The 72,089-nt window shown below is 47.1% G+C and overlaps 1 protein-coding gene across 2 annotated transcripts; it reads right to left on the reverse strand.

Moving 5' to 3' along the window:
* Positions 1-15,322: 15,322 nt before the first annotated feature.
* Positions 15,323-35,065, reverse strand: LOC109739108 (desmethyl-deoxy-podophyllotoxin synthase). Of its 2 annotated transcripts, none has more exons than XM_073510038.1 (2): positions 33,876-35,065; positions 15,323-15,704 (listed from the first exon to the last, which is right to left on the reverse strand). In XM_073510038.1, exons 1-2 carry the CDS (start codon positions 34,764-34,766, stop codon positions 15,423-15,425), a joined length of 1,173 nt encoding a protein of 390 aa, XP_073366139.1. In that variant the 5' UTR covers positions 34,767-35,065; the 3' UTR covers positions 15,323-15,422. The 2 variants fall into 2 exon arrangements, with proteins under 2 accessions (XP_073366139.1, XP_020153781.1); XM_020298192.4 differs by lacking the exon at positions 15,323-15,704 and adding an exon at positions 31,009-31,843 and having other exon boundaries at positions 33,876-35,052.
* Positions 35,066-72,089: the final 37,024 nt, after the last annotated feature.

A 72,089-nucleotide genomic window follows, 5' to 3' on the forward strand; every position in this document is an offset into this window, starting at 1 on the left:
CGACTAAGTCCTAGTTCAAGGATATCTGCCGTGACAATTCCACGACAGTTGGCGCCCACCGTGGGGCCAGCGCACGGTGGATTTGAGTTCTTGAAGGGCAGCTTCGAAGGGCTCAAGGGATATGCTGTGGGCCGGATGACCAAGAGTCGTCGCGGCAAGCTCTACATCGACGATGCGACTTGGGGCCCCGACGCCGGCTCAATCGAGTATGGGTACCGGGTCCCCTTCGGCGGAATCCACGTCTGCATTGGCAAAATTGGTGAGCCGGGCCCTGAGCCGGAGCTCTGCGCCGATCTCATCGAGACGGCTCAGCGTGCACGGCCCGCCCGGGCTCTACCTGCCTTGAAGCATGCTTTCGTGGGGTGTGTCCATGGAGGACTCTCTGAAGGATCTGGATCTGGTGATGAGACGGCCGCCGGCTCTGACGGCGAGTCGTCTACGGATGAGTCAAACTCGTTATATCAACTCCAGGATGGCAGGCTCGGGGGCTGTTCCGACGGAGACAGTATTCCGGACCCTTTTGAGCCGCCGAGCCGGGTTGGAATCTTCATGGCCGGTGCACAGCCTGTTCAAAACCCTGCCGCTGGGTCAGGAAACCCGGTGCCCTCGCCGGCTCAGGTGCTGATGGATCTCACGGACAAGATGGCGGCCCTGTTGACCGCCACGGTTGACCCGGCAGATCAAGCTCAGCATGACGCGGAGGTGGCACAGTTAAAGTTAGATCTAGTAAAAGCAAAGGAGGATCTGGCGGCGGAAGGGATCAGGATGGCTGCGGAGAGGGCGGCTCTCGACGCCCAGACTCAGTTGATTCAGGCGCAGTCCTTCCGGCTCACGATGGATCAAAATGCGTCCAATGAGGTCATGAGAAGGAGGCATCAAAAGGCCCAATCTCGACTCCCTCCGGTCTACGATCCTCGAAACCTCTTCAACACGCCAGGTGCAGGGTCTAGTAACCCGCCGGAGATCATAGTACCCGGAGCTGGGACACCAATTCAGCCCCAAGTAATGGGACCGCCCCGGGTGAACCCTACCCCGCCTCAGTACGTGCCAATACCACCGGGTCATTATGCCAACCCGTTGGAAAACATGGTCGCTGCGGCGGCACGGCTGGCGGCTCTCCCAATCGATGGCGATTCTCCAACGGCGGTTGAAACCCGCCGGGTCAGGGAGCTCCTTCAGACAGCTCTGGCGCAGCAAGAGGCATACTCTTACAGCCGGGACAGGGTCCATTCAACCCCTCGTCCAGGCCGGAGCCCGAGTTATAGCAGACACATGGTTTCAGCGACCGTCTCAAGTAATGTCCGACGCCATGACTTGCCACCTGGCCATGGCCCGGCTCATAACGGAGCCTTTCACACAGCAGACCAAGACAGAGCACGGCAAGAGGCGGAGCAGGTGCCTCAGTTGACGGCTTACCAGACACCCCCGGCTTATCCGACGGCTTCTATCGATGTGGGTATCCCTACGAGGACCGGAGGTGTCCCTTGTCTGGTTCCGGCTCTCCGCAATGAACGTCTTCCCAAGGACTTCAAAGGGCCTAGGAAGGTGCCTAACTACACAGCTGATCTACAACCCGGAGCCTGGATCGAGAGTTATGAGATGGCCATGGAGTTGCTGGTGGTTAGCGAAGCGGCGATGGCCAAGTACTTCACCATGATGTTGGATGGGACTGCCCGCACTTGGCTGAAAGGGCTGCCACCCAACTCCATCGGGTCTGGGCTGAGCTGAAAGCCCGGTTCATCCAAAACTTCAAAGATACCTGTAGGCAGTCTATGTCAATTGTGGATTTGACTAACTGTAAACAGCAGGAGGATGAGTCTACAACCCATTGGGTTCGCCGGGTCAAGGAGATAATACACTCATCTGATAAGATGGATGCCGGCTCTGCAGTCCTAATGCTGGAGCAGAATTGTCGTTTCCTGCCCCTGAAGATGAAGCTCGGGCGACTTAAGCGTGATTGCAATGATATGGGTACGCTGATGGCGGCTCTCGTCAAATATGCCGACTCTGATAGTACCAAGGACCCCGCGTCAGATGATGAAAGGACAGGGAAGGGAAAGAAGAACGGCAATGGCAAGGGTCCTCAGCATAACCCGGCGAACCAAGGAGGTGGCAAGCGTAAGGCCGACGGCAGCCTAGAGTTTGTGGCCAACGCCAGCTCACAGGGTAACAACCAGCGACGCAAGGGGAGGCCACCTCCCCGAGCCGGCGGGTCAGGCCCGACGCTGGAGCAGCTGTTGAATGAGCCTTGTCCAAGGCATGGCTCTAGGGAGAAGCCAGCTACTCATCTATGGAAGGATTGCGCAATCATGAAGGCCTTTAAGAATTCCAATGCCTTTAATGGCAACAATGGCCCGGGCGGCGGCTCAGGCGCTGGCGGTTTTCATGGCCCGGGCGGCGGCTCAAATCCTAATCCTCAGAACGGTCAAGGGGGCTTTAATCAGCAGTCTGGCCAGGGTCATCAACAGCAGTAGGGGGGTTACCAGACCAATCCAAAGCAGCTTAACGGTGGACAGTATCACGTATTTACCACCAGTCTGTGTAAGCGAGATCAGAAGCTTCATAAGAGGGCTGTGAATGCGGTTGAGCCGGCGGTTCCACGCTATTTAAGATGGTCTGAGCAGCCTATTGTGTGGAGTAGGGAGGATCACCCTCCCCGGGTTGATAATCCGGGTCACTTGGCCCTGGTGGTGGCTCCTCAGGTGGGAGGATATAAGTTCACTAAGGTGCTCATGGATGGAGGCAACAGCATCAACATCCTCTATTATGAGACTTTCCGTCGTATGGGGTTGATTGATAAGAACCTCAGCCAGTCCAATACTGTTTTCCATGGCGTGGTGCCTGGTAAGTCGGCTTATCCAGTTGGTAAGATCGAATTGGAAGTGGCCTTTGGAGACGAGTACAACTACAGGGTGGAAAAATTGACCTTTGAGGTGGTCAAGATAAGAAGTCCGTATCATGCCATATTTGGGCGACCGGCTTACGCCAAGTTCATGGCACGGCCGTGTTACGTGTATTTGCAGCTCAAGATGCCGGGTCACAATGGGACCATTACGGTTCATGGCAGCCGGAAGGTGGCCTTGGAGTGTGAGGAAGGCGATGCGGCCTATGCAGAATCTCTTTGTGCAACAGAGGAGTTGAAGTTTTACAAGGACAATGTTGACCCAACAGATATGACCTCTCTGAAAAAGCCGACTACGGAGCATGAGCCGGCAATGAAATTTAAGTCGGCTGATGAGACTAAACTTGTTGATTTCGTTCCAGGTGATTCATCCCAGCAGTTTAGCATCAGTGCCAATCTGGATCCAAAATAGGAAAGCGCGCTCATCGAGTTCATCCGTGAGAATAGGGACATTTTTGCATGGAAACCTTCTGACATGCCAGGTGTACCTAGAGAACTCGCTGAGCACACACTCAATGTTGATCCGAAATTCAAGCCGGTCAGGCAATTCCTTCGGCAGTTTAATGAGGAAAGGCGGAAAGCCATTGGAGAAGAGGTGGCCCGGCTCTTGGCGGCCGGTTTTATTGTTGAAGTCTTTCACCCAGAGTGGTTAGCTAACCCGGTGCTCGTGCTCAAGAAGAATGGCACCTGGCGGATGTGTGTGGACTACACGGACTTAAACAAGGCATGTCCGGCTGATCCTTTTGCCCTCCCCCGTATTGATCAAATCATTGATGCTACGGCGGGTTGTGAGCGCTTAAGTTTCTTGGATGCTTATTCTGGATACCATCAGATTAAAATGGCAGTTAAAGACCAGGAGAAAACAGCGTTCATCACTCCCTTTGGAGCCTTTTGTTATGTGTCTATGCCTTTTGGACTCAAGAGTGCACAGGCAACTTATCAGCGTTGCGTGCAGAACTGTCTTCATAACCAGATTGGGCGCAATGTTCATGCCTATGTGGATGATATTGTGGTTAAGTCCAGAGAGAAGGAAACCTTGATAGATGATCTGAGAGAGACCTTTGATAATCTCTGGGTCTATAAGATGATGCTTAACCCGGCGAAGTGTGTTTTTGGTGTTCCTACAGGCAAGCTCTTGGGTTTTCTGGTTTCTCACAGAGGCATTGAAGCTAACCCGGAGAAGATCAAGGCAATCACCTCTCTGGCTAAGCCGGCGGGTATAAATGACGTCCAGCGCCTGGCGGGTCGTATCGCTGCTTTAAGCCGGTTTAGAAGCCGTTTGGGTGAAAAGGCCATGCCACTGTACCAGTTGATGAAGAAAACTGATGACTTTATCTGGAATGATGCGGCTAATATTGCTTTTGAGGATTTGAAGAGACAGCTGGCTGAGCCCCCAGTTCTTGCTGCTCCGGTTGATAAGGAGCCCTTATTACTGTATGTAGCTGCTAACACACGAGCCGTCAGTGTGGCTGTGGTGGTGGAGCGCAAGGAAGAGGGTAAGGAGTATCCGGTTCAGCGGCCGGTTTACTACGTCAGCGAAGTGCTCATAGAGTCCAAACAGCGGTCTCCACATTGGCAGAAGCTTGTTTATGGGGTATTCATGGAAAGCTGGAAGCTTAAGCACTATTTTCAGGGTCACCCTATCACTGTGGTTAGTTCTGCCCCCCTTGGAGATATCATCCAAAACAGAGAGGCCACAGGGAGAGTGGCTAAGTGGGCTATAGAACTTGGGCCTCATGGTCTAAAATACGTGCCACGCACTGCTGTTAAATCTCAAGCTTTGGTGGATTTCATCAATGATTGGACAGAGCTACAGGTGCCTGAAGAAAAGCCGGATAATACATATTGGACTATTCACTTTGATGGGTCTAGGCAATTGGAGGGCTCGGGGGCTGGAGTTGTATTGGCTTCCCCTAAAGGTGACAAGTTTCATTATGTGCTACGGTTGATGTTTCCTTGTACTAACAATGCAGCTGAGTACGAGGCCTTGCTCCATGGTCTTCGGATGGCTAAGGAGATGAGCTTGAGCCGGGTAAGATGCTTCGGTGACTCAGACTTAGTGGCTCAGCAAGTATCAGGCAAGTGGGACTCCAAGGACCCTCTCATGGCGGCTTATCGCCGTGAAGTTGATGCCATTGCTGGACACTTTCAAGGTTACCAAGTAGAGCACATTGATCGCAGGAAGAACGAGGCGGCTGATGCATTAAGCCGGCTGGGCTCTCAGCGAAAACCGGTGCCGCCTAATACTTTCTTGGACATCCTGCATAACCCTTCTCTTAAGGTACCTACAGAGGAAGACTTGGTTGTCCCTGACCCGGAGGCACAGTTGGTGGCGGCTCTCCACATAACCCCGGACTGGACAGTGCCTTATTTGGCTTACATGACCCGGGGAGATTTGCCTGAGGACGAAACTTTGGCCAGACAAATAACCCGGCGGTCTAAGTCAATGGTCATTATTAATGGGGAGCTGCATCGTCGCAGTGTTACTGGAACGTTCCAGCGTTGTGTTTCCCCTGAGGAGGGTCAAGAAATCTTACGTGAGATTCACGAAGGGGATTGTGGCCATCATGCCGGCTCAAAATCCCCTGTGGCCAAGGCTTTTCGTCATGGTTTCTACTGGCTGACAGCTCATGCTGATGCGGAGGACTTGGTCAGTAAATGCGACGGTTGTCAACGGTTCTCACGACGGGCTCATGTGCCGGCTCAAGAGCTCAGGATGATTCCAATTACTTGGCCATTTGCGGTCTGGGGGCTTGATATGGTTGGGCCTTTTAAAAGATCCAAAGATAAGAAGACCCACCTCTTGGTGGCAGTTGACAAGTTCACAAAGTGGGTTGAGGCAGAGCCCGTTAGCAAGTGTGATGCAGCCACGGCGGTTCAGTTCATGAAAAGGGTGATATTTCGCTTTGGTTTTCCACACAGCATCATAACTGACAACGGTACCAATCTGTCTAAAGGCGCCATGGAGGAGTTTTGTCAATGAGAGCATATTCGACTTGATGTTTCATCAGTGGCTCACCCTCAATCCAATGGTCAAGCTGAGAGAGCTAATCAGGAGATTCTGAAAGGCATCAAGCCCCGGCTTTTGGTCCCTTTGCAACGGACGCCGGGTTGTTGGGTAGGAGTTACCCTCCGTGTTATGGAGCATCAACACTACTCCTAACAGATCTACGGGTTACACGCCTTTCTTCATGGTTTACGGAGCAGAAGCAGTCCTCCCTAGCGACATCCGTCATGACTCACCTCGAGTGGCGGCTTATGTTGAGAAGGATAATGAGCAGGCGCGCCAAGATGCTCTTGACTTGTTGGACGAGCAGCGTGATGTGGCAGCGGCTCGTTCGGCGATTTACCAACAAGATCTGCGCCGTTATCACAGCCGCCGGGTTAAGTCCCGGGTCTTCCAGGAAGGTGATCTGGTGCTCCGGCTCATCCAAGATCAAACAGATGCGCACAAGTTATCCCCGCCTTGGGAAGGGCCCTTTGTGGTCAGCAAGAATTTGCACAACGGGTCATACTACCTCATCGACATTCGGGAGCACAAAGATTCACGCAAGTCGGAGGAAGAGACCCGTCGGCCGTGGAACATAGCTCAGCTTCGGCCTTATTACACTTGAGCCACTGGCTCTCATAATGTACATATTTCTATAGCCATGTATATATTATGATAAGCAATAAAGCAGGACCTCTGTCCTTTTCTCCTCCAAAGGTAAATGTGTTATTTCCATTACAAGATCACATGGTAACTTGGAGGTGGATCCGGCTTACGATCGTATTCGAATCTTGCCGTTAAACAACATAATCACTTGGGGGCTTCCTGTTCAAACATAGGTCGTATTCGAACCAAAGAGAACATAGCTGTCAATACCCACTTGATTGGCACATTGCCGAGCCCATTGGGGAGTTTCCTTGATCATATTTGAATCATAGCTTAACCCCTTTGGGAACCGACGTGGATCATATTCGAATCAGCGTCGTTAAATAACTTTTAAAGTCATTTGGGGGCTTCCTGTTCAAACATGGGTCGTATTCGAACCAAAGAGAACATAGCTGTCGGTACCCTCTTGATCGGCATCGCCAAACCCACTGGGGGCTATATGATCGCATTCAAATCTTAGCTTAACCCCTTTGGGACGGGTCTCTGGTCGTATTCGAACCGGAAGCCCCTGAGTTTTGATTTGCAACAAGTTCTTCTAGTTGTATCAACAGTGTGCACGACGGTTCTTATTCCGCCGACTTAACTTTGATTCACAGTGTTAGTCACACACAACAAGCATTATCAAAACTGGTAAACCGGAATTGAGGTACCAACCTTATTATCCGGGTTACATAAACCGGAGGTATACTTGAATGCCTGTAAGTATGCTATTATGGTTACATCAAGGATACGATTGAGGGCCAGTCTTTGGTGACTTGGATTCATATTCTGGGTCATATGTATAAGATTTATGATTTCAGTGCGGTAAGCTGCCTAGAGACTTGTGACTTGTTTTCTATGCAGGATGGTTCAAGACAGCTATTCGAGCTTAAAGAAAATAAATGATCAGTTATGACCCGGAGGAATATAAGGAAGCAACTTCAATGGAGTTAAGCATTCAACACGTGCACGATGGCATGACAAAGTTAAAATGTTGGTCCTACTCTATTACAAGACTCCCCGAGTCCAAAAGGTGAGGCATTGTTTAACAAGCATAATCATGGGCCGCCTAAAGAGTCAAGATGCTTGCCGGGTCGAAGCTTCCGGCTCATCCCTCTCCGCTCCTCCGGCTGTTCCCATGACCTGGAAGGTTGACGATTTCCAGTCAATGCCGCTCAAAGCTTCAAATTGAGCCTCTTCGTCAATTAACCCGGCCGGGTCAACTTCCGGGGCGAAGGTATGCTTACGAGTCGGAGGGATCAAGCTGATTGCTTCGTAGAGTGGAGTGGGGATCCTCTGATTCTCCGAGTCATAACCCGGCTGATACTTGGTGAGGTCGGTGTCATTCCCAATTAAGGTAGCCACCGGGCGCACACTCTTCACACAATCAGCAAAATCTTTTTGGTCAAAGGGAGTGACGTCTTCCTTCAGACTGGGATATCCAAGCGCGATCTCTGCCGGGTCTAGCTCCGGGAGGAAAGCCTTGGCCCGGCTCAGAGCAGCTATGGCTCCGGCTCTTGCAGAGGCCCGTCGCAGCTCTTGGAAACGCTGAGGAAGAACGGCCAGCCGGCGAAGTACGTCCGCCAGGTGAGTTGGAACCTCATTGGACAGGGCCACAACGGCCAAGGCGCGATGTGACCCAGTGTAGAGTTGTTCCACCAAAGTGTACACGGCCTTCAGCTTGGTCAACACATTTTGGTTGAGGTTGGCGCTTCTGGGACCTGTTTTACAACGTCAGGTAAGCCGCTAGCAATGATGGGAATTATGAGACATAGAGAATGTAAACTTGTTGAAAGTCTGCAGAATGACTTACCGAAGATTGCGGCGACCATCTGTGACACATGGCGCTTTAAGCCGGAGAGTTCGGCGGTTCTCTCCGTCAGAGCCGCCTCCGCCTGTTCGGCCCGGCTGACCAGAGCAGCCTTCTCTTCGGCCCAAGTCTTCCTTTCAGTTTCAAACTTCTTCTTCGGCTTCTCTTGTGCAGCAACACTGAATTCGAATTTGGCGTTGGCCTTCCGGGTCTCAGTTTCCTGAGTCTTCAGGCGGTTCTTCAGCTCAGAGAGTTCAGCTTCAAATTTTTTGCCAGCAGCCTGTACAAATTCCGGGTTATAGTATGAGTGGTTGTTATGCAATCTTAAAGTCCCAAGCACTTTCCAAGCAAAGACACTTGGCACCTGGGGGCTAATGTATGCTGAAAGGTTCTATCTACAAATTGCCGGTTCATTAAAGTAAGCCGGAAGTTAAGTCTACAACATATTCTACCATAAGTATTAGATTTGGGGGCTAAGTATGGTAAAGATGACTATGCAGTAAGCAAGAGAGTGGTACCTTAGACTTCTGCTGTATCTGCTTCACCATGTCAATCTCCAGGTCCCGGCTGTTGTGCACCTGATTGACATAGCCGGAGATGATCTCTCCAATGCTCAAGTTAGCATAGTTGGTGATGTCCAGCTTGGCCCTGCGGCGCTCTAGCAACTCTTCCTTGGCAGAGCACTTAGCCAGCGCAGTGGGTCTCCCCGGCTCGACAAACTCCGTCCGGGTGATTACCACGTCCGGGTCATCGGCCGGCTGAGCCGGGCTGGAGATCTCCGGGTTAGCAGAAGTCTTTGTGATTGGCTCGTCGGTTGGAGCGGTGGCTTCAGGAGCAGAGGCAGCGGGCGGCTCTTGAGCTGAAGCCTCCGGTTCAGTCAGGACCGGCTCTTCGACCGGCTTATTCTTCTTCGCTCTGTTACTGAGCTTTGCTTGAGCACTGAAAGGACAAAAGGTTAGTACAAAAGCATGAGTAAGATAAGTACAACATAAGATGATCATCATTACCCGGGTGCGGTCTTGAAAGCCGGCAGGGTAGATTGCATAGAATCACTAGAGGAAGGTGAAGTTTCCTGATAATTGGAATCAGACGAATTGAGCGGTTGACGAGTGACACCCGCTAAAGGATGACAAGGGTATAAGTTGGAGATAACCTCAGTCTGGCGCTTTCTTGATGCCTCGGGTAAGCCGGAGGAGAGGTCTGCATCCTTGCTGGCCTGGGTTTGCCTCCGGCTCTCATGAATCTGTTGCTTCAAAAGAAATTGAGGATCTTGATAAGCTAAAGGATGCGAAAAGCTTACTTTCCGGGTTACTCTTCGGACTTTCAGCCTTGGCAAGGGGTCCGAGTCGGAGGAAAGTATAGTTACCTCTTCAATCACTGGGTTACTCGCTCCGGTGTCATCCTGTGGATAATCAAGTCAATAAGGTGGTTAAAAGACAGACGAAAAGCAGAAACAAAGGAAGAGCCTAAAGAATCAAGGGTTACCTCTGACTCGGAGCTATCATCCAACTGAAGCAGCTCTGAGGCGGTAGGCTTGCTTCCCTTTTTACGGGGAGCGGCTCTCCTGGCGGCTTTCTTAGCCTTTCTGGCTTTTTTAGCCGCCTCATGGTCATATTTGACCTTCCAGAACTTATCATTGGCCTGAAAAGTGCAACAAAGATTTCTTAAGATTCAGATGAAAACTGTTAAAAGGGAAAGTAGGGTGCTCAGGTCAGTGGCTTATCGCTGGAGCCGGGTTAGCCTTGCAGAAGGGGTTTAAGCCTGTCTTCCCACAGTCGGCTAAGCTCTCATTCAAGAGAGACTTGGTCATGTCATCCACGACATCTTCAGGAAGATCGTTGGGGCTGTGCCGCAGAGGGTCATCCTTCCGGCCCGTGTAATCACACATTAAGCCGGGGCGGCGGCTCAAGGGGATCACCCGCCAAGAGATCCAGACCCGGACTAGATCAATGCCGTTGAGGCCATTTCCCAGGAGAGCCTTAATCTTGTTGATGGTAGGGATCAGTGGTTGATGTTCAGATTGAGTTAGTTTGTCTGGCAGGGGGTGAGTTGGCTCCAGACGCAGGGCACGAAAGCCGGGCAGAGGGCTCTCGTCAGCCGGAGAAGTATCCTGGCAGTAGAACCATGTCTGGTTCCAGTCCTTTGGATGGCTTGGCGGCTCAGCGTAAGGAAAGAGGCAATCTCTCCGCCGTTGAATGGAGATTCCACCAAGTTCCAAGCTCAGCCCATTGGCGCACTCATTCTGGCGGTTCAAATAAAACAGCTCTCTAAAGAGCAGTAGACTGGGCTCTTCTCCAAGATAGACTTCGCAGAATACTTGAAAGTTGCAAATATTTGACATGGAATTGGGTCCTATGTCTTGCGGCCGCAGAACAAAGAAGTTCAGAACATCCCTAAAGAATTTTGAGCCGGGCGGTGCGAAGCCCCGGCTCATGTGATCAGCAAATATCACCACCTCACCATCCCTTGGTTGCGGTCTCTCCTCCGACGGGTTAGGGGCACGATACGACATGACATCCTTCTTGGGCAAGTAACCCGTCTTCACAAAATCCGCTAAGGTTTCGTCAGTAACATTGGATCTCATCCAGTTGCACGTGGTGGGTGCCTTGGGAGCTTTGGGTGGCATTGTGAAAGACGGAGGCCTATGACAAAAGGAAATGTCCAGCTCAATTATAAGCCGGAGGAAGTTTACAGTTTAGTGTTTAAAGTGGCGGCTTATGAAGGGGCCTAATGACATATGGCTAATTGCGTCGGGTTATCTAAGCCGCTGAGGGCATCGTGAGTAATTCAAGTTGTCTAAAGCCCTATTATAAATGAGCCGGAAATTTCTACGGCATGTGGCCTCTTTTAAGCCGGAGATATGAGCCAGAAATTTCTACAGCCTTTTTGACTAAGTGTGGCGCAAACAAGTTTCACAGATCACAGTAATTATTCTGGATCAAACGATCGACTGGAAAGGGACAATTTCTAGACCTAAAACAGACGCAGAAGAAGTTCATAGGTTCGAACGGAGCCTTTATGCAGTGAAAAGGGATCTATATACATTGGGAACGGGTGTGAAACAACTACCGCAACAGTTCTGTATAGTCTAAAGATCGAGAAAGGGTGGTAATAAGGAAATCTATCAAGAGCTCGCGGTGAACGGCGACGAACATGGGAAGAACAGCAAAGAACCCTAATGCGGATCTACTCTATGGAGTGGCAAGGGCTTACGGGTGCTGGTGAGTCGCGGAGGTCGCCGCCGTTTTCTCTGGACAGGTCAGGGTGATGCAGCGGCCTGAGTTGGTGACAACGAGGAGATCCGCGGCGGCGGCGGTGGAGCTCAAAGTCTCAGCACAGTGGCGAGAGGAGGAAGAAGATGGAGGCGACGAGTGACTAGAGGCTCATGGGCCGGGCTATTTATAAGGTGAAGCTCATAAGTGGGCGCGAGAAACGAGGAGGTCACGGCGTGATTATCTCGCCCCAGAGGCGCCTTGATTCTCGGGATGACCATTAAAGATAAGATCCGTTGGGATTTAATGGAATAAAGAAATGAACTTAATGGAAGATGACGTCATGGCGGGTTATCAGGAATCCAGAAGATAACGTCACGGCGGGTTAAAACCTTCGCACAGATGTAAGCCGGAAAATTTTCTTTCAAGGGGATTGAAGATTGACATGAACCGGTTCAAATCAATCTGGGGCCTAATGTTGAGGATATAACCATTAGAGTCACCCGCCCAGGAGGGGCTGGGTTACTCGTAATGGTCATCACACGAAGCCCGGCGCCAAGCTTGAAGACGACGGGCCAAAGATGGGCTTAAGACCCGGAGATGGCTTAAGGCCCGTAGTTACAAACCGCCGTTATAGTAAGACTTGTAGTGTAAGGCAAGAATAGTTAGGAGTCCGAGCTAGACATTGTTATGAGCCGGCTGGGACTATGAGAGCCACTGGGCGTCAACCTCTCTATATAAAGGGATGACCTGGCGGCGGTCTAGGGACAAGTAAGATCAGATCGATAACCAGGCAGGGCGGTTTAGCTCCTGGTCGTCGAAACCTCAAGTAATACAACCTCAACTGGACGTAGGCTTTTACCTTCATCGTAAGGGGCCGAACCAGTATAACCCTTGTGTTCCTTGTCCCGTTTAACCCCTTTAAGCTTCCTAGCTGCGATGGCTCCACGACTAAGTCCTAGTTCAAGGACATCTGCCGTGACAATTCCACGACAAAGGGTGTTCTCACTCGAGACCTATATAGCAGCCCACCAGCTGATTTCTTTCTGCGTGCTGTTATAATTTGGTGCATCCATGATTATCCGGCTTTGGGCATTATGTCAGGGCGAACGACACATGGTTACAATGCATGTGTTCGCTGTGACAGGAATCCGCTGTCATACGCAATACTTAGCAAGATCTGTTACATTGGACACCGCCGTTTCCTTGCCAAGGACAAGCCGCATCCTAGAAAATACTGAAGACATGTGTTCAATACAAAGCATGAAAACCGTGATGCGCCAAAGAGGCTCACCACCGATGAGTTGCAAGTGGAATTAGAGAAGGTCAGGCATATTACACCAGGAAACCATCCTCGTAATGGTAGTGGGAAAAGGAAGCATGGCAGGGTAGAAGAGAGATTATTGTTTACCCGCAGGTCCACTTTGTGGGACTTGGAGTGTTGGAAAGATTTGGATCTGCGGCATAATCTTGATGTGATGCACATCGAGAAAAATATATGTGACAGCATTATCGGCACACTTCTTAATATTGAAGGCAAGACGAAAGATACCTTAAAATCAAGGATTGATTTGACACACCTAGGTATCAGAAAGGATTTGCAGGTGCAAGATGAAGGTAAACCACGGGATATGGCACCAGCTGTGTACGTCTTGGACAAGGTAAAAAGAAAAGAATTCTGCGAGGTCCTGTCACGTGTGAGATTCCCACATGGATTTGCTTCCAACCCTGAAAGGAGAGTCAGTGCAGATGGAAACAAGGTACAAGGGTTGAAAACTCATGACTGCCACGTCCTACTTCAAAGGGTTTTACCTATTATCCTTAGAGGATTGGGCCGCCCTGACTTATACAGAGTAGTTGCAGAGTTGGGACAATTCTTCAGGGAACTCTGCAGTAGGAATATCAGGATAGATGCTTTGGAGCGTCTTAGAGACAAGATACCAACTATCCTATGCGACCCTGAGAAGATATATCCTCCAACCTTCTTTGATGTGATGGTGCATTTGGCTGTTCATCTACCTGATGAGGCACTACTTAGAGGTCCAGTACAGTATGGCTAGATGTACCCTATTGAAAGGCGGCTAGGCACTTTCAAGGGCTATGTTAGGAACAGAGCTAGACCCGAGGGTTCCATTGCAGAGGCCTACATTGCTACAGAAGCGTTGACATTCTGCTCAAAATACATTGAAACAGCTGATCAGCTTAGCAAAGAGGTGGGTGAAGACAATCCCGGGCTCAATGTTTTCGATTATTCTGTTCGAGTTACAGGGAAGAGTCGACAAGAGGACAAACCTAAAGATTTGGACAAAATGGTTTGGTATGTGTTGAATAACTGTCCTGAGATACTACCTTATATCAAGTAAGTGCAGTACTGCAGCTTGTACATCGTAATCTACTAAACTTGCAGCACATTCTTATATATTTAGATGTTTGACGCGATCACTATGTTGTGCAGCATCTACCAAAGAGGAGTTACTGCCGCAAAATCCAAGAAACATTGACAAACTGGTTATGGCAGGATTTGCGAAATGGTTCAAGAACCATGTAAGCTTTTGAAGTGCACTGTCAGTTTTTTAATATATTGAGTACATAAGATGATCAGCTTTTCTATTTTCTAACCATAGGTTAAGAAGATGCGGGAAGATGGGCATGCAGTTGATGATGCCCTTTACTCACTAGCAATGGGTCCTGATACTCGGGTAAGACATTATGAATCTTGCGTTGTTGGAGATGTGCGCTACAACACCCTTGCACGAGACGAAGGCAGGAAGAAACAAAACAGTGCCATCATGAACACGGATATGTATGACAAAGAGACAACTGAAATGTATGCTAACATAACAGACATTGTTCAGTTGTAGTATATCTCCAGTTTCGAGGATCATCTGTGTGTGGTTCTGTTGTGCTGTCGTTGGTATAAACTGTTTTCCAGGATCGCAAAACCCAGAGCTGATGATTATTTCAAATCCATCAATGTCAAGGCGGCGTACCTGACCAACGAGCCTTTTATTTTGGCAAATCAAGCAACACAGATACTTTTCTTGGAAGACACATTTGCACGTAGCGATGACTGGAGAGTATTGCAAAGGTTTGAGCAGAGGAATTCGTTTAATGAAGTTTCACAACAAGATGATGCTTACACTGCTCCTGATGTACAAGATAACACCGATGTTCCTAATATCTTTGAGAACCATCACGTCAATGACGCCGGCGAAAAGATTGACTGTCGTGCTGTGGACATACAAGAGTTGATCAAGAAGAAGCCAACGTTCGAGGACGTTGAGGACGAAGAAGAAGATGACACCGTGGGGAATTACGATTCAGACTGATGCACATGGCGAAGATGTTGACGCTGCTGCTGCGGATGATGATTACATTGCTTTTGTCGTATTTGCCTGTCAGAAGACGTTTTTTTATCTACTATGTGAAATTGTGTTTGCTATGACAACTGAAACCTGATGAACATGTTGTTTAGTATTTTGCTATGAGAACATCACTTGTTATGTATGCTGATTTGTGTTTGGTGATTGTATGACAACTAAAACATGATGACATTGTTGTTTAGTTGTACTCATATTTGGCTGTGAAACTTGAATTTGATGACATAGTTTGCTGTTGGACTGCAATTTGCTCGACGTCATTGAATGAGAACAAAGCTGACCCGACAGGGCCTCTGCTATTTATTTATTTATATGAGCAAAAGGGGATACCCCCTGATTTCCGTTAATAGAAATCATTAGATGTTCACAACACTACGCCCAGCCTGCTACACAGGTTTCATTCATTACTAGTTTCAGCAAAGTGTTCATGTCGTAGCCACTGAATACATCACGAGTGCTACATACACTGCAAATAAAGAGACAATCATCCTACAGAGCACATCGATTTTGCCATTATATTCACAAGATTTTTCATCTCCTCATTGCTGTCAAGGCCGTTCAGCAGCTGTTGCTTGGCCATGATCAGAGGAACTGCATCTTTAACCTTCTGCTCTGCATCTTCCTCTTCTGTTGTTCCTTCAGTTACTTGTCCAACACCCCAACCTGCTGGTATTGGGTTTCCTCGGCTAACCAAATAATCAGCGTAGTTGCATTCCCCCACATCAGCAACTTCCCAGAAATACAAATCACACGAATCTTCCCTTTTCTGCATGAATCAAATTGGAAGATCATCAACCAAACTATTAAAAAAATCAGCAACTGAAAGCAGCAGAACAACACTTAAACATATTATTACCCCATGATTCGGGCATTTGTAGAAGATTCGGACAGGGTTGCGGATTGTGGTTGAGACGCGACGGATGACTCTGCGTGATTTGCAGCAGTGGCACCACAGCAACGGCAGCGGGTTGCGATGAGCAATCGGCTGCGGTGCACGTGCCGGTGGGGGTGTGATGAGACCCACAGGCGATGGTACGGGTGGCGACTTGGCGCATATCTGGTTGTTGCCTGCTGAAGAGCAGGTGGACAAGCAGCCAGCGGACATGGTTGCTGCGGCCAGAGCTTCTGATGCTAGGCAGAGTAGGTAGAGAAGAGGAGAAGCGAACGTTGGATATGTCAGTTTCATTACTTGCAGAGTAGCATAGCACCATATATAGTCATAGTCTAGGTTTGGATTCGAACCAGCTACAGGATGGACCTCCTTGTTTTGCGAAAAAAATTATTTCTCCACCTGACAGCTGGGACCCACCGGCTGTATCTTCGCACGGAAGGAAGTGCCTCCTTGTTTTGCGAAAAAAATTATTCATCCCGTTGACAGCTGGGACCCGTCAGATTTGGTGACTGACTTGTGGGCCTACTAAGCGGACGTGTACGCACGGCTTTGTCAACTTAATCAACAAATGATTCTAGCAGCTGGACCGTTGGATGTTAATCCAACAGCCGTGCTCCTTCTTCCACCTCTGTTCTTGCTCCTGTCTCCTGTGGGTGGCACCGCGGCTGTGCTGCCGCGCACCCGAACCAGTGAAGTTTCCCACTCCTCTCCATCTGCGACTCCACTGCCCCGTCTTCCCCATCTCCGGGTCATTCTAGTCTAGGTGCGCTCGGCACGGTGTGGTCAACGTGGTCAACAACCAAGAGTCATCGGAAGATGACTGTACGTGAGAGGCTGACAGTGGGGACGCACCATGCCCATGGACGCATGCATGCAACGGAACGCGGCGAGATCAACGTGGTCAAGGAACGACTTCCATCGGAAGTATACTGTACGTGGAGAGTCTCAGCTGGGTCCACGGTCGCAGCAAGTAAGTGCCTCCTTATTACGCGGAAAATAATGATTCCTCCAACTGACAGCAGGGACCCACTGGACGGGCCACCATATTTTGCGAAAAAACGTTTGCCCCCTGACTGCTGGGACCCACCTGACGGGCCACCGTATTTCGCGAAAAACGTTCCCCCCACTGTCAGCTCGGACCCACCGGAAGTGCCTCCTTATTACGCACAAAAAAATGAATACTCCCCCGGCTAGCTGGGACCCACCTTGGTGGGAGGCTGACTAGTGGGCCTACTAAGTTGACGGGGACGAAGGACTTTGTCAAGTTAGTCAATATGAACGATTCTAGCTCCAGTGACCGTACGATGTCCATCCAGCGGCCGTAGTGCTTCTTCAACCTCTGGTCTTCTTGCTCCAGCCGCCCAAAGCAGCGCCGGTCGTGTCGCATGCTCCTGCCTCCCGTGGCCGGCTGTGCTGCCGCGGAGGCCTCACCGCCCCCTACTATTCCCACCCCTGGCCAGGCCCTGCGGCGATGGCAGTCTCACACCGCAGCCGAACCAGTGAACCCTCGTACTCCTCTCCGCGCGGGCTTCCACTGTCGTGTCGTCCCCTTCCTAGGCCTCGCCGTCGTCCACCGCCGTGGTGCTCTCCGCGCGGCGTGGTCAACGTGGTCAAGGAACGACTTCCATCGGAAGAGTACTGTACGTGGAGAGGCTGACAGCTGGGTCCACGGCCACAGCCCAGTTTTTTTGTGATTTGCCAAGTCGCTTTGTCAGGCCTGTTGGGCTGCAAATCTTTCAAGACCAGGAGAGCTTTCATTCGGCTGGCCGAGAAAATGGCCCATCAGTAATGAGAAATGGGTTGTACATTTTTAAAACACATCAAACCGGCAATTAGTTTCAAATATCTTTTTTTTCATTTCGAGATTTTAAATTACATTAATTTTTATGCGTGGAGAATTTGTTGGATTTTATATTTATATCCATTTATTTTTTAAATCAGTTTGAATGTGAGTCGAAATTTCGAGATTAAAAACAGTTCGGACCGCACCGAAATATGCAAAATTTCGTATAATTTTTTAATCGTGGCCACAATATGGGCTGTAATGCTAACAAAAAGAATATGGGCTCCAAAAAAACCTTAATAATTAGCAAATGGGCTGTAAATTATTAGAAATAATGGCAGATGGGATGTATGCTGTTTTCCACAGATTTGAGGCTTTCCTAAAAAAAAGGTTGACGCACAAGCAGTGACTGTTGGATGGCCATCCAACGGCCGTCGTGCTTCTTCAATCTCTGCTCTTCCTGCTCCAGCCGCTCAAATGGGACTGCCTGCTCCCTCCTCCCCGTGGCCGGCTCTGCTGCCGCGCAGGCCTCACGGCCCCACCGTACTCCCATCGCTGGCCTAGCCATCCCTCTACTCACCCACACCTGCTGTTATTCTCCAGCGACGGTAGACGAACCAGTAAACCCTCCTACAGTCGTACTCCCCTCCGCGTGGGAAAAACTGCCGAGTCTTCCCTGCCTCCGTGTCGTTCCCTTCCTAGGCCTCGCCGTCGTCCACCGCCCTGGTGCTCAAGGCACAGCCTGGTCAACGTGGTCAACGACCGACATGCATCTGAAGTGGACTGTACATGGAGAGGCCGACAGCTAGGTCCACGGCCGCACGCAAGGAAATGCCTCCTTATTACGCGCAAAATAATGATTCCTCCACCTGACATCAGGGACCCACCGAAAGGGCCTCTGTATTTCGCAAAAAAACGTTACCGCCGCTGACAGCTCGGACCCACCAGCTATATCTTCGCACGCAAGGAAGTGCCTCCTTATTACGCACAAAAAAATGAATACTCCCCCTGTTAGCTGGGACCTAGTATAGTGGCAGGCTGACTTGTGGGCCTACTAAGTTGACGAGGACGGAGGGCTTTGTCAACTTAGTCAATATGCACGATTCTAGCTCCAGTGACCGTACGATGTCCATCCAACGGCCGTAGTGCTTCTTCAACCTCTGGTCTTCTTGCCTCGTGCCCCTGCCTCCCGTGGCCGGCTGCGATGCGGCGTAGGCCTCACCGCCCCCTACTACTCCCACCGCTGGCCAGGCCATCCCTCTACTCACCCACACCCCCTGTTATTCTGCGGCGACGGCAGCCTCACACCGCAGCGAACCAGTGAACCCTCGTACTCCTCTACGCGTGGGCATCCACTGCCACGTATTCCCCGGCTCCGCATCGTCCCCTTCCTAGGCCTCGCCGTCGTCCACCGCCCTGGTGCTCTCGGCGCGGCGTGGTCAACGTGGTCAAGGAACGGCTTCCATCGGACGTGGACTGTACGTGGAGAGGCTGACAGCTGGGTCCACGGCCGCAGCAAGGAAGTGCCTCCTTGTTACGTGCAAAATAATTATTCCTCCACCTGACAGCGGGGACCCACCGGACGGGCCACCGTATTTCGCGAAAAAAATGTTTGCCCTTGACTGCTGGGACCCACCAGCTACATCTTCGCACGCAAGGAAGTGCGTCCGGGCAAAAAAAATGATTCGCCCCCTGACTGCTGGGACCCACCAGCTACATATTCGCAGGCAAGGAAGTGCCTGACAGTCAGGACCCACCTGGTTGAAGCGTACGTAGCGTTGTCATTCTGGTCGCGAACGTGTACGTACATATATACTGGTGGATGTAGAGCCGCGCACGTGTCGTAGTAGAGGTGCGTACGTGTCGTAATAGAGGCGCGCACGTAGCATGTACACGTACGTACAGCGCCAGGGTGCAAGAAAGAAAATACGGCCACGTATGTGTACATACGGGCGGGGTCTCGAACGCCTACTTGCGCATACGTATGGCCAGGGCTTGTGTACATGGCTGGGTCGGAACGGAGAAACAGCGTCGTCATCGTGTTCATGGGGAGGCAACGGAATGCGTCGTGTTCAAGGGGAGGCAACGGATGCGTCGTGTTCATGGGGAGGGGTGTGGCGTACCGCAAAACGGAGGAAACGGACCTCCTACGGTCGAAACGGGGGTGATGTTGATCGGGAGGAGTGTGGCGTACCGCAAAACGGAGGAAACGGACCTCCTACGGTCGAAACGGGGGTCCTGTTGATCGAGAGGTGTGTGGCTTACCGCAAAACGGAGGAAACGGACCTCCTACGGTCGAAATGGGGGTCCTGTTGATCGGGAGGGGTGTGGCGTACCGCAAAACGGACGAAACGGACCTCCTACGGTCGAAACGGGGGTCCTGTTGATCGGGAGGGGTGTGGCATACCGCAAAACGGACGAAGCGGAGCTCCTACGGTCGAAACGGGGTCCTGTTCATCGGGAGGGGTGTGGCGTACCGCAAAACGGGACTCCACGGGATACTGTTCATATCCACCGTCGACCTCCTCCAGCCTCCACGGGCTCCTGTTCATCCAGCCTCCACCGCGTGCTACTCCACCGGCTACTGTTCAACCACCCCTCCACGGGCACCCCTCCACCGTCTACTGTTCATCCAGCCCTCCACACCATGGGGTCCTGTTCAACCACCCCTCCACGGGCACCCCTCCACCGTCTACTGTTCATCCAGCCCTCCACCACACCACGGGGTCCTGTTCATCCAGAGGCAACGCCACCGCTCACTGTTCATCCACCCCCCCCCCCCCCCGCAACGCTCACTGTTCATCCCAGAGGCAGCATCGATCGGCTTCAGTTAGCAGCAGTAGCGAAGGAATCGCTCGATCGGGTTTAGTTAACAGCCATCGATCGATCGCTCGGGTTCAGTAACGCGTAGCCTGCAGTGCAATCGCTCGGGTTCAGTTAGAGCCCAATGCCTCACTCGGGTTCAGTTAGAGCCAACGCCTCGCACACACGCGCGTATGTGTACGAGAGAAACGCGCATCGCTCGGGCCCCGACCTCCCACCGTAACCGGGAACTGCCCGAAATTTTCCTCGCCCTCGCTTCTACCACGGTTTTTTCCGTCATGGACGGCCCAAAGAATGTCATGCAGCTGCGTCTCCGGCCCGCCCAGAACGAAAATCCCATTTTCTGTCATGATTTTTTGTCATAGAAGTAGGAGCCCACCACATGTATGATGATACCGGGTTTTGTCACAATTATCGTCATAGAAGTGTCATATGTATGACAGAAAAAAAATTCGTTCGGCCCAAAATGTCACGGATGTGTCTTTTTTTTGTAGTATGAGTATGCACCGTTGCTACAGTTCATTGTGCCGAGACACCACATGATGATCGGTTGTGATAAGCTCTACGTTCACATACAACGGGTGTAAGACAGTTTTGCACGTGCAGAATACTCGGGTTAAACTTGACGTGCCTAGCATATGCAGATATGTCCTCGAAACACTGAGACTGAAAGGTCGAACGTGAATCATATAGTAGATATGATCAACATAGATATGTTCACCTTTGAAACTACTCCATCTCACGTGATGATCGGACATGGTTTAGTTGATATGGATCACATGATCATTTTGATGACTAGAGGGATGTCTATCTAAGTGGGAGTTCTTAAGTAATATGATTAATTGAACTTAAATTAATCATGAACTTAGTCCTGATAGTTTTTGCATATCTATGTCATTGTAGATCAATGGACCATGCTACCGTTCAATTGAATTTTAATGCGCTCCTAGAGAAAGCTAAGTTGAAAGATGATGGTAGCAACTACACGGACTGGGTCCGTAACTTGAGGATTATCCTCATTGCTGCACAGAAGAATTACGTCCTAGAAGCACCGCTAGGTGCAAGACCCGTTGCAGGAGCAACTCCGGACGTTATGAACGTCTGACAAACTAAAGCTGACGATTACTCGATAGTTCTGTGTGCCATGCTTTACGGCTTAGAATCGGGACTTCAAAGACGTTTTGAACGTCATGGAGCATATGAGATGTTCCAAGAGTTGAAGTTAATATTTCAAGAAAATGCCCGAGTTGAGAGATATGAAGTCTCCAACAAGTTCTATAGCTGCAAGATGGAGGAGAACAGTTCTATCAGTGAACACATACTCAGAATGTCTGGGTACCATAACCACTTGACTCAGCTGGGAGTTAATCTTCCTGATGATAGTGTCATTGACAGAGTTCTTCAATCACTGCCACCAAGCTATAAATTCTTCGTGATGAACAATAATATGCAAGGGATGGAAAAGACAATTCCTGAGCTCTTCGCAATGCTAAAGGCTGTGGAGGTAGAAATCAAGAAGGAGCAAAGTGTTGATGGTTAACAGGACCACTAGTTTCAAGAAAAAGGGCAAAGGGAAGAAGGGGAACTTCAAGAAGAATAGCAAGCAAGTTGCTGCTCCCGTGAAGAAGCCCAAGTCCAGACCTAAGCCTGAAACTGAGTGCTTTTACTGCAAAGGGACTGGTCACTGGAAGCGGAACTGCCCCAAGTATTTGGCGGATAAGAAGGATGGCAAAGTGAAAGGTATATTTGATATACATGTTATTGATGTGTACCTTAGTAATGCTCGTAGTAGCGCCTGGGTATTTGATATTGGTTCTGTTGCTCATATTTGCAACTCGAAACAGGGGCTACGGATTAAACGAAGATTGGCTAAGGACGAGGTGATGATGCGCGTCGGAAATGGTTCCAAGGTCAATGTGATTGTCGTCGGCACGCTACCTCCACATCTACCTTCGGGATTAGTTTTAGACTTGAATAATTGTTATTTGGTGCCAGCATTGAGCATGAATATTATATCTGGATCTTGTTTGATGCGAGACGGTTATTCATTTAAATCAGAGAATAATGGTTGTTCTATTTATATGAGTAATATCTTTTATGGTCATGCACCCTTGATGAGTGGTCTATTTTTGTTGAATCTCGATTGTAATGATACACATATTACTAATATTGAAGCCAAAAGATACAAAGTTAATAATGATAGTGCAACTTATTTGTGGCACTGCTGTTTAGGTCATATTGGTGTAAAGCGCATGAAGAAACTCCATGCTGATGGGCTTTTGGAATCACTTGATGCTTGCGAACCATGCCTCATGGGCAAGATGACTAAGACTCTGTTCTCTGGAACAATGGAGCGAGCCACTGACTTATTGGAAATAATACATACTGATCTATACGGTCCGATGAGTGTTGAGGCTCGCGGCGGGTATCGTTATTTTTCTGACCTTCACAGATGATTTGAGCAGATATGGGTATATCTACTTAATGAAACATAAGTTTGAAACATTTGAAAAGTTCAAAGAATTTCAGAGTGAAGTGGAAAATCATCGTAACAAGAAAATAAAGTTTCTAAGATCTGATCGCGGAGGCGAATATTTGAGTTACGAGTTTGGTCTTCATTTGAAACAATATGGAATAGTTTTGCAACTCATGCCACCTGCAACACCACAGCGTAATGGTGTGTCCGAACGTCGTAACCGTACTTTATTAGATATGGTGCGATCTATGATGTCTCTTACCGATTTACCATTATCATTTTGGGGTTATGCCTTAGAGACGGCTGCATTCACGTTAAATAGGGCACCATCTGAATCCGTTGAGACGACGCCATATGAACTGTGGTTTGGCAAGAAACCTAAGTTGTCGTTTCTTAAAGTTTGGGGCTGTGATGCTTATGTGAAAAAGCTTCAACCTGATAAGCTCGAACCCAAATTGGAGAAATGTGTCTTCGTAGGACACCCAAAAGAAACTGCTGGGTACACCTTCTATCACAGATCCGAAGGTAAGATATTTGTTGCTAAGAATGGATCATTTCTAGAGAAGGAGTTTGATACGTCTCCAACGTATCTATAATTTTCGATTGTTCCATGCTATTATATTATCCATCTAGGATGTTTTATATGCATTTATATGCTACATTATATGATTTTTGGGACTAACCTATTAACCTAGAGCCCAGTGCAAGTTTCTGTTTTTTCCTTATTTTTGGGTCTTGCAGAAAAGGAAAACCAAACGGAGCCCAATTGAGCTGAAATTCGACGGAGATCATTTTTGGACCAGAAGAAGCCCACGGAGTACCGGAAGTGGGCCAGAAGAGTCCCGAGGCCACCACGAGGGTGGGGGGCGCGCCCTACACCCCTGGGCGCGCCCCTGCCTCGTGGCCGCCTCGGGGACCCCACTGACTTATTCCCGATGCCAATACCTCTTATATATACCCAAACTTCCAGAAAGAAACCTAGATCGGGAGTTCCGCCGCCGCAAGCTTCTGTAGCCACCGAAAACCAATCTAGACCCGTTTCGGCACCCTGCCGGAGGGGGAATCCCTCTCCGGTGGCCATCTTCATCATCCCGACGCTCTCCATGACGAGGAGGGAGTAGTTCACCCTCGGGGCTGAGGGTATGTACCAGTAGCTATGTGTTTGATCTCTCTCTCTCTCTTGTTCTTGAGGTGTTTCGATCTTGATGTATCGCGAGCTTTGCTATTATAGTTGGATCTTATGATGTTTCTCCCCCTATACTCTCTTGTAATGGATTGAGTTTTCCCTTTGAAGTTATCTTATCGGATTGAGTCTTTAAGGATTTGAGAACACTTGATGTATGTCGTGCATGTGCTTATCTGTGGCGACAATGGGATATCACATGATCTACTTGATGTATGTTTTGGTGATCAACTTGCGGGTTCCGTGACCTCGTGAACTTATGCATAGGGGTTGGCACACGCTTTCGTCTTGACTCTCCGGTAGAAACTTTGGGGCACTCTTTGAACTACTTTGTGTTGGTTTGAATAGATGAATCTGAGATTGTATGATGCATATCGTATAATCATACCCACGGATACTTGAGGTGACATTGGAGTATCTAGGTGACATTAGGGTTTTGGTTGATTTGTGTCTTAAGGTGTTATTCTAGTACGAACTCTAGGATAGATCGAACGGAAAGAATAGCTTCATGTTATTTTACTACGGACTCTTGAATAGATCGATCAGAAAGAATAACTTTGAGGTGGTTTCATACCCTACAATAATCTCTTCGTTTGTTCTCCGCTATTAGTGACTTTGGAGTGACTCTTTGTTGCATGTTCAGGGATAGTTATATGATCCAATTATGTTATTATTGTTGAGAGAACTTGCACTAGTGAAAGTATGAACCCTAGGCCTTGTTTCCTAGCATTGCAATACCGTTTGTGCTCACTTTTATCATTAGTTACCTTGCTGTTTTTATATTTTCAGATTACAAAAACCTATATCTACCATCCATATTGCACTTGTATCACCATCTCTTTGCCGAACTAGTGGACCTATACAATTTACCATTGTATTGGGTGTGTTGGGGACACAAGAGACTCTTTGTTATTTGGTTGCAGGGTTGCTTGAGAGAGACCATCTTCATCCTACGCCTCCCACGGATTGATAAACCTTACGTCATCCACTTGAGGGAAATTTGCTACTGTCCTACAAACCTCTGCACTTGGAGGCCCAAGAACGTCTACAAAAAGAAGGTTGGTAGTAGACATCAAGCAGTTTCTGGCACTGTTGCCGGGGAGGTGAGTGCTTGAAGGTATATCTTTAGATCTTGCAATCGAATCTTTTTGTTTCTTGTTTTATCACTAGTTTAGTTTATAAAAGAAAACTAAAAAAATGGAATTGAGGGTGCCTCATATGCTTCATCTTTTTAATATCTTTTATGAAAATAAGGATTCCGATAATTGTGCTCAATTTCTAGAGGAAGAATGCATTAGAATGTTTGGCACTAAATCTTTGAATGATGAGCATGATTGCAATGTTGTTAGTATGAACTCTTTGAATATCCATAGTACTAATGATGATTGCACTAGTCATGATGAAAATGCCTCCCATAAGCATGTTAATTTTTGTGGAGTGCATAGAGTTTGCAAGTACACACCAAATAGGGAAGATAGATTTTGCAAGAGGCATAAGTATTTAGAAACTAAATGGTTGCAAGAAAGGCTAGATGCTTGTGCTGAAAATTTAAAATTTCTTTGCCATCCTTGTGAACTTTGCAATGAACGTGATCATTTAAATCCCCGATGCAAATTGTTTCATGATCGTATCGTGTCCAAAAATTGTGATGACTTGATTTCCCTTGCACATCATAATGAACTTAGTTTGCTTTTGGGTTATGAAGAAATGAAACATATAACTAAGGATATGCCGAATTTGTCCTTAGTGTGGACTTTGGTTGACTTGCCCGATGATCGGCAAGCCATAGAGAATAAATGGATTTTCAAGAAGACAGACGCTGGCAGTAATGTTACTGTCTACAAAGCTCGACTTGTTGCGAAAGGTTTTCGACAAGTTCAAGGAGTTGACTATGATGAGACCTTCTCACCCGTAGCGATGCTTAAGTCTGTCCGAATCATGTAGCAATTGCCGCATTTTATGATTATGAAATTTGGCAAATGGATGTCAAAACTGTCTTCCTTAATGGATTTCTTAAAGAAGAGTTGTATATGATGTAACCAGAAGGTTTTGTTGATCCTAAAGGTGCTAACAAAGTGTGCAAGCTCCAGCGAACCATTTATGGACTGGTGCAAGCCTCTCGGAGTTGGAATATACGCTTTGATAGTGTGATCAAAGCATATGGTTTTATACGGACTTTTGGAGAAGTTTATATTTACAAGAAAGTGAGTGGGAGCTCTGTAGCATTTCTAATATTATATGCGGATGACATATTGTTGATTGGAAATAATACAGAATTTCTGGATAGCATAAAAGGATACTTGAATAAGAATTTTTCAATGAAATACCTCGGTGAAGCTGCTTATATATTGGGCATCAAGATCTATAGAGATAGATCAAGAAGCTTAATTGGACTTTCACAAAGCACATACCTTGATAAAGTTTTGAAGAAGTTCAAAATGGATCAGTCAAAGAAAGGGTTCTTGCCTGTGTTACAAGGTGTGAAGTTGAGTCAGACTCAATGCCCGACCACTGCAGAAGATAGAGAGAAAATGGAAATCATTCCCTATGCCTCAGCCATAGGTTCTATCATGTATGCAATGTTGTGTACAATACCTGATGTGTGCCTTCCTATAAGTTTAGCAGGGAGGTACCAAAGTAATCCAGGAGTGGATCACTGGACAGCGGTCAAGAACATCCTGAAATACCTGAAAAGGACTAAGGATATGTTTCTCGTTTATGGAGGTGACAAGAGCTTGTCGTAAATGGTTACGTCGATGCAAGCTTTGACACTGATCCGTATGACTCTAGGTCGCAAATCAGATACGTATTTATATTGAATGGTGGAGCTGTCAGTTGGTGCAGTTCCAAGCAGAGCGTCGTGGCGGGATCTACGTGTGAAGCGGAGTACATAGTTGCTTCAGAAGCAGCAAATCAAGGAGTTCTTATCCGATCTAGGTGTAATACCTAGTGCATCGGGTCCAATGAAAATCTTTTGTGACAATACTGGAGCAATTGCCTTGGCGAAGGAATCCAGATTTCACAAGAGAACCAAACACATCAAGAGACGCTTCAACTCTATCCGCGGTCAATTCAAGTAGGGAGACATAAACATTTGCAAAATACATACAGGTCTGAATGTTGTAGACCCGTTGACTAAGCCTCTTCTACGAGCAAAACATGATCATCACGAAGACTCCATGGGTATTAGAATCATTACAATGTAATCTAGATTACTGACTCTAGTGCAAGTGGGAGACTGAAGGAAATATGCCCTAGAGGCAATACTAAAGTTGTTATTTATATTTCCTTATATCATGATAAATGTTTATTATTCATGCTAGAATTGTATTAACCGAAAACTTAGTACATGTGTGAATACATAGACAAAAACAGAGTGTCCCTAGTATGCCTCTACTTAACTAGCTCGCTAATCAAAGATGGTTAAGTTTCCTGACCATAGACATGTGTTGTCATTTCATGAACGGGATCACATCATTAGAGAATTATGTGATGGACAAGACCCATCCGTTAGCTTAGCATAATGATCGTTAAGTTTTATTGCTATTGCTTTCTTCATGACTTATACATATTCCTCTGACTATGAGATTAGGCAACTCCCGAATACCGGAGGAACACCTTGTGTGCTATCAAACGTCACAACGTAACTGGGTGATTATAAAGATGCTCTACAGGTGTCTCCGAAGGTGTTTGTTGGGTTGGCATAGATCGAGATTAGGATTTGTCACTCCGAGTATCGGAGAGGTATCTCTGGGCCCCCTCGGTAATGCACATCATTATAAGCCTTGAAAGCAATGTGACTAATGAGTTAGTTGCGGGATGATGCATTACGGAACGAGTAAAGAGACTTGCCGGTAACGAGATTGAACTAGGTATGATGATACCGACGATCGAATCTCGGGCAAGTAACATACCGATGACAAAGGGAATAACGTATGTTGTTATTGCGGTTTGACCGATAAAGATCTTCGTAGAATATGTAGGAACCAATATGAGCATCCAGGTTCCGCTATTGGTTATTGACCGGAGATGTGTCTCGGTCATGTCTACATAGTTCTCGAACCCGTAGGGTCCACATGCTTAACGTTCGATGACGATTTGTATTATGAGTTATGTGTTATGGTGACCAAAGTTTGTTCGGAGTCCTAGATGAGATCACGAACATGACGAGGAGTCTCGAAATGGTCGAGAGGTAAAGATTAATATATTGGACGATGATATTCGGACACCGGAATGGTTTCGGAAAGGTTCGGTATATATCGGAGTACCGAGGGGTTACCGGAACCCCCCGGGGAAGTATTGGGCCTACATGGGTCTTAGTGGAGAGAGGGGAGCCCGCAAGGGGTGGCCGCGCGCCAGCCCCCATGGGAGTCCGAATTGGACTAGGGGAGGGGGCGGCGCCCCCCTTTCCCTCTCCCTCTCCCTCTCCTTCCTTTCCCCCTCCGATGAGAAACAAAAAAGGGGGGCGAATCCTACTAGGAGTGGAGTCCTAGTAGGACTCCCCCCATGGCGCGCTCCTGGGTGGCCGGCCTCCTCCTCCCCTCCATTATATACGGGGGCAGGGGGTTACCCCATAACACATCAATTGTTCTCTTAGCCGTGTGCGGTGCCCCCCTCCATAGTTTACTCCTCCGGTCATGGCGACATAGTGCTTAGGCGAACCCTACGCGGATCACATCACCATCACCGTCACCACGCCGTCGTGCTGACGGAACTCTCCCTCGACCCTCTGCTTGATCAAGAGTTCGAGGGACGTCATCGAGCTGAACGTGTGCTGAACCCGGAGGTGCCGTACGTTCGGTACTAGATCGGTTGGATCGTGAAGTCGTTCGACTACATCAACCGCGTTAACCTAACACTTCCGTTTTCGGTCTACGATGGTATGTAGGATTTTTTTTTGTGAAATTGCATGCTACATTCCCTGACAATTTCTAGAGTTGTTGGGAGGCCGATGCGGAGCTCGTCGCCGCGGAGAAGGCTTTGGCGGCCGGAGAAGAAGGTATGCCGACCGTCTCGTTGCCGTCAAGGAGAATGACGACCTCACCAACGCGCTTGGCAAGTCCGTCGTGAAGTTCTACCTTGGCTCAACGAGTGGCCGTCGACTTTGTGTTTAATTTAGAGCGCGGAGATGTTTAATTTTCTATGTATGCACTATGGTTGTCATGAACTATTTTCTAGCACGGAGATGTTTTTAAATTTGCAGTACGAGATTTACATGATTTGTTCCGCCGGGGCCTTCGCATTCCCACGAAATCATTTTTGGGGGAGTATCGGATTTTAGCAGATTTGCTAGAGATGCTTAGAGCATTTCCAATAATTTCCTTATCTCTAAATTAACCGTTGTTTACGGGAAGTTAAAGCCAAAAAAATTCTCCAACAGTTCTAGTAAACTGGCCTTAATTTTAGAGGATCTCATAAATGAGGTCTTTTCTCATTGTAGGTTTACGGGAGGACCACCTTCCCTTATTGGCGGACTGAAATTTCACCAACTTCCACCCTGCACCCCTGCCCCTGCCACCGCCACCACCCCATTGCCACCACGGCTGGGATCCTGCACCGCCACCTTCTTCTGCCGTGGCCCGAAGGCGCTTCCGTCCTACACCACTCATCTCCTCCTCTGCTACCTCGTCATCATCCCCTTCTTCGCCTCCTCCACTGCCCGCTCCTGCATCCGTCACCAAGCCCTAGCTCAAGAGACCGACGCGGCAAATGTATTTGAGGAAATTGTTCATCCATTTTTTTATGTTTTGAATTTTTTTGTATGACTATGAGGGTTATCATCAAGATATGTTTGGTCCTTTGGATTATAGTACATTGTTGTGCAATTGTGGATAATAGTCTAATATTTACTGCTTCATCTTTCTCCCAACGTCACGGGTATTGATAAGTGTTAAACCATTTTTGTACGTACACGGGACAATGAGGTCTTCCTGGACAAGCAAAAAGTAAACATACTAGAAAGCTCATTTGGAGGAGACGAGTTGTTCCACTCTTATGTTTGCACAATAAACAAGACAACAATCAAATATAGGAAGATATGAACTAGCTATCCATGTTATTTCTTATGCACAACAATTGAAATAACAATATCTGATTTTTTTCCTTTTTGGCACTTCTCTTTGAAGTTCACTTCGGATAACCTCACACACTACCTTCATGATTAGATATGAAACTTACAAGTATTTCACCCGTAGTATGATGCTGATTTTGAAGTCCCTCTCAATATGTACAAAATTGAGGGGCATGTGATCATCACAAGTGGTTGGGCACATCCAGGAGGAAACAATATGGGCCTCTTACCTATTTATGATGTTGATGATATTAATGGTTTTGTACTCAAGTGTGGAGTGCTACCGTTTTGTTACTTGTTTTTTGTGCTTTTGAAACTATTTGGTGTTGTTCATATGGTGCTTGAGTTTATGTTGGATATGTTTGATGAATATAAAATATTTCTTATTGCATGGACTAAATTATAGGAAAATAAACATTTTATAATGGTCATTGAGTTGCACATGGTTTAGAAACACAAACCATGCATGTTCAATGAAATCTCTACATCGCACACAATTATTCTTTCGGTGACGTGTGTGATGTCCGCCTAGTCGCACATGTTTCCTTCTTTCTGACCATGTGCGCCATACCCCCCCTACCGCACATGTTCAGACATAGTTCCGGTCCACATGGTTTAGAAACACAAACCATGTGCAATAAACCCCTACATCGCACACAAGTGTTCCTTGCACAACACGTGCGATGTACCCCCTCCTCCAACCACACATATTTCCATCTTTCAACCCCACCCCCTCCACAAACAACACACATTTGCTTTTTTCCGAGACCTTCCTCCACCCTCTAAAACTGTGCCCGATGCATGTTCTCAACTCTGTGTGAATCTTGTATTTGTACCATTGAATTTATTTATTGCAATTTTTTGCTTTATTCAACATTTCAAAGGCAAAGAACAAATATGATAATCCATGCATGACTATAGCCTCAGATGGTATCACGTAGATAGAAGATGTTGTTCTATGCACTGTGTTTCCCTTATTCTAATGCATAAAGGTACAATGTGATGCTTCATGGCACAAGTATGTCGACATGCATCACCACATAATCTAGATCTCCATAGCATTGGACCAGACTTGTGGAATGGCTTTGAGTTGCAGGTCAAACTTTCTGCCCACAGTTAACCCAAATTTCTCGGACATGTCCAGTGACGCCGGGCTGGCTCCATCGGGAAGCTTCCAGTCAAAGTGATAGAGAAAGTTTGCCAATACAATCTCCATAATTGCAGAGCTAAACAACATCCCAGGACATTGTCGCCGCCCAGCACCAAAGGGAGTGAATTCGAAGTATGTCCCATTATAATCCATGTTTTTAGTTTCAAACCTTTCTGGCTTAAAACTGTCTGGATTTTCCCAGTATTTAGGGTCTCGGGAGATTGCGTAGACATTAACATATACAGTTGTGCCTTTAAGAATGTCATAGCCCATAATTTGACAGTCTTCTCTAGCTGCGCGGGCCACAAGAGGACTGGGCGGATGCAATCTAAGAACCTCCTTGATGACCATCTGCATATACTGGAGTTCAACAAGGGGGTGGGTATTAGTAATGACAGCTTTATCTTGTCCTAGCACCCGCCTGACCTCTAGCTGCGCCTTAGACATGGCTTCAGGATTGTTCATGAGCTGTGACATTGTCCATGCCAAAACAAGCCCCGTGGTTTCCGTGGCAGCTCCAAGTATGTCCTGAAAATGATGGTCGTGGTTCTTAGAATTAAACATATAGCTAACGGAAAGGTGCGACAGGTCCCGGGAGCCCAGTCACCCGCTTATCCTGTCCGTACAACGGTTTTAAGATTCGTGCGAGTTACTGTTCATGCGCAGGAGATTTTGCAGGGGTCAGAGTAAAAAGTGAGCTGTTGTTGGCAAATTTGATAAATTTGACCTATAATCGAAATCAAATCACATAATAAACTGTCCCTAAAACTATTTCACGCGGCTGACCGTTGGCGCCTAACTCTCAGGCGCTGCACTAGTGCAACGCCCAGGAGCTAGGCGCTGCACTGTGTAGTGTGGCGCCTAGCTCTCAGGCGCTGCACTGTGTAGTGTGGCGCCTAGCTCTCAGGCGCTGCACGCTGACTTGAGCACATATGGGTGCGACGCTGGCCGTGTAGCGCTTATCTGTGAGGCGTTGCACAGTAGGGTGTGGCGCCGGCGTGGCGGGCGCTACACAAAAGGGTCAGGGGAGTGAAATAGTTTCGCAACCAGTTCATTCTGTGATTTGATTTCGATTATAGGTTAAAATTGTCAAATTTGCCCCTGTTGTTACGCGGTCAAACAGGGACGTCAGAAGCATGCAGCATGCAGAGATAGGGTAGGCAGGACTAGACATGCAGCATGCAGAGATGGTTGAAGTGACAACACAATAGAGCGTGCATGCGACTGCCATCAATGGATTCCTTTTCGCCACGTGTTGTTCAACTTGCTCTGCCGTTTCAGATTTATTGGGCGACCGGAGCTGGTTTCTCTCTCACAAGTGTTCTCTTCCTCTCTCCATTTTTCTATGTGACTTCTTTAGAAAAAAGTAAAGTTCTCTGTCATATGCGCGCTCTCTCTCTCTCTCCATTTTTTCTGTCACATCTTCAAAAAGTAAAGTTCACTTTTAAGCGATTACTCTCTTCTTTTTTCTCTGTCACTCTCAAAGTCTCACGCGGGCCGACATGTCAACTCGACAGCTCCCTGCTTGCATCGCTAGGTGGAATCAGCCTACGAGGCACAATGCCAGACTAGGCCTGGAATCATTTCAAATAGACGCATCCTCCCATGCTAAACAACTGTTGCGCCTGCTAATCAAAATTGTGGTACAGTACATTGCACATATATCTATACGGTGAATTCTGAACGTACGGTTTTGATAAGGCGGTGTCTAGACACCCGGTACTGAAAATCCATTCTCTATAGCTAATAGAGGCGATTAATTATATTGATGCGAATATATCATAGCACATACTAGATTGTATTTTGAACAATTGCCAGCATAGTCTAGTCTATGTCGACACTAAAGGTACTATAGTTACTTAGGGAAGACAACTTGATTCTCATAGAAGATCGAACAATTATGTACATTTACCAAATCAACATAATTCTTTGTTAGCTTTGATTTCCTTACTCGGATTTGACCAATGAGAATATGGAAATACTCCTTCTCTTTGTAAACAGATGACATTTTAAACATTGACACTTCTTTAACATGTATCTTTGACTAATAGTAATATTTTGCCATATGTTTACGGAACTGTTTATATTTTGAACTATTTTACATAACAGTTCTTAGTATACTGTTTTTATCCACCCAACACAAATATTTGTTTATATATCACACTCTTTAAAAAAAATATTACACACTTTCTAGAGAGTCGTGTACTTACGAACTGAGGTTGTATTTGTGAATCATTAAAGAATTAAATTTGTCATCGAAACTCTATATATCTGTAGAACTATTTGCTTTCATATATGTTAATAGAGAATGTACTATTAGCAAGTTCAAATCAAAAGTAAATACCAATATTACTTTATCAAATTAAGGTGTTACATGTAAATTTCATCTTATAGATAGATGCATGGTTAGTTTCCCCAAACAAGTTAAGTGGGTGGTGGGCAACTCCGCCTCGATCTCAGCCGATAGCAGCAAATCGAAGCAAGTGACATAAGGTGAACAGAACAGCATGGCCGGCAGGTATGTGTGTACGGTCTATGAGTTAAAGAAAAGAATACTCACAAATAAGACGGTGCCTATTGCGTCTGTGGTTAGCGGTGATGCTAACGAGTCCTCCTCCTGCATCCTGAGCAGCGCGTCCAGCAGGCCCTCGTCTTCGGCGCCGCAGGCGCCACCGGCGAGCCGCTCAGCCTTGCGCCTCTCGATGATGTCCCCGATGATGCGTCGGATGCTGCCGTAGCTCTTCTTCATGCGGCGTTCGCCGTTGCTCAGCCACCGCACCAACCGGGACGACGGGAAGAGGTCGACGAGGCAGAAGCCTCCCATCAGCTCCATGACTTGGTGGAACTCCCGCAGGTACACGTCCTGCTGCGCCAGCTTGCCGCCGAAAAATGCGCGCGACGCGACGGAGTTGCTGAGCGCCGACACCTTCTCGCTGACGTTGACGACGGCGCCGTTCGAGGCTGCAATGGAGCGGAGGAGGTGGCCCACCTCCTCGGCCCTGACGCCCTCCATGCGCTTCACGCACTTGGAGCTGAGAAGCTCCATGACGCAGATCTTGCGCATCTGGCGCCACCGGTCGCCGTAGGGGGCGAAGATGATGCCGTTGCCGCCACAGGCGGCGATGTCCAGCGTCACGCTGCTCTTCCGGTTTGCGAACGCGACGTCGTGCGTCTTCATCACCAGCGCAGCTGCCTCGGCGCTGGAAACCACCACCGTGGGGAGCTCGCCCAGCTTAAGGAGCATCAGCGGCCCGTACCGGCGAGATAGCTGTGCTATTGTATGGTGCGGGAGGACGCTCACGACATGGTGGAGGCTGCCGATGATCGGCAGGGTCCATGGCCCAGGTGGCAGCCGCTTGCCTGGCTTGCTCTCGCCGCTGGAGGGCTTGAGAAACCAAAGGGCTAGTACCGCGGACAGGGCTATGAAACACAAGCTTAACCACGCTTCCATGGCAGCTAGCTAGGCAGCTTCTTAAGTGAGTGCCTCGTTGGCTATCAGCTTAAGCATGGCGCATCATAAGTACTATTACCGGGACCGGGACGTTTGGATCTGAGACAGGCAGAATCCTAGCCTTGGTCGGCAAGGGATCACATATGGTATCACTTAAATTAGTGTCAAATTAAACATTCCTTTATTATGAGACGGAGGGAGTAGTTTGTGGTCGCTAAGGGTCAAACTTTCGTTCAATTCGTGTGCATGCAGATTGTGGATGAGACAGTCACCGAGCAAAAACATATCCCGTCCATTCCAAGTTTTTATGTAACCGTGCAACCATCATTGAAAATATACTAGCGAACCTCGCGCGGCGGCACGCCGCGTCCGTCTACAGCTTATATTATACATCCTGGTTTATTTTGTGCATTCACTTCATTTATAATACGTTAATTAGAGAGCAATCTTGGGTTGCAGCAATCGCACAGGGTAATTAAAGAGCGATTTTTTTTCAGATTCTAAATCTTTGGTTGCTACGCTCCATTGAGCAGCTCTCTTTTGTGCTGATAGGGTGGACCCAAGACTTACTGTCAGTCGCTTCTTCTTTCTCGTGTCTGATCTCTCTTCTTTGTGGCACGCTTTCGGCAGGTCCCCCACTTGTGGCGTCTAACGCATAGAGCATCTAAGGCAGTACGACGGTAGTGCGAGGCGTCTTCGCTACATTTCTCATAGGTTCGCATGCTGAATACCGATGATCGAGCACCGGAAAACCTATTACTACACACCGCCCCCTCCGATGATCAACTCATAAATCAGAAAGATACATACCTATAACAATGACACATGTCAAAATTCATAAAAGAATTGGGTCAAGCACAAGTTTTCACCAGCCCTCATCTACTTCTCTCTCGCGAACTTTCCCACAAGTCCCCCACTCGTCGCATGTAGCACGTAGAGCATCTAGAGTAGTACCGCGATAGCGCAAGACGTGCTAGGTGCAGTGAACACTCACCTCACGGGCTGACACCTTTTCGGCAATGCTTGCAGATTCGTCTATGAGCACCGACGATCGAGCACCGAAAAACTTATTACTATGCACCGTTCTGATTCGATTTGTCTTGTTTTGCTGAGAGCTGCTCAGACGTTCAAATGATCTAAAAATTGGAGCGAATCTTCCTTCTAAACATCTTGTACACTCTACATCTTTCTAGTTATGTATACGTAATTATGAAGACACCACTATGAAGATATTTTGTATGCCATATACTATACAAATCTATACCAATATATTGAAGGATACACATATACAAATACACCATTAAAGCACTGTCAGCATATAATCCAAGTAAACATGGATTTTCCCGTTTCTTATTTTCTCGCATTTAAGTGAGTTCGGTATAAATATGTTTTAAGATGTATGTTAAAAAAAACAAATTTTATTACAAAAACAATTTGAATTGCCCACAATATGATATCTATGATCGTGATTTGGCAAAATACATACAAATAAGTATTAAAGTTTAGTATAAATAGCTATAACAATCTCACATAATAAAGTCCGGAAAAGAATCGAGTCAGGCACAAGTCTTTTTAATGCTGACTGTAAATAAATTTCAGATTTCAAGGGGCGATGAACTTCTTCACTAGGTCTCATCTACTTCTCCCTCGCGCGCTTTCCCGCACGTCTCCCACTTGTGCCATCTAGCGCGTAGAGCATCTAGGGCAGTACCGTGGTAGTGTGGGGCGTGCTTGCTACCGATGCAGCGTGCAGTCACCTCACGGACCAGTACCTTTTCGGCACTGCTCGTAGATTCGCCTCCTGAACACCGGCGATCGAGCGGCGAGCGGTGCTGGTGAACTTCGCCCATCGTACACCGAGTTCGAGCTATAAAAATAACCACATACTCTCTTCTCTTTCTCCATCCCCACAACGTGCCTCATTCCTTCACCCTAATTTTCACCTTTTTTCTTCCTCCGGTGACAAAAGATCGAGAGGAGGCCCCCAATAGAGGACGTGATCTCAGAGTTGATCCTAGTTCTCATAGCTGGGCTGCTAGCAGCATTGCTTGGCTTCTCTATGCTTCTGTGTGCAATGATCCTAGATGATCGCCATGACGCTGCTGCCCAAGCGGTGGCTCTCCGAGGCACTGGTGGCCCTGCCAATGGAGTGAAATATGCTTGGTAGTGCTCTATCTGAGCTACGTAGGAGATATCATATTGCTCACCTTCATTTTTTTGGTCTTTCGTTACTGGAGGCAGATATGCTTGGTAGTGTTCTACCTGCGCTACCAAGGAGATATCATATTGCTCTCCTTCATTCATTTTTATTTTTATTCCTTCTTTGGGTGGTCTCATCTTTGCCGGTTTCATGGTTTTTCTTCTTTGTGCTTGTTGACCTTGTCACATGTTAAAGGTATTATGCAATATAGATCTGTTGTCGTTTTCCTTGGCGGTTATATACTTTTTGGAAAGCATGACCGATAGATAGCACACCAAGGTGAACCAATAATTGTTTAATAGTCAGTAAATCGTTTGATTATATACTTTTTGGAGAGCATGACCGATAGATAGCACACCCAGGTGAACCAATAATTGTTTAATAGTCAGTAAATCGTTTGCATATGCGGCGGATTAGAACTTGGTGTTTCACAAATTGTACATAGCTAAAGGATGCACATGTTTTTTTTTCAACGACAAAAAAGTAAAATGAAATCGAACTGGATAGGCAATAAATAAATACAAATCAAATACATAAAAGGAAACACACATGACCTTAGTTAGTAGACCACAGCCAACATACATGACATAGAAGTACAAAGACAGATATTTTTACACATGGGAAACTACGAAATATGACCTGATCTCCTCGATGCAACGACAACGTCTAAGCAATCTTGTTGTACTTGCTTGATGCCGCACCATCATCGATTTTAATTTCGGCAAGCTTCAGATTGTTAACACCCCTTCTCCGTCCGTCCACTTGGACATCTCTAACCGTTCAGCGTAATCCTCCAAGATGGCATTAGCAATCGTAGGCTTCACTGGTTCCTCCCACGACATCAGATGTGTCATGCTGGAATCTACGGCAGCGAAGCACTCCTTGAATGCCGAAGGTTGGTTTTCGTTGTGCACATGAGGAACCATAAGCTGGAAATTGGTCAATAGAAAAGTTTACATGTTAATTTATCAGTAGGTAGGAAGTGCAGTATGTAACCATGCACCTAGAAGATTAACACCTTTCCACATTTTATGTCAGTTTTAACCCAATAAAAAAAATCGTAAAATCTATAATAAACCTAGCATAAATCAGTAAGCAATACCAAATTTGAAGGAACTAACCATGTAAGAACGAAACTATAAACGACGAACGATTTCTTCATAGACTACGTTCCTTGTGATTGGCGAATGTTCTCCGTTCTCATCTTCAATTAAGAATTTTAGACCCTTCCGAAACTGCACAAAGGATCAAAAGCATACCAACCAGAATTGGAATTGAGGAAATCGCTCATACAAGAAAAGGAATCAGCATATGTGGAACCAAACAAAATTTAGATGCTTCTAAACAAAATTTCGTTGGAAAAAATTGTATAGAAAAACTTATTTGAAATCTTCCCAAAAAACTGGACAAATAACAAAAAAACTTAAAAAAAATGCAGCTGGCCCGGCGTGCAAAGCTGCTGGCCTCGGCCTACCGCAGCCCAGCCGCCCTTGGCTCACCGCGGCCCAGCTGCACGGCGGCGCCCGCAGCTGCCTGGCTCGGCCCAGCGCGCGTGGCTGCCTCCCGCCGCAGCCGGCCCCATTTTCTTTCGGCCCACAACGCATTAGGGTTAGGATCCCGACCGTCCATTTCAATCCGACGGTTGGGCGCCGTTTTCGCCATATCAAAACTCTGATCCGATCGATCCATCAGAAACCCTAACGCCATTCCGCCCCCAGCGCCTCTCTTGCTCATCCGTTCCTCTCTCGCCCGCCCGCTCGGCTCTGGTGCGCGAGCCACCGCCGGCGCGGCGAGCCAGGACGGAGCGGCGAGCCAGGGCGGCACCGGCGAGGCAGCCCCTTCCGCCTCCCATCTCCGTTTCCGCGCGCGATAGAGAGAGACAGAGAGGCGCTCGTCGTGTCCTCCTTTTTCTTTTCCGCGTGAGAGGGAGGAAGAGGAGCGCGGCAACTCTGCGTCGTGGCCATCCTCCTCGCCGGTCGCGCGTCCTTCCTCTGCGGTGAGCGCGCCGTCGTCGAGGGATTTGACCGCGGTGTTAACCCCCTTCTCCCCCTTTTTTTTCTTGCTTTCTTAACACACACCCCGTCACCGCTCCTCTCTCTAGCTACCACACCGCCGCGCGTGGACGGACACCACTCAAAATAGGAGCCACACTCCCACTCCTTCACAACGGTCCGGTCCTGGTTCGACGCTCTGTGCCACCGCCTCGCCGCGTCCATCTCAACTATTATCGCCTAGTGGACTACCGGCTCGTGCCCGATCCCGCGTCCCTTCCGCTCATGCCGACGGGGAGGCGTCCCTCCACTTCCATTCAGCACTCGCCGGTGCCCAGCACCGCTGTTTTTGTGGTCGTGGATAGCGCGTCGCTCACCACATCGCTGCCCGCCTGCAACGCAGCACGGCTGGGTTGGTCCTGCTGCAGCCATTCTTCGGCGGCGAGGCGCGGACCGCATTGCGGGGAGCTAGAGGGCGACATGCTGCAACCGCCAGGTCGAGCAGAGGAGCCGACAGCATGGCCGCGCTCTCCGCCGCTCATGGCCTCCGCAGTCACCGTCCCGCAGTCACCGTCCCGAGGCCTGTACTATGCTTGCGACCCAGACTACTGCGATGGAGACCTACATCGAGAGGGAGGAGGGCCTTTTATGTAGGTAAAAACAGCGGTGGAGGATTTCACGCGAACCTTCCCGCGAACCATCAAGCGAGGCCCAAGCGGCACCGATCAGGGACCGGAGCGACTCTAGATTTCACGATGAAAGCGGCACCGATTACATCAACATAGAGCAGCACCGAACCACCGAAGGAAAGGAAGGATGGCCCACAAGTGACAAAATTTGCTAAACCCACCAAAAGAAACGTGACAGCAGTTCAAAATTTTTGAAACAAACTTGTGAACACACAAGGCCTTTGTACACAGCCATTTACCTAAATAATAGCACGTGTCATGTACACAATTCTCCATGGGTCACTTTCACACAGGTGGGTTAACCTTAGAGCAAAAATGTTGCCTGCAATAGAGGCTTGGGTATTCTACAAGTTCCTATGGAATCTGAAATCGATTAAATAAGTAGATATAGTGTATATCTAACATGTCACAAATTCTCAGTTAATTCAACTCAAAGCTTGATAAACTAAAGTGAAAAATTCAATAGTGGTCGTGGGGGCCATGTTGTGGCGGGGTTTGGTCGTGTACTGCTGTGGCGAGTGCGCCGTGGGTAAACCCCGATTGGATGCGGCTTGGTTCAGGTGTGCTTTTGGTACTCTATGTATCTTGACTGGGGCGAGGTGGCTGTGGCATTGTCCCAGTGTAGTAATAGTGTCTTCCTCGTCATATCCCCATTTCATCGATGCAATTAGTATCGCCAAAGGTCATGTGGTGGTGTCTTTCCGGTGAATCTTCTTAAATCCGGTTGGTTCTGGTCTCCGTGGATTTGTTTGGATTCGGCCAACGCTCGTGATTTTTGGAGTATATGCAAGATCCCTTTGTCGTTCTTCTTTTCGCCGCGGCAATTTGCTACACAAATCATGGTCATCGATCTCTTCTGGTCTACATCGACGCGAGCCGCTTCTTCTAGAAGCTTCTAGGTTAAACAAGTTTGCTTCATCGAGACAGAGAGGCCTAGAGGCAGCAACGAGTTTTTCTCATGACGTGCCGCCGAAGGATGCAGAAGGAAGAAGACTTTGGCACCGCCAAATATTTGAATGTATTTTTATTTGTAAGGACATGTGATCCAAAAATTGTGGTATGTTCATCAACGTGTCCAACTCATAGCTCAGTTTAAATTAACTACTATTCATAACGTGCACTACGGGAATCGACCAGATTGCCGAGTTCTTGCGGGTTTGCCGAGTGCATTCTGCAGGGCACTTGGGAAAGGACCGTCTAATCAAGTGCAGAGGAAAAACACTCGGCAAAGTCTAGTCGTCTCTTTGTCGGGTGGGTGCCAAAAAACACTCGGCAACACAATGGCACTTCTGAAAGCCACACCTATGTCGAAAGTCTACTGACAGGCACTCGGCAAACAAGGTGACATGTGATCGCCATCATGATAGTTGACGGAAGAGTGATGGTGCGGTCACCTTTGTCAAGTGCGCCCGACAAAGAGAACTCGGCAAACCCTATTTTGTTTCTTGCCTTTTCTTTGCTTTCTTCTCTTGTCTTTTCTTGTTCTCTTTGCTTGCTTTCTTCTCTTTCCTTCCTTTCTATTTTGTTTTGTTTTCTTTGCTTTCTTCTCTTTCCTTTTCTTCCTTTCTTCTTGGGTTACGTTTGCATGCAAAATGCCGGGTCACTTCATCCGTTGGCCTCAAAAAAAAAATTTCCACACGCAATACAACCATTACATGTGGTATACAAAATTTGTCATTTTTGGATCTGTTTGCTATATTTAAGTGTTTAAGTGCACTTTAAGCATTTAATTGATGTAATTTAAATTTCAATTGTGGGTGCATTAAAATATGGTTAGGAATGGGTTGAAAAATCTTAGTGGTGGTATGTATTCTATTTTCAGGCGTTATAGAATAGAAGAAAGGGAGTTTCAAACACCAGGGGCCAAGACTCGGCATCGACATGGATCCTAGTGCTTTATTAATTCTGAAAATTCAAAGCCAGTAAAACACGAAACTTGACATCGTGTCAGGATATGACCCCAAGAGGCTGTGACAGAATTTTGAGAATGTTTCACATATTTACTCATGTAGACTGCTTATAAACCGGACCATCTCTAAGTAAGAATCTAGGTTTCAAGGAGGGACGAGTTAGCTTGGAGGCAAAGCGGTTGCTGCTACATCCGTTGGCCTTGTAGCTTGTTTTAAAATCAACAAACTCCATTACATATAACATGTTTAAATTTTACATTTTTCATGTCCGGTTGCTATATTATGAGATTGAGTGCATTTATGGGGATTTATGACATCAACGGCGGAACTGGACGGAGGTGACGGTGGTGCTGGCTAAAGATGACGACAGTGATAGCGACACTAGCTAGGGATTTGGGGTAGAATGAAAGAGGATCGGGCCATCTGGTTTTGATGAAATGGATAATGCCTATGTAGCTGAAGGGTACGTCCCAACCAGTGGCAGACGAAAAGTAGAGCCCGCCACACCTTACAACATTAGCAGTGGCATGCCTAGCGTAGTACCCGCCAGTAAAAGGCTTTTCTAGTGGCGGGTATTTCGGGGTGCCATCCACTGCTAATTTTTGGCACATTTTCTGTAATCGTCAGGTTTTATTGTTTTAGGAGTAGAATTTTGTTCACATTTTTGTGTGGCGTTGAAGTTACTTCATAAGTCGAGTCAAGTGAAAATTTTCTCACTTTTGGGGTTGATTTACTATTTTTAAAGCATTAAATGAATTCTTACCTATTAAAATGAGCTAAATGATTTGTTCTTAAATAAAAGATGTAAACGAACCCTGATAATTATGAAACTTGAGATGGTGTCATTATATGACCCCTATAGGGTGTGGCCAAAATTTGAGAGAGTTACGGGAAAATGTTGATGCACTTCGCATAGAAACTAAGGAGTCTCTGGGAAGTATCAGGGTTTCGAAAGAAAACTGTCGGGGTTTTGAAGGCAAACTTATTTTTTTTCATCATTCCCCTTTAAAACTTTTCCTATGTTGAATATACACCATTGCAAGTTTCATTGTCAAATGTGGGACCAGTCTAGATTAATATGGTGCATTTAGGTCATTTAATGGACATAAATCATAATTGAACTTCATGTACATTTAAAAGGCCCAAATATTTATGAAAAATACAATTTAAGGTCATAAGAAAATTAAATACTAATTTTAAAAATGTAGGGAATTAAACAAAATATCTACATGTTTGAGCAGTGGAGGGAAAAGGTAGGCGCCCACCACCTCCGACCATGACTATAGGGGGCCAAATCATTGGCAATTGGCAATATCGGGCAAATAACTAGGACCACGGCTGCTGATCTAACTACCAGTGGCGGGCAGTCATACGGTACCCGCTAGTGGCATTGTTGGCCCACGGCTAACCTAGCCCCAGAAAATTACTGGAGGGCTAGAAGGTGTACCTGCAACTGGTAACAAAATACCAGTAGCTGACATCTTTCAGTAATGCTACACTTACGAATAGGTTAGAGGGTTTTACTAAGAGGATTCATTTTTCAGCTTGTGATTGGTTAATAAGTAAGAGATCCAACCCATCCCCCGAAATTCGGGGGTGCAAGTTTGTACCGAAAAAGGCTTTCGCCCCGCTTTATATATAAAGCTTCAAACCACAAGCATTTAGTACAAACACACGCTACGCCATCGCAACACACGCATACACCCAGGACATGATACATAGGCGCTGAGGGCAGCAACACCACTCCTAGCACTACCGCCCCGAAGAGATGAAGCTACATATAACGAACCATACGCTCCAAGACGGCGCTTCAGGAAGGGTACGACACCGGAGCGTCGCCACCGCCCGATCCAAAGATCAGAGTTTCCCCCGGAGCCGCATGACGGGCAATGAGAGCCGCGACGACGCCTTCAAGAAGGGAACGATCTTCGCCGCCGCCGGTCCGTCCGAAGATAGAGCAGGTTTTCACCTCGGTCAATATTCACCACCACCGAACGCCACACCCCGGCAACCACGCCGCCCACACGACCATGGTGACCGGGCAGCACCAAGGCACGGGCTCTGCCCAAGAGCACCGCGCAGCCACCACCAGGGCCGCCGCCCCAGCATCCAAGACCTCGACACCACCTCACCCGAGACCCGCCGCACCCCAACGAAAGAGACGAGCGGAAAGGTCCCACCTTTCGCGCCCCTGGGCAACCCCCAGCGTCGATACCCAAAGGGTCGGCCAGAACTGGCATCCACCGACCCATCTTGCTGCCCCAAGCGCGAGACGAGCTCGGTCCTGCAGCACCGAGAGGGGGACGAGGTCAGTCCTGCTGCACCGTGCGCGAGACGAGCTCGGTCCTGCTGCATCGTGCGCGAGACGAGCTCGGTCCTGCGGCATCGAGCGCGAGACGAGTGGTGGACCGCAGCTGGGAGAGGACCAGCCCATTGATGGGGGTAGCGCCCGGGCGACGAGGAGATGGGGTGAAGGTCGAGGCGGCCCGAACGCAGACAAACTGACGCCAAAGAAGCCGGTCGTTGCCGCGGGCAGATCCATCGAGCCACCGTGAAGCCGCCATGACACCGGTAGGCCACCACCGAGACCTACCCCTGCCGCCGCCCACGGCCGGAGCAGCGGCCACGCCCAGCCGCTGCCCTACCCGCGTCGCCCGGCGAGCTCCAAGCGCCGGAGCCGCCGGGCACGCACCACCGGAGCCAGGCGCCGCCGGCCGGCCCCCAAAGCCAGATCCGGCCGGATCCGGCAAGAGACCGGTCGCGCGCCACCTCCCCAGCCGGGAGCACCGCAGCCGCCCCGCGCGTAGAACGAGGGACGCCGGAGCGCCGCCACCAGCAGGCCACCCCCCCGCCCCGCGAAACCGCCACCGCGCCGCTGGATCCCGCGGACGTCCAGCACCGCAGCTCGAAGGAGCCGCCCTGCGCCGGTGCCCCCAAGCGGACGGGGAAGGAGGGCCCCGCCGCCGCGACGCCCCCCGGGCTTTGCCCGGCGGAGCTCGCCGGCGATGGCGGGGGGAAGGGGAGGGAGGCGGGGCCGAGGGCCGCGGCCGCAGGGAGCCCCCCGGGCGCGCGTGGGCGCGCCGCGAGAGGGGAGGGGAGGAGAGGGGGGAAGAGGAGCGGGGCGGGCCGGGAGGCGCGCGCCAGGCGGCCGGCGGCGGCAGGGAGGCTAGGTTGAGGCGGCGGCGGCGAGGGGAGGAACCCTAGCGGAGCGGGTCGCTCGGGGGAGCCGCTCGGGGGGTGCAAGTTTGTCATTGGTCATTAGATGAAAATAGCCTGTAAAATCTCGTATTTGTTCATACATGCATTTTTGGACATCTTTTCTAACCCTCCACTGGCATTTGGCCAAAATAGCAGTGGCGGGCCCTCAGTCTGGCTGCAATTAATGTGAGCCCACCAATAAACATTTTCCCAGTGTTGGACGCCCATGACACGACACTGAACTAGTAGTGGGAAGTAGATACTACGGACGCCGAGGGGGTGATCTTTTTTTCGCGGATCAGAAGATTTTTTTCATTATATATTATAATATTAAGGTAATACCAATATTTTTCTACCTTCCTTCTAATATGAAATGCGAAGTACTCCTACCAGCGATTCCAAAAAAAATTGATTTCGTGTGCAGCCCCTAACTAATTGGTGCGCTAGCCTCGATCAGAGTAATTAAAAGGAGTCAAAATGTGAATCATTAGTGATTGTCTTGGTACTTTTTTTTTGGTGAGGGAGTACGTATCAATAATGCATTACGCTAAATAGTATGGGCTTAAACTCGAGAACGTTGCATGACATAAAACTTAGCCAAAAGTTCGAGTTATAGGAAAATGATGTGAATAAATTTCAACAGGTTCGCCGCTTGTTCGCCACAGGCTGCTCGCAGTACGAAGTAGATACTACCTCCACAGTGTATAGTATTATAGCTTGATATCATAGATAAACTTGTTTATTGTCATGCATGATACACATTAGCACATCATTTAATGTGATACGATATTGTACTATAAGACTCAATAATCTATTTCTTCATTTAGTTGTATGCCATCTCATCTAAATTGCTTAGTTGGCATGTATAATATTTCATATGATACTCCTACTGCGAGCAGCCTTACACCTCATATTTTATTTTTAAACAAGGCCCTCTCACAAGGCGGCTTTCTTCAGTAAATGCAGTGGTGGCTTTTTTCGGTAAATGCAGTGACGGCTATGTCCATTAATTACAATAGATTTATAAATTCCAGAGAATAGCTTGGTCTGACAGTCAAATTATCGATGTTCATAGCTAACATGGTGTATGAAGTTTCCTTTTGTACTTTACAACTTTAATTAATCTACTAAGAATGACGATGGTTGTGCCCATTTATTTGTATATTTGTATATTGGTCCACGAAGACTTCCCAACTATCATTGACAAGATCAAGCCGGCTTCGGTAGGGGAGCGGCAACAGCGGCGCATCGACGGCTTGTTCTAGCGGCAATAGTGGTCGTTTGATGCTCGCGGAATCTTGATATAATTTTTATTATGTTTGAGATGCTTTGTACTTCCGGTGAACTCTTATAATAGATCTGATCATTTTTACACACAATTTTTTTAATGCACTACACTAAATTGTATGGGTTTAAACCCGAGAACCTTGCACCAATATAAAACTTAGCCAAAAGTTCAAGCTTATGGAAAAATGATGTGAATAAATATTAACAGGTTTGCGGCTTGCTCGCCATAGGTATTACACCTCTTTTTTTTGTTTCAAATAAGGCCTTCTCACTAGGCGGCTTTCTTCAGTAAATGCAGTGGCGGCTATGTCCATTACTTACCGTACTTTTATGACTTCCAAAAAATACCCTGGTCTGGCAATCAAATATCCATGTTCATAGCCAACATGGTGTATGAAGATTCCTTTAGTATTTTACAACTTTAATTAATCTACTCAGAACAGCGACGGCTACGCCCATTTGTATAGTTTGATCACAACTTCGCCTGAGTCACCCACGGACGCCGAGGGGGTGATCCCTTTTTTTTCGCGGATCAGATGATTTTTTTCATTATATATTATAATATCAAGATGATACCAATATTTTTCTACCTTCCTTCTAATATGAAATGTGCAGTACTCCTACCAGCGATTAAAAAAAATGATTTCGTGTGCAGCCCCCAACTAATTGGTGCGCTAGCCTCGATCAGAGTAATTAAAAGGAGTCAAAATGTGAATCATTAGTGATTGTCTTGGTACCATTTTTTTGGTGAGTGAGTACGTATCAATAATGCATTACACTAAATAGTATGGGCTTAAACTCGAGAACGTTACATGACATAAAACTTAGCCAAAAGTTCGAGTTATAGGAAAATGATGTGAATAAATTTCAACAGGTTCGCCGCTTGTTCGCCATAGGCTGCTCGCAGTGGGAAGTAGATACTACCTCCACAGTGTATAGTATTATAGCTTGATATCATATATAATCTTTTTTATTGTCATGCATGATACACATTAGCACAACATTTAATATGATACGATATTGTACTATAAGACTCAATAATCTATTTCTTCATTTAGTTGTATGCCATCTCATCTAAATTGCTTAGTTGGCATGTATGATATTTCATATGATACTCCTACTGCAAGTAGCCTTACACCTCATATTTTATTTTTAAACAAGGCCCTCTCACAAGGCGGCTTTCTTCAGTAAATGCAGTGGTGGCTTTCTTCAGTAAATGCAGTGACGGCTATGTCCATTAATTACCATAGTTTTATAAATTCCAGAGAATAGCTTGGTCTGACAATCAAATTATCGATGTTCATGGCTAACATGGTGTATGAAGTTTCCTTTTGTACTTTACAACTTTAATTAATCTACTAAGAATGACGATGGTTGTGCCCATTTATTTGTATATTTGTATATTGGTCCACGAAGACTTCCCAACTATCATTGACAAGATCAAGCCGGCTTCGGTAGGGGAGCGGCAACAGCGGCGCATCGACGGCTTGTTCTAGCGGCAATAGTGGTCGTTTGATGCTCGCGGAATCTTGATATAATTTTTATTATGTTTGAGATGCTTTGTACTTCCGGTGAACTCTTATAATAGATCTGATCATTTTTACACACAATTTTTTTAATGCACTACACTAAATTGTATGGGTTTAAACCCGAGAACCTTGCACCAATATAAAACTTAGCAAAAAGTTCAAGCTTATGGAAAAATGATGTGAATAAATATTAACAGGTTTGCGGCTTGTTCGCCATAGGTATTACACCTCTTTTTTTGTTTCAAACAAGGCCTTCTCACTAGGCGGCTTTCTTCAGTAAATGCAGTGGCGGCTATGTCCATTACTTACCGTACTTTTATGACTTCCAAAAAATACCCTGGTTTGGCAATCAAATATCCATGTTCATAGCCAACATGGTGTATGAAGATTCCTTTAGTATTTTACAACTTTAATTAATGTACTCAGAACAGCGACGGCTACGCCCATTTGTATAGTTTGATCACAACTTAGCCTGAGTCACCCACGGACGCCGAGGGGGTGATCCCTTTTTTTCGCGGATCAGATGATTTTTTCATTATATATTATAATATCAAGATGATACCAATATTTTTCTACCTTCCTTCTAATATGAAATGTGCAGTACTCCTACCAGCGATTCAAAAAAAATGATTTCGTGTGCAGCCCCCAACTAAGTGGTGCTCTAGCCTCGATTAGAGTAATTAAAAGGAGTCAAAATGTGAATCATTAGTGATTATCTTGGTACCATTTTTTTGGTGAGTGAGTACGTATCAATAATGCATTACACTAAATAGTATGGGCTTAAACTCGAGAACGTTGCATGACATAAAACTTAGCCAAAAGTTCGAGTTATAGGAAAATGATGTGAATAAATTTCAACAGGTTCGCCGCTTGTTCGCCATAGGCTGCTCGCAGTGGGAAGTAGATACTACCTCCACAGTGTATAGTATTATAGCTTGATATCATATATAATCTTTTTTATTGTCATGCATGATACACATTAGCACAACATTTAATGTGATACGATATTGTACTATAAGACTCAATAATCTATTTCTTCATTTAGTTGTATGCCATCTCATCTAAATTGCTTAGTTGGCATGTATGATATTTCATATGATACTCCTACTGCAAGTAGCCTTACACCTCATATTTTATTTTTAAACAAGGCCCTCTCACAAGGCGGCTTTCTTCAGTAAATGCAGTGGTGGCTTTCTTCAGTAAATGCAGTGACGGCTATGTCCATTAATTACCATAGTTTTATAAATTCCAGAGAATAGCTTGGTCTGACAATCAAATTATCGATGTTCATGGCTAACATGGTGTATGAAGTTTCCTTTTGTACTTTACAACTTTAATTAATCTACTAAGAATGACGATGGTTGTGCCCATTTATTTGTATATTTGTATATTGGTCCACGAAGACTTCCCAGCTATCATTGACAAGATCAAGCCGGCTTCGGTAGGGGAGCGGCAACAGCGGCGCATCGACGGCTTGTTCTAGCGGCAATAGTGGTCGTTTGATGCTCGCGGAATCTTGATGTAATTTTTATTATGTTTGAGATGCTTTGTACTTCCGGTGAACTCTTATAATAGATCTGATCATTTTTACACACAATTTTTTTAATGCACTACACTAAATTGTATGGGTTTAAACCCGAGAACCTTGCACCAATATAAAACTTAGCAAAAAGTTCAAGCTTATGGAAAAATGATGTGAATAAATATTAACAGGTTTGCGGCTTGTTCGCCATAGGTATTACACCTCTTTTTTTTTGTTTCAAACAAGGCCTTCTCACTAGGCGGCTTTCTTCAGTAAATGCAGTGGCGGCTATGTCCATTACTTACCGTACTTTTATGACTTCCAAAAAATACCCTGGTTTGGCAATCAAATATCCATGTTCATAGCCAACATGGTGTATGAAGATTCCTTTAGTATTTTACAACTTTAATTAATGTACTCAGAACAGCGACGGCTACGCCCATTTGTATAGTTTGATCACAACTTAGCCTGAGTCACCCACGGACGCCGAGGGGGTGATCCCTTTTTTTCGCGGATCAGATGATTTTTTCATTATATATTATAATATCAAGATGATACCAATATTTTTCTACCTTCCTTCTAATATGAAATGTGCAGTACTCCTACCAGCGATTCAAAAAAAAATGATTTCGCGTGCAGCCCCCAACTAATTGGTGCTCTAGCCTCGATTAGAGTAATTAAAAGGAGTCAAAATGTGAATCATTAGTGATTATCTTGGTACCATTTTTTTGGTGAGTGAGTACGTATCAATAATGCATTACACTAAATAGTATGGGCTTAAACTCGAGAACGTTGCATGACATAAAACTTAGCCAAAAGTTCGAGTTATAGGAAAATGATGTGAATAAATTTCAACAGGTTCGCCGCTTGTTCGCCATAGGCTGCTCGCAGTGGGAAGTAGATACTACCTCCACAGTGTATAGTATTATAGCTTGATATCATAGATAATATTTTTTATTGTCATGCATGATACACATTAGCACAACATTTAATGTGATACGATATTGCACTATAAGACTCAATAATCTATTTCTTCATTTAGTTGTATGCCATCTCATCTAAATTGCTTAGTTGGCATGTATGATATTTCATATGATACTCCTACTGCGAGCAGCCTTACACCTCATATTTTATTTTTAAACAAGGCCCTCTCACAAGGCGGCTTTCTTCAGTAAATGCAGTGGTGGCTTTCTTCAGTAAATGCAGTGACGGCTATGTCCATTAATTACCATAGTTTTATAAATTCTAGAGAATAGCTTGGTCTGACAATCAAATTATCGATGTTCATGGCTAACATGGTGTATGAAGTTTCCTTTTGTACTTTACAACTTTAATTAATCTACTAAGAATGACGATGGTTGTGCCCATTTATTTGTATATTTGTATATTGGTCCACGAAGACTTCCCAGCTATCATTGACAAGATCAAGCCGGCTTTGGTAGGGGAGCGGCAACAGCGGCGCATCGACGGCTTGTTCTAGCGGCAATAGTGGTCGTTTGATGCTCGCGGAATCTTGATGTAATTTTTATTATGTTTGAGATGCTTTGTACTTCCGGTGAACTCTTATAATAGATCTGATCATTTTTACACACAATTTTTTTAATGCACTACACTAAATTGTATGGGTTTAAACCCGAGAACCTTGCACCAATATAAAACTTAGCCAAAAGTTCAAGCTTATGGAAAAATGATGTGAATAAATATTAACAGGTTTGCGGCTTGCTCGCCATAGGTATTACACCTCTTTTTTTTCAAATAAGGCCTTCTCACTAGGCGGCTTTCTTCAGTAAATGCAGTGGCGGCTATGTCCATTAGTTACCGTACTTTTATGACTTCCAAAAAATACCCTGGTCTGGCAATCAAATATCCATGATCATAGCCAACATGGTGTATGAAGATTCCTTTGGTATTTTACAACTTTAATTAATGTACTCAGAACAGCGACGGCTACGCCCATTTGTATAGTTTGATCACAACTTTAATTAATTCTGACTTCCTTCCATATGTTACTCACCCATTGGCGGTTGATATGTCAAAGGTCGAACAGATCTAAAAGTGTACTTGTAGTAAGTCAAAGCGGAATTTCTAAACTTTCTGCCTGGTGTTTGCCCAACCGTGATCTAAGCATACGAATCTGCGTATGTTTCTTGTTAATAGTTGCAATAGTCCTATTATGTGTCAGATTTGGGGTGTGTGTGTGGGGGGGGGGGGGGGGGGGGGGGGCGCTCCTTTTTTTTAGGAAAACCAGTCGCTAATTTTGCTCTCTCAGATCTACCAAGGCGTAGATGCACCATTTCTCTTCGTCAACATACGAATAGACGACGCCACAACGGTTCCACACAAGTTCTACAAATCACAATAGTCTACCGTCTCACCAAGTTACATTAATGTGTTTTTCCTCCAAAAAAGTTTACATCAATGTTTTTTATCAAGCTTCGCATAAACTTCACAAAGTTCCACATTAATTACTCAAAAGATCTAGAGTACTACCTCCGTTTCAGTTTATAAGTCCCGCGTGTATATCTAGGTTGCCAATTTTATCACCCTAATATAAACTATATAACACAAAAATTATACCGCTTGAAAATAGAACATCTAAGTTTATATTGGTATATTTTTTGTAATATATGACTTGCATTAGGTTGGTCAAATTGACGACCTAGGGATACGCGCACGCCCTGTAAACTGAGAGAGAGGTAGTACACACATAAGTCTTGAAACAGGCTTTCACCCAGGCCTAATCCATACAAAGTGATGAGAAAATCTCCATACAAGGAGCTCAAAAGAGAAAAACGACATCCGAGATATAAGCGGGAAACGCCGGAGCATAAAAGCTGGAGGCGCCGCACCTAACAAAAGGCGACCTAGAATACTAGAGAGGGACAAAACAATGCCGGTTTGGAAACCATCAAACCCTGTTGCAACGAACACACCAGGCTATCGCCGGAGAGGGCCGCTTGCCTTCTCGCTCCGGCTGTGGGGCACCGACCCTACCAGCGCATATCGAGGACCGAGAATGGTGACAGCAAGGACACATGTATGGTAGGAGACCAACGAATCCACAACACGCCAATCAAAGAAGCTTCACGCAAGGGTCAAAGCAAATCTGAAGCCGGCACACTACAGCCAGTAGGTACCCGAGCTCCCCAATGACACCCCCAAGGGGGTAATGATGCAACGTGCACCTACCGTCGAGCCCGAAACCCTCTCATGAAGAGGGGACACACAACCATGCCCCTAGAGGGAAGAGACAACCGCAGGCATCACCATCGCCAGCGTGGAGCTTTCACTCGTAGCCTCGTTCGCACCACCCGAGCTACCAAACCGAGCCAACCCGAGGGAAGGGTCGCCGTGCTAGCACGGGTCTCCTAGATCTTGACCATGGAGCCGTCATTGTCGAAGCCACAATGACACCAGGATCTCCCAGCACCCCTCACCTCGTTACCCTCGTAGCCATGGAGAATATTGTCGTGTTGCTCGCCGCAGAGCCAACCGCGCAGCCGCAGTAACCGCGGTCGTCAACCCGACATACAAGATCTGGCAACCCTACACCACCGCTCGTGCCACCACCTACTGCCCGCTGCCATGGCCATCGACCACCGGGACGGGACGGAAAGGCGCCTCCTTTCACACCAAAGGGGACTCCCCACCCGGATCTGGGCAGTAGAGGAGTCCAACTGCAGTATGCCACCGCCCAAGAACAGGATCGAGCAACTACAACCCATCTGGCCAAGCCCACCCAATCCCGAGTCAAGCGACCCCCATCAAGCCCCGCCTAGGCGAGAAAAGCTCCAAGCAACGACCACACACTAATGAGAGGCCACCGACCCACCTGCCCATGGCCACGGCGACAAACGAGAACGTGGACAGAGAGATCATGAGACACTAGTGCAGAACCGGGCTTTAGCGCCGGTTCGTAAGGGCCTTTAGTGTCGGTTCTGCAACCGGCACTAAAGAGTGGAGACTAAAGCCCCCCCTTTACTACCGGTTCGACACGAACCGGCGCTAAAGTGCCACCACGTGGCACGAGCCAGGCCCGGGTGCTGGTAGACCATTAGTACTGGTTGGTAGCACCAACCGGTACTAAATGTTTGGGGGGGGGGGTTTGGTTTTAATTTTTATTTCCCATTAATTTTGTGTTTTCCATTTAATTCTTTTTTGTTTGCTGGTATTTTACAATACTACATATTGTACACGTTATGCATATATAAAAATAGATTTTCTCGTAGAACTGATCATATATATATATAATCGACTGTCTCACAACCACCATTAATTATTCACACATACACATGTATATATATACAATTTCTCCTACATGTTGCCTTGGTGCCTTCGGAGCACGATGACAAGTGGTTCATGGGGGCGGTAGCGGGTAATAGTATTCTCCTTTGGGATCTATGACCTGGTTGAGCAAAAATCCCGCTATTTCCTCTTGAAGTGCTCGTATGCGCTCTGTTGGTAGGAGCTGGTCCCGCACGTCTTTGAACTGTTAAGAAGGAGATCAATATGCATGTGTATTAGTTGTGTGACTAGATATCGACAGTCATGTAAGATTTGTAAATAGTGTTCTGGCAAACGTACCCATTGCTGTCTATCAGATCTGCTCCTTTCGGACGCCATCATGCGAATGTTCTCGCAAACGTAGTATGCACACACTTCAGTCCCCGGCGCCTGCTTCAGGGCCTTTACGAGAATAGAATTTAATCAGATAATAATTAATCAAGCATGTTAATTAATTAATGGTATTGAAACAAGAATTAAAGAGATGGTAGCTAGCTAGCTAGTACTACTTAATTACTTACCTTGGGTCGATACCAAAATAGCTTTTGTCGCCATTTTCCTGGAGTCACCTTGATGTACTTTGCCCAAGCCCTGCCCGCCGGCAAAGAAAATTAATAAAGGGGTTATTAAAAATAGTTCATATCAGGAAATGACGAACTAAATAGGCCGAGATATAGTTAATAATGATTGAAATTACCTGTTGACTATCCCCTTCACGATGCTGCAGTCACTATCTTTTTTAAGTAGTGAGTCCACTACTTCAACTTTTTCTTCATCAACTTTAATGTCTAACAAGATCCAGTGGAACCTGCATGCGCATACGTTTGCATGTATAAATTAAGCGGGCATGTGCATAACACTAATCAACTATAACCCTAAACCCTATACACTTATTAACATCTAGCTAGTAAGCAAAAACAGAATTTGTAGTACAAGACAGTGTGACTCACTCGAAGTTGTAAGGAAGTAGTATATCTTCATTGCTATTGAGACGCTTCAAGAACTCTAGCATGTTTTTCTCTACATCTTGTCTACACCATTCCAATTTCCATGTGTATTCATTAACGGTATTTTGGTCAATGAACCCAATGCCATATCGTCCAGCTTTTTTCATTTCATACATCTTCATCCTGCATAATACCACAGAAAATAATATATAGTGAGGATATATAATTACAGGTAATTAATGATCAATCAATGAGCACTAGAGCTAGCTTGAGACTTAAATTACAGAAAGAAATTACTTACAGACAATAGCAACTGACGATAGATTTGTCGAGTGCATCTTGATTGAATAACTGAAATAGTTCTGAATACTCAACGGACAGAGCTTTCTTTTTGAAGTAATGATCTTCCTCGACTTGCACCATGAGGGACTCTCGATTGGAAATCTTGGTAATTTTCATGTACCAATCATGCAATTCATACATTCTCGTTGGGAGGTTCTTGACCTCCTCGGGCTCGACCAAAGGTTGGCCCCGGACATATTTTCGTTTTATTTCCTCCTCTCTAAGCGGAGACATGGGCTCGATATCGAGGAGTTGTCCAACAGTGATCTTGAGCATTTGAGCCTGCATATATGCTCCTCGGTTATTACCACATCGCCCAGCTCGGGAACGTAAACGGTTTGCCCACAATAATATTGGGCGCGCGTACTCTCATGTGTTGTTGGCACAACAAGCGGGGGGATCGATTGCGCCACCTGTTCTCCCAGCTGGGGAACGGTTTTCCCGCATTTTTTGACAGCTACTTGTTGGCTCGAGCTCGAGCTCGCTTCTTTCTGTAGTCGTGCTCGATGTGCCTTCCTGATTTGGCGCTCATAGTCTAAGTCAACAGGCTTGGGAGCTGGTGGCCTAGCCACACGAATGAAGTGGTCAATCTTTTCCTCAGGCACTTTCTCCCTCGGTGGCGGTGCCGGTTTCGGTCCAAAATGGGCGTCCACTTCGGCCGGCACTATGGCATCATTTTGCTCCTCGGTCATGTCGTGAGGCCTTTGAGGAAGAGGAGCGAGGCTGCTTGGACCATATTTATATCGCTTGTCTCCGCATGTACTTCCTGTACTACCTCGAGTCATACCGCTACGCACCATAGCTGCGGCGTGTCTCTTCTGCGATTGCTTAGGCGGCGGAGACGGCTGACATGGCTGAGTTGGAGCAGGAGGAGTGACCTGACGTTGTGCTGGACTTGAAGCAGGAGGTGTGGCCTGACACGGTGTCGGACTTGAAGCGGGAGGAGGGGCCTGACGCTGTGCCGGACTTGAAGCAAGAGGTGTGGCCTGACACAGTGTCGGACTTGAAACAGGAGGAGTGGCCTGACGCTGTGCCGAAATTGAAGCAGGAGTCTGCTCACGCGTTTGTGGACTTGGAGGAGCGGGTGTCTGCTGACACGGTGGCGGACTTCGAGGAGGAGTCGGCAGACGCGGTGTCGGTGGACTTCGAAAGATGATGCAATCCTTTCTCCATAGGATGATACGATGTATGGCCTCTCCCAGTGTGTGCTCTTCGTCACCTCCAGGAATGTCAAGCTATAGCCCCGAATATGGGTCCACCACCTCATCAACCAAGACACGAGCATAGCCCGCTGGAATCGGGGCGCAATGGAAGGTTGCTTCAGGGGTAATTGTAAAAGCAACGACATCCGCCACCTTCATGGATATGTTCTTCATTTTGAAGTGTAGCTCACAGTTAGTGTTCTCTATGATGTCATCCACAGGGTATGTATCCAGCAGTGCATCGCCCGGGGCGGAACCAACGCTGCTTCTCGGCATGGATGGGACGGTGCTATCCAATGCTGGATGATCATCCGCTTGCTGCTGCCGCTGCTGAGACCCCCTTTCCTGGCTAAGTGAGTCGATCTGCTGCGGTTGCTGCTGCTGCTGGAATTTGAGTGCCAAGTCCACGTGCCTTGCTTCTAGGCCTTGAAGGCGTTCCGCGTCCTGCTTCCTCTGCTCCTCCTCCAGCTTCCTCTTCTTCTCCTCCTCCATCTTCTTTCTTGCACGGGTCCTGTAGTCGTCGTTCCATTCTGAAAAGCCCTCATACCAAGGAATAACGCCCTTGCCTCGTGTTCTTCCTGGGTGTTCAGGATTTCCCAGGGCGCGCGTAAGCTCGTCGTTCTCTCTGTTGGGCATGAACACCGCCTTTCGAGCATTTTCTATTGCGTCAAGTAACTTTTGTTCTGCTCCTTTTAGACTTGCCTTCTTCGAAACCAGGCCTGTCTTCGGGTCCAACGCCCCCCATGCGCATAGAACCAAGTTCTGCACCTGGGGGCCAGCTCCTAGTAACCGGAGTGACCCCTGCATCCTCCATCTCTTGCTCAGACTTATCCCACTTAGGCATTGCCACCGCGTAGCCACCTGGACCCAGCCTATGGAACTGCGTCTTTTTTGCGGCATTGGCCTTGTTTTTTCTCGACCTTCCTTAGATAATTCTGATTCCTTGAATTTCACGAAAGCGGGCTAGTGTTCTCTTTGCTTCTCCAGTGTTCCCTTGAATTCTGGAGTCTTCCTTTCTGTAGTGAGGTAGTTGGCCCATACAGTTTTCTTGTGGGTGTTGAATGCAATTGCCATCTTCTTAAGAGCAGCGTCCTTGACTTTCTGCACATCTGCATCAGTGAAATAATCTGGTAGGGTGAAATGTTCCATCAGAGATTCCCAAAGCTTTTGTTTTGCTCTATCGTCGACCCAAGTAACATCTGGGCGTTTAGTTTTTTGGCTCTTTCCATTCTTGAATGGAGATCGGGAGTTGGTCCTTCACAAGGACTCCACACTGACGAACGAACTTGTTCACAATGTTCTTAGGCGTGAGGGGTTCGCCACTAGCTTTGATGGAATCGATGTTGTACTTTACACCCTCCTTCAACTTTTTGCCTGGGCCGCGCTTTGTCCTGCTGTCTGTAGAAGCAAATTTGCTCGATCCGGAGGGCTGAAAGAAGAAAGATCGATTCGTTAATATATCTTCAAAAAAAAACATGTGATGATCACTAGATGCCTGCTTATATAAATATACCTCGCCGGCAGTCTTTGTTATTTCAAGATCAACATTGTATTCGTCATCATAATCATTGTCTGCATCATCATAATCATAATCATAATCATAGTTCATGACTTCATCAGCTCGGTCGTCGAGATCGAATATCTTATCATCACCCTCCCCGGTATTGTTCAGATATTGGGAGCCGTCATCTGCTTCATTCAGATCATCTGGCCTGTTAGGGCTGCGTATGATCTCGAACAGGGCCTCTTCTCCCTTCTCTGCCGGTATTGTCCGCCATAGCTTTTATTTAACTAATACAGAAGAAATATAAAACAATTTAGTATTCAAATTACAATGCATGGATGCAATCAATAATGAAAAACAGAATCATATAGTACATAATATGCATCGTCTCAAATAATATATAATCTCGAATACATCGTCTCGAATAATATATAATCTCGAATACATCACTGGCTAGGTAGCTAATAAAAATCGAATACTACAGAAGAATCTAGGCCACTAGCGGTTCCTGGGGCGCGGGCGGTGGACACCCAAAGATAAGGAACCATCATAGGATCATATCTCCGGTCATCTGCCCAAAGAACCTGCCAGGTATTGGAGAACCTGACGTCCATAGCAGCCATGTAGCGATGGACGTGCTCGTTCTCCTCCCTGACACGATGACGCACCACCTCCGGCGGGGCCGGCTCCCTCTGCACCGAATGTGGCCCACGCAAACGCCACCAAAGGAGATCAGGGTCGACGATGGGACCCGAGGCCGGGTTCCTCACCAAGCGGCGCGCCCCTCCAGGTAGCACCTCCCAGTGCCAGCCCGGAGCCCAGTCCCGGACATAGGTCAGCCGGACGTCGTGGCGAACGGGTCGACGGCGAGGATGCGGGCCGGGCATCGTCGAGAACAAATACTATATGCCCGCAAAAAGTAACATTTTTTAAATAATTGGATTGTGATAACTAAAATTCTATACGCAAATTCTAACAATTTGACATTAATCTAATTCATCTAGCTAAAACTAACTCTAAAATTTCTAACATTTCTATATATATAACTAACATTTCTAATATTTCTATAACTAAAGAACAAAAAAATTGCTAACATTTCTATAAATATTTCTATAACTAAAAAACAGAAAAATTTATAACATTTCTATATAACTAACATTTCTAATATTTCTATAACTAAAAAACAGAAAAATTGCTAACATTTCTATAACAATGTGTGTGTGTGTGTGTGGACATGGCGGCCGGGGCAGGAGCTCACCGGCGAGGCGCGGCGACGGGGGGCGGCGACGGGGACGGAGACGGGCGGTGACGACGGGGATGCGGACGGGGCGGCGATGACGGGGACGGGGACGGGCCGGGCGGGGACGACGGGATGACGGGGCGGGGCGGGGCGATGGGGCGGGGCGCGGCGACGGGGACGGCGACGGCGACGAACGGCGACGGGGACGGCGACGGGGGCGGCAACGAGGGACGGCGGCGACGGGGCAGAGGAGAAAGAAGCAGAGGGAGAGATGAGAAACTGATTTTTTTGAAGTGTTTTCTTATATAGAACAACCTTTAGTACCGGTTGAAGCCACCAACCGGTACTAAAGGTCTGTTTTGGCCAGGCCAAATGGCGGGAAACACACACCCTTTAGTACCGGGTGGTGGCTCCAACCGGTACTAAAGACCCCCCTTTAGTACCGGTTTGAGCCACCACCCGGTACTAAAGGGGGTGCGCTGGCGCAGGTGCGGTGCGTCATGTTTAGCCCCACCTCGCTAGCCGAGGGGCGTCCGCACTGGTTTATAAGCCCCAGTGCGGTAGCTCTCTCGAGCTCCTCTCCAAAGCAGGCCTACTGGGCCTTTGCGGGCCTGCATCCTGGCCCAACAACAGGTTGGGTTTCTAGTCGTATGCAGGCCGCTGTGGCGCAGTAGGCGGGCTTTTATTTTCTTATTTTTTTTGCTTTATTTATTTTTGTTTTATTTATTTTTGAGTTGTTTTTTGCTGTATTTAGAGTTTCTTTGTGAATATTTTTCTTTAGGTACAAAAAATTACAAACGTTCTATTAGTGCCGGTAGTTTACAAATTTGAATAGTTTACATTTTGAATTATTTGAAATTTGTGTGAATCACTAGTTTGTGAATAACAAAACTTTGAAAATAGATTTTTCAGTGATTCTTTTTTATTATGTTTAATATTAGTGTGTTTTATCATTATATTCAATTTGGTAATGCTTAGGTTATTTAAAAAATGAAATGCCTTTGTAACGGATGAGTTTTCGTCCGAAAGCCGGATACTTCGAAAGAGATTGTCCATTTTGTACACGAAGTGCATCCAGTTTTTGCAGTAACCCTCTCTACTTTTTTGCACATGCTATGTGGGTGAAATTATGATACCATGCCAACTTTCAACCTTTTCTGAGTTCATTTGAAATGCTTTTCAATTTCAGGGTCATTTAGCTGAAAAAATCAGTAAATGCATGAAAGAATTTGTTTGCACATAAAATTTCTTCGCGTTTCAAATGCCAAAACACATTACTACCCTAACTATTACAGAGATTCCCTCCTGGGTGTGAAACACAGAAGAAAGTGATGATAGTGAAGCCGATCACATCCCAGATCTTTGTGTGTGAAACTTTTTCTTCGCGTGTGTCCCTTGCGCCGTAGCCATGGAAAATCTTCATCATTTAACTGGATGCTCGAGTCAATATTCACTGTGAATGGAGCAATTTCATCAAACTTTTCATAATCTTCTGACATGTCTGTCTTGTTATCCACTCCCACGATGTTTCTCTTCCCAGAAAGAACTATGTGGCGCTTTGGATCATCGTATGATGCATTCGCTTCCTTATCTTTTCTTTTTCTTGGCTTGGTAGACATATCCTTCACATAGAAAACCCGTGCATAGCTAGGACGAATGGTTCGTCTGCATACGCAAGATTGTTGAGATCCACTGTTGTCATTCCATACTGCGGGTCTTCCGTTACCCCGCCTCGTGTCATATTGACCCATTTGCACCGAAACAAAGGGACCTTCAAACCACGTCCATAGTCAAGTTCCCATATCTGCTCTATGTAACCACAATATGTTTCCTTTTCCGTCTTGGTTGTTGCATCAAAGCGGACACCACTGTTTTGGTTGGTGCTCTTCTTATCTTGGGCGATCGTGTAAAATGTATTACCATTTATCTCGTACCCTTTGAAAGTCATTATATTCGAAGATGGTAACTGGGACAGCGAGTACAGGTCATCTTCAATAGAGGCGTCATGCATGGTACGTGTCTGCAACCAGCCGGCAAAACTCCTGGTTTGTTCACGTGTAATCCAGTCATCAGACCGCTCCGGGTGTTTGGAGCGTAGAAAATTCTTGTGTTCGTCCATATACGGAGCCACCAAGGCGGAATTCTGTAGAACTGTGTAGTGTGCTTCAGTGAGAGAATGTCCGTCCATACATATTTTTTGATTCCCTCCTAGCGTGCCTTTTCCATCCAGTCTGCCCTTATGCCGCGATTCAGGAACACCAATCGGCTTAAGGTCAGGAATAAAGTCAATACAAATCTCAATGACCTCCTCATTTTCATGGCCCTTGGAGATGCTTCCTTCTGGCCTAGCACAGTTATGAACATATTTCTTTAAGACTCCAATGAACCTCACAAAGGGGAACATATTGTGTAGAAATACAGAACCCAAAACGTTAATCTCTTCGCATAGGTGAACTAGGACGTGCGTCATGATGTTGAAGAAGGATGGTGGGAACACCAACTCGAAACTGACAAGACATTGCACCAAATCATTCTCTAACCTTGGTATGATTTCTGGATCGATTACTGTGACGCCCCTGATTAGACCGTACACTAATCATGCACGCAAATGTGTACGATCAAGATCAGGGACTCACGGGAAGATATCACAACACAACTCTAAAACATAAATAAGTCATACAAGCATCATAATACAAGCCAGGGGCCTCGAGGGCTCGAATACAAGTGCTCGATCATAGACGAGTCAGTGGAAGCAACAATATCTGAATACAGACATAGGTTAAACAAGTTTGCCTTAAGAAGTCTAGCACAAAAGTAGCAACGATCGAAAAGGCAAGGCCTCCTGCCTGGGATCCTCCTAACTACTCCTCGAAGCCGAACTCCAGGTAGAATCATCCTCGGGATCTCTAGCTCCTGGACTCCAGCATCTGGTTGCGACAATCAGGTATACAAAGGGGAAAAGAGGGAGAAAAGCAACCGTGAGTACTCATCCAAAGTACTCGCAAGCAAGGAGCTATACTACATATGCATGGGTATATGTGTAAAGGGGCATATCAGTGGACTGAACTGCAGAATGCCAAAATAAAAGGGGGATAGCTAGTCCTGTCGAAGACTACGCTTCTGGCCATCTCCATCTTGCAGCATGTAGAAGAGAGTAGATTGAAGTCCTCCAAGTAGCATCGTATAGCATAATCCTACCCGGCGATCCCCTCCTCGTCGCCCTGTTAGAGAGCGATCACCGGGTTGTATCTAGCACTTGGAAGGGTGTATTTTATTAAGTAACCAGTTCTAGTTGTCATAAGGTCAAGGTACAACTCCGGGTCGTCCTTTTACCGAGGGACACGGCTATTCGAATAGATAAACTTCCCTGCAGGGGTGCACCACATAACCCAACACGCTCGATCCCATTTGGCCGGACACACTTTTCTGGGTCATGCCCGGCCTCGTAAGATCAACACGTCGCAGCCCCACCTAGGCTCAACAGAGAGGTCAGCACGCCGGTCTAAACCTATGCGCGCAGGGGTCTGGGCCCATCGCCCTATGCACACCTGCACGTTGCGTACGCGGCCGGAAGCAGACCTAGCCCCCTTAATACAAGCGCGAGCTTACGGTCCAATGTGGCGCGCGCCACTCAGTCGCCGACGTCAAAAGAGCTTCGGCTGATACCACGACGTCGGGATACCCATAACTACTCCCGCGTAGATGGTTAGTGCGTATAGACCAAATGGCCAGACTCAGATCAAATACCAAGAACTCGTTAAGCGTGTTATGTATCCGCGAACGCCGACCAGGGCCAGGCCCACCTCTCTCCTAGGTGGTCTCAACCTGCCCTGTCGCTCCGCCATAAAGTAACAGTCGTGGGCCGTCAGGAACCCAGGCCCACCTCTACCGGGGTGGAGCCACCTGTCCTTTCAGCCCCCTCATCAGAATCACTTGCGGGTACTCCTCGAGCCGACCCGACTTTAGACACCACATGTGTCATGTATATAAGGTATATAGTATATACCCGTGATCACCTCCCGAAGTGATCACGGCCCATTAGTATAGCATGGCAGACGGACAAGAGTGTAGGGCCACTGATGGAACACTAGCATCCTATACTAAGCATGTAGGATTGCAGGTAAAGGTAACAACAGTAGTAGCAAGGATAGGCTATGCATCAGGATAGGATATCGGAAAGCAGTAACATGCTACACTACTCTAATGCAAGCAGTATAGAGAAGAATAGGCGATATCTGGTGATCAAGGGGGGGGGGCTTGCCTGGAAGCTCCGCTGTAAGGGAAGAAGGGTCGTCGGTGACGTAGACGATCACAAGGGCATCAGTAGCGATCTCAAGGTCTACCGAAGAGAAGAGGGGGAGAAACAGTAAATACAAAGCAAACAAGATACATGACAAGTCAACAAGCAGAGCTAGGGGGTGCTCTAACGCAATACTACGCAATATAGGTGAAGGGGAAAATAACCGGGAATGTTTTCCCGGTTCCGGACCTGTGTCAGACAGATGACCGGAGGGGAAATGTTACATGTTCAGATAGTTAGAGGCATCTGACAGGTAAACGAACCGCATATTCGAATTCGTTACATTTTTCTGAGCAACTTTCATGTAGAAAACATTTTCATCGGAGTTACAGTTTAATTTCTATTAATTTTCAAAGATTTTAGTATTTTCTGGAATTACCGCTAATTCGAATTAAATAGGGAAATTGCTATGTGTACCCACTGTGTACACACCCAAAGAGGCTGACATGTGGGGCTAGGGGACTGGGTTGACCCAGTCAAAGGTTGACTAGTCAACAGGGCGTATGGCCCACATGCCATAGGCTACACCTAGCCAAATTAATAAAAAAAATTAACCTAATCAAATGGAGCCCACATGTCATCTACACATTAGGCTAATTGATCTACTAATTTAAATCCTAATATGTACTAGTCAAACAAGGGCCGGCCACACACACCTTTGTGAACACACTCACGCACACACATTACACGCCACACACGGCCATGGCCAGTAGTGGCAGCAGCCGGCGTAGCAAACAGCCGTAGCAGCAGCTTGCAAGGCAGCCTAGCGGCGCTACCAAGCAGCAGCATCAGCGCAGTAGAAGCATCAGCAGCAAGTAAAAGCAGCTGCAGTAGCCTAGCAGTAGTGCAAGAGCAGCAGCAGAACGGAGCGCAGCATCAAGTGGGAGCAGCAGAAGGAGCAGTAGCGACAGCACAACAGCAGTACGACGGCAGCGGCAACGCACAGCAGAGCGGCGAGCAACAGCGGCTCGAGCAGCAGGCAGGGCCGCGGACGCGGCCATGCCGCGGCCAGAGGCGAGGCGGGGGGGGGGGGGGCGCAGGAGGCTGTAGGCGCGCGCCTTGGCACGGCCAGGGAGTGGCGGACGCGTAAGGGCGCTCGCGTGTGCGCGGACAGGAGCGAGCGAGGGCGCGGGCTGGCACGCGGGGGCTCTCCGCGAGCGCGGCCAGCGGCAGGTGAGGGCGGCCCGAGGCGCAGCAATGGAGCAGCAAACAGGGGGCACGGAGCCGAGCTCCCTGTCATGGCGGACAACACGTGGGGCGGCCAAACGACGACGAATTTGAGGGGAAAGAAAAGGGGAACGGGGAGAGGAGCTCACATCGAGCCTGTAGGTGAGCAAAGTGGGCTCGGGGAGGCTCCGGTGAGGCCGAATCGAAGACGGCGAGCGGTGGGGCGGAGGTTGAAGATGACCTCGATCTGGTCGATGTAGGGGATCCCGGCTTGATCCAGCGGTTGTGGTTGAGGCAGTGGTCGACGATGGAGCGGATGGTCGCGTACAGTAGGCGAGGGGACGACGGAGACCGCGAGCTTCACGGCGGCGCAGCCATGGGATTCTCGGGTGACTGTTAAGCCGAAGGGGGCAAGACGAGGGGGGCGAATGAGGGGCTAGGGTTTTCCAGGGGCGCTTGGGGTCCTTATCTTCGCGGGGCACCGCCGGATGGCCGGCGTGTGGCTGGAGGGGCGACCATAGCCGCGGGATGGCCGCCACGCCCTCCCCCTGTATCCTGTAGCGTGAGGAGGGAGAGAAGGTGAGGTGGGCCGCTGGTGCTCTGTGGCCTCTAAGGCCCAGATGCACATAGTTAGTTAGGCCCTTTTACTAATTTTATTTTTCTGTTTTTATAATTTCCTCACTATTTTATATTTAAAGCAAAACGCAATTGAATTTTCCTGACAAAGAAATTTGGCACATAATTATTAGCCATAGATTTGGAGAGTCCCACAAAGTTTGAGGTCAAAAGAAATTGTTTAAAATATTTGTTTATTTTGAAAAGGCTATTCTATTTGCTGCTGGACCAGTTATTATTTTCCTAGGAATTTATTTGTGAGCCAAATGAAGTTGGTTTCAACATGAAGATGATCAGGGGAATTTATAGAATTATTCGAACATTTTAGTTTTACCGATCGAAGAATTAAAAATTTCACTTGAAATTTAAATATGAATTTGACTTGATTTTGGACAAATGGAAATTTTCATAGTAGTCATGATGACCTGGCTACCATTTAGGGGAAGATTACTGTAGCATGATTCTCGGGGTGTTACAAATCTCCTCCACTACAAGAAATCTCGTCCCGAGATTGAAGTGCTGAAGTAAAGAGTAACTTCTGGAGAACTGACCCTTATAGGGTTAATTATCTGGTGAACAAATCAGGGAATGTGGCAGAAGTATCTCTCGAGTTGAAACTTAAGAAAACTTCGAGAGCAAAATATGAAGGTACAATAGGGAGTTTCAAGCGAATGGACAAACGATCGATACCTGAACAGAGTGTGAGAAGGGGGGGGGGGTTCCGAGCATCAGGAATAGATCATCTCTCGGACGATGGCTCGTGACAACACACAAAGCCAAGAGCAAATGATACTTCAGAATAAAGGATATATAGGAGAGTCAGGTTTCGATCCTGTGGAACTGTGGGTTATGGGACCACCATGTGGGTTAACAGCAGGAAGGCACTAATCAATTTGCACGATCATGATAGCAAGGCAGGTCAGAGTATAGCCTGTTAGTTATGTTGGAAACAACGCTGGTACCAAGGGTGAGGGACGAAGAGAACCATTTTCCTGCTCGTTGAATGAGGCGGACCAATAGGCAAAGTTCTCGTCCATCGGTGGCTACCGGAATGTCATCAACAACAGTAACAGGGTCTTGCTGACAGAATTGTACAACGAGGTGTTTACATAAGCAGGAGAATATTACTGCTTAGATCATATAGATCACAAGAAAGGTTAAACCAAACAATGGAAAGGAAATTATGATTATCAGATTAAACAGAACAATGGAAAGAAAAATGTGTTAAAACACATATTTCAGGGGTATTTCCTTCCCAAGGACAAGCAGAGCATGATATCCATGACAGGATATAATGTAGAAAATCTTTAGGTAAGGGGAGAGAAATTTCATGACATTACCCATACAGTGTTGTTTGGATAATTGAGCAGGAAACATTTAGCATTGGGCTTCAAATGTTCTTGTTGAAAATCGGAGTACCTTAGACATGCTTCGAGATAGCATTGACATGGTCATCAGGTGAAGATCAGACTTTGGAAACACAAAGGATTCATCAGGAATAACTTGTAGAATAAGTCTTACAATTTCCTCATGGAAGAATGGTTAACCTTGCTAAAAGGGAAAACTTATAACAATAGGTCCTCCGGCCAGGTGGGTTAGGCATGACATTACCTTATCGGGTCATAAATAGACCAATGTTGTAACTCTTGGAAATATGTTCCAACCATCATATTTGACCGAGATTCAGATCTGATTGGTGTCAAGATAACTCAGACTCAGGATGCCTGAGGAGAAAGGTGCAACACAAATTGTCGAAACGACATCGAAGATTCTCGGGAGATGAACTATGGAAGCGAGTTCCGAACAAGGGTTCATAATTAAATCAAGGAGAGGTGAGGAGGTGACTGATTGACTCGGCGACAATCCATTGAGATTTCCAAAAGATGGATTTCCACAACTATGTGAACAAGGAGATAACATTAGCTAGATCGAATGACTTAATGATGTATGCTCGAGGAAAACATACACAATTAAACATTGGTCGAAAAGTGCACCCGAATATGGGCTTAGGTAGCATGATCAAGGTTAGAATGGTGATTCGATAACCAATACACAAGGAATGAACTATCGTTCATTAACTTACAAGCAATAGGGTTGCTGGAAGTTTTGAATTTTACACATCACAGTTCATTTGTGGGTACTTTTGTTAAAATCAACATGGGGACCAAGAACTGAATGTAGACGGAAAGATGTATTACTATATCAAGAATTCTAAAGAGGTGGTGAAATTCTCACGACATTCTTGATATAAAATTTGGTAATACTCCAAAGTAAAGAGGAACAAATGCTGGATAGCAAGGATCTCAAGGTATAACACATAACACGAACAAGTTTGTGTTGGAGGGAAGGCAGTAAAGTGGCCGATGATAACACAAATCATCAAGGGAAAGGATGGTCTTTCTCATCATGAATTCAATCGATATTCCGGAAGGACTCAGACTGCTCGTGATGATCACGACACATTTGTCGAGAGATTCCATGAAGATGCAATCACTCGGCGATGACATCAAGTCAAAGGAATGATGAAGCGAAAGGTTATTGGAACCCTGGGTACGACACAAACTCGAAATCAAGCTTGCTGTTCAAGGCGAAATGATATGACGAGGAAAATCGACGTAAGCTTAGCTCATCGTCGAAAGTGGTGCTCCGGGAGTAAAGACCAGGTAGCACAGTTAAAATCGGCACGATAATGACATAGCCGAGTAGGCTAGGGATGACGTGATCGAGTACGAACTCGTAAACAAAGGAGATTACTAAGAGTTGTTTAATCGTGATGCGGACTCGATTCAGTTATCGATGTCCTTGAGTGTTTAATAACTCGGAGCCCGTGAAAAATTGGAATCAATGAGAATGTAATACTTGATGGAGAACTCATAAGAAGTTATGCAGTTCCGTGATAATCTCGAGATACCAGGGGGGTAATACTCGACGACAAACCAAAGTAGAGGTTGGACTGGGGTATTGCTCTGTAGAAGACAAGTGCCTAACTTGTACGAGAAATGGTGTTTAAAGGAGAACAAGGTCGGAACCACGATTGCAAAAGGCCAGATCCCAGATATAAGATGAACTTATACCAAGGGAATAATTAATTTAAGAAAAGCTTTAATGATAAGATCTACATCGTGTCCATGGGCATGAACGCAAAGTTCAAGGTCGACTCCCACTTCTTCAATGCATAACCTTTCATTCACTTTCTCGCGTTTGATGAAGTTGCAGTGTTGAAAATTTTTATCTGGCAAAATACCAGAAGAGTATGACTCATGAAAACTTTCGAGTTCACACATATTATGAAAGGCATAGGTTCAACCCATCAAGGCATCTTAGGAACATATACCACAAACTTCGGAGTAAATATTACAAGCTCGAAAGAAGAGCATTGTTAAAAAACAGATGATACAATTTACCAAAGGCATTATATACCCATGGAAAGGCTCACAAGGTTATTCAATATGAAGGACACTGTCGGATAAAATCCAACAAAGGAACCGATGGTCCACAAGGGATCTGATGTGAGCATCGGTACTCAACCAGAGGAAGAAGAATGCAAGGAGATCTGATTATAGAAACAACTGACTAACTCAAAGTTCAAATGCAAAAGAATTATGATTTCCAAATCAGGGGGTCAGAAGCAACGCTCTGATCAAGGATGGATAAGTTGAGTAGGCTTAGGGGTACAATCGATGGCAATTTGATAGGTCGAGATCCAGCTCACGTTTTAAATGACGTTTGAGCCGGAAGAATGAATTCTAGGATATGATTGAGGATTGCGAGCATTCACAACAAATTGAATCAACGGACTCAAAATGATAATGACAAGAGATGCCAATAAGATTATGAGACTTATGGGATTAACCATAATGCAAGCAAACAAGAATTTCAAGAGCAATAGGCTCCTGAGGATTTTTGGAAGATCGAATAGTATTTTGAAGACTATTGTGGAATACTTGAATCAACTGGGGATGACCGGATACTCGGTAAGTGCGAGAATTATCCGTAGGGGTATTCAGGTGACAAAGAACAGCAAGGCAGTAAGCTCAAAGGATTCTCGGAACAACAGAGAGAATTTCGGGGTATCTTGTAATAACAAGATCAACTGGGAAACATTGTATGAGTGGCGAGTATACGTGGTTATCCATAGGAGTTTATCGATGAAAGGGAATTGCAAAAGCGATGAACACAAGTTCTCGGGTTATCAGCGGAGAGTATCTTCAGGGTCTTCACGTGCAGCAGACGATCATCAGTAAATAAGGGGCTCTCCGGGTGAAAGTGATAACGAGATCCTAATGTTAGATTTAGTAAAATCATTTAACCCGAATAGAAGAGAGATCAGAGTCCCAGAGTATAGGCAAGGAGTAAAAGATCCTAATACCACCCAATGGCGACGTGGGCCCGTAAGCCACACAGTCATGTTAGTAAAACAGTTTTCACTGACTAGACTCAACTTCGGCCAAGGAGTTGGAAAGGGGGATTCCTACAGGAAGTTGGCTCTGATACCAACTTGTGACGGGACTCACGGGAAGATATCACAACACAACTCTAAAACATAAATAAGTCATACAAGCATCATAATACAAGCCAGGGGCCTCGAGGGCTCGAATACAAGTGCTCGATCATAGACGAGTCAGTGGAAGCAACAATATCTGAATACAGACACAGGTTAAACAAGTTTGCCTTAAGAAGGCTAGCACAAAAGTAGCAACGATCGAAAAGGCAAGGCCTCCTGCCTGGGATCCTCCTAACTACTCCTCGAAGCCGAACTCCAGGTAGAATCATCCTCGGGATCTCTAGCTCCTGGACTCCAGCATCTGGTTGCGACAATCAGGTATACAAAGGGGAAAAGAGGGAGAAAAGCAACCGTGAGTACTCATCCAAAGTACTCGCAAGCAAGGAGCTATACTACATATGCATGGGTATATGTGTAAAGGGGCATATCAGTGGACTGAACTGCAGAATGCCAGAATAAAAGGGGGATAGCTAGTCCTGTCGAAGACTACGCTTCTGGCCATCTCCATCTTGCAGCATGTAGAAGAGAGTAGATTGAAGTCCTCCAAGTAGCATCGTATAGCATAATCCTACCCGGCGATCCCCTCCTCGCCGCCCTGTTAGAGAGCGATCACCGGGTTGTATCTGGCTCTTGGAAGGGTGTATTTTATTAAGTAACCAGTTCTAGTTGTCATAAGGTCAAGGTACAACTCCGGGTCATCCTTTTACCGAGGGACACGGCTATTCGAATAGATAAACTTCCCTGCAGGGGTGCACCACATAACCCAACACGCTCGATCCCATTTGGCCGGACACACTTTTCTGGGTCATGCCCGGCCTCGTAAGATCAACACGTCGCAGCCCCACCTAGGCTCAACAGAGAGGTCAGCACGCCGGTCTAAACCTATGCGCGCAGGGGTCTGGGCCCATCGCCCTATGCACACCTGCACGTTGCGTACGCGGCCGGAAGCAGACCTAGCCCCCTTAATACAAGCGCGAGCTTACGGTCCAATGCGGCGCGCGCCACTCAGTCGCTGACGTCAAAAGAGCTTCGGCTGATACCACGATGTCAGGATACCCATAACTACTCCCGCGTAGATGGTTAGTGCGTATAGACCAAATGGCCAGACTCAGATCAAATACCAAGACCTCGTTAAGCGTGTTATGTATCCGCGAACGCCGACCAGGGCCAGGCCCACCTCTCTCCTAGGTGGTCTCAACCTGCCCTGTCGCTCCGCCATAAAGTAACAGTCGTGGGCCGTCAGGAACCCAGGGCCACCTCTACCGGGGTGGAGCCACCTGTCCTTTCAGCCCCCTCATCAGAATCACTTGCGGGTACTCCTCGAGCCGACCCGACTTTAGACACCACATGTGTCATGTATATAAGGTATATAGTATATACCCGTGATCACCTCCCGAAGTGATCACGGCCCATTAGTATAGCATGGCAGACGGACAAGAGTGTAGGGCCACTGATGGAACACTAGCATCCTATACTAAGCATGTAGGATTGCAGGTAAAGGTAACAACAGTAGTAGCAAGGATAGGCTATGCATCAGGATAGGATATCGGAAGGCAGTAACATGCTACACTACTCTAATGCAAGCAGTATAGAGAAGAATAGGCGATATCTGGTGATCAAGGGGGGGGGGCTTGCCTGGGAGCTTCGCTGTAAGGGAAGAAGGGTCGTCGGTGACGTAGAAGATCACAAGGGCATCAGTAGCGATCTCAAGGTCTACCGAAGAGAAGAGGGGGAGAAACAGTAAATACAAAGCAAACAAGATACATGACAAGTCAACAAGCAGAGCTAGGGGGTGCTCTAACGCAATACTACGCAATATAGGTGAAGGGGAAAATAACCGGGAATGTTTTCCCGGTTCCGGACCTGTGTCAGACAGATGACCGGAGGGGAAATGTTACATGTTCAGATAGTTAGAGGCATCTGACAGGTAAACGAACCGCATATTCGAATTCGTTACATTTTTCTGAGCAACTTTCATGTAGAAAACATTTTCATCGGAGTTACGGTTTAATTTCTATTAATTTTCAAAGATTTTAGTATTTTCTGGAATTACCGCTAATTCGAATTAAATAGGGAAATTGCTATGTGTACCCACTGTGTACACACCCAAAGAGGCTGACATGTGGGGCTAGGGGACTGGGTTGACCCAGTCAAAGGTTGACCAGTCAACAGGGCGTATGGCCCACATGCCATAGGCTACACCTAGCCAAATTAATAAAAAAATTAACCTAATCAAATGGAGCCCACATGTCATCTGCACATTAGGCTAATTGATCTACTAATTTAAATCCTAATATGTACTAGTCAAACAAGGGCCGGCCACACACACCTTTGTGCACACACTCACGCACACACATTACACGCCACACACGGCCATGGCCAGTAGTGGCAGCAGCCGGCGTAGCAAACAGCCGTAGCAGCAGCTTGCAAGGCAGCCTAGCGGCGCTACCAAGCAGCAGCATCAGCGCAGTAGAAGCATCAGCAGCAAGTAAAAGCAGCTGCAGTAGCCTAGCAGTAGTGCAAGAGCAGCAGCAGAACGGAGCGCGGCATCAAGCGGGAGCAGTAGCGACAGCACAACAGCAGTACGGCGGCAGCGACAACGCACAGCAGAGCGGCGAGCAACAGCGGCTCAAGCAGCAGGCAGGGCCGCGGACGCGGCCATGCCGCGGCCAGAGGCGAGGCGGGGGGGGGGGGGCGCAGGAGGCTGTAGGCGCGCGCCTTGGCACGGCCAGGGAGTGGCGGACGCGTAAGGGCGCTCGCGTGTGCGCGGACAGGAGCGAGCGAGGGCGCGGGCTGGCACGCGGGGGCTCTCCGCGAGCGCGGCCAGCGGCAGGTGAGGGCGGCCCGAGGCGCAGCAATGGAGCAGCAAACAGGGGCACGGAGCCGAGCTCC

This window comes from Aegilops tauschii, chromosome 3, assembly GCF_002575655.3.
Source record: "Aegilops tauschii subsp. strangulata cultivar AL8/78 chromosome 3, Aet v6.0, whole genome shotgun sequence".
Classification (NCBI taxonomy): Eukaryota; Viridiplantae; Streptophyta; class Magnoliopsida; order Poales; family Poaceae; genus Aegilops; species Aegilops tauschii.

Bases quoted from the DNA above. Each gene is read 5' to 3' on its own strand.
- LOC109739108 (XM_020298192.4), bottom strand. From the start codon at position 34,766: ATGGAAGCGTGGTTAAGCTTGTGTTTCATAGCCCTGTCCGCGGTACTA. The intron at 31,844-33,875 runs GTGAGTATTCTT...CATCATTTTCAG, and splicing joins CAATAGGCACCGTCTTATTT to GACATACTTGGAGCTGCCAC.